General features: G+C 40.7%; 4 protein-coding genes across 10 annotated transcripts in view; 3 read left to right on the forward strand and 1 right to left on the reverse strand.

The window, feature by feature from the left end:
• Window positions 1-4,544, reverse strand: part of wrn (WRN RecQ like helicase) — a 44,717-nt gene extending 40,173 nt beyond the window's left edge. For 2 of the 4 annotated variants that reach the window (XM_065017236.1, XM_029646951.2), the window contains exons 1-8: window positions 4,174-4,426; window positions 3,783-3,859; window positions 2,961-3,082; window positions 2,388-2,533; window positions 2,069-2,217; window positions 1,635-1,784; window positions 1,460-1,502; window positions 138-240 (exon numbers count right to left, since the gene is read on the reverse strand). In XM_065017236.1, coding sequence (XP_064873308.1) covers window positions 138-240; window positions 1,460-1,502; window positions 1,635-1,784; window positions 2,069-2,217; window positions 2,388-2,533; window positions 2,961-3,082; window positions 3,783-3,859; window positions 4,174-4,180 — 797 coding nt within the window. In that variant the 5' untranslated portion in view covers window positions 4,181-4,426. The other 2 variants (XM_065017235.1, XM_065017234.1) reach the window with 2 other exon arrangements.
• A 12,130-nt stretch (window positions 4,545-16,674) lies between these two features.
• Window positions 16,675-25,078, forward strand: purg (purine-rich element binding protein G). The gene has a single exon (XM_065017232.1). The coding sequence runs from the start codon at window positions 17,195-17,197 to the stop codon at window positions 18,215-18,217; it is 1,023 nt and encodes a 340-aa protein (XP_064873304.1). The 5' UTR covers window positions 16,675-17,194; the 3' UTR covers window positions 18,218-25,078.
• A 6,139-nt stretch (window positions 25,079-31,217) lies between these two features.
• On the forward strand, window positions 31,218-49,028 carry LOC115118374 (protein TASOR). Of its 3 annotated transcripts, none has more exons than XM_029646971.2 (9): window positions 31,246-31,342; window positions 33,807-34,152; window positions 34,416-34,581; window positions 35,793-36,030; window positions 36,121-36,264; window positions 41,055-41,205; window positions 41,354-47,322; window positions 47,486-47,532; window positions 47,693-49,028. In XM_029646971.2, the coding sequence occupies exons 2-9, from the start codon at window positions 33,834-33,836 to the stop codon at window positions 48,384-48,386; spliced, it is 7,728 nt and encodes a 2,575-aa protein (XP_029502831.2). In that variant the 5' UTR covers window positions 31,246-31,342; window positions 33,807-33,833; the 3' UTR covers window positions 48,387-49,028. The 3 variants fall into 3 exon arrangements, with proteins under 3 accessions (XP_029502843.1, XP_029502831.2, XP_029502837.2); XM_029646977.2 differs by having other exon boundaries at window positions 47,489-47,532; XM_029646983.2 differs by lacking the exons at window positions 41,055-41,205; window positions 41,354-47,322; window positions 47,486-47,532; window positions 47,693-49,028 and having other exon boundaries at window positions 31,218-31,342; window positions 36,121-40,014.
• A 1,274-nt stretch (window positions 49,029-50,302) lies between these two features.
• ppp2cb (protein phosphatase 2, catalytic subunit, beta isozyme) lies at window positions 50,303-60,709 on the forward strand. Of its 2 annotated transcripts, XM_029647020.2 has the most exons (8): window positions 50,303-50,463; window positions 50,633-50,754; window positions 53,105-53,314; window positions 54,144-54,317; window positions 56,607-56,696; window positions 58,249-58,410; window positions 59,904-60,022; window positions 60,334-60,709. In XM_029647020.2, exons 2-8 carry the CDS (start codon window positions 50,653-50,655, stop codon window positions 60,404-60,406), a joined length of 930 nt encoding a protein of 309 aa, XP_029502880.1. In that variant the 5' UTR covers window positions 50,303-50,463; window positions 50,633-50,652; the 3' UTR covers window positions 60,407-60,709. The 2 variants fall into 2 exon arrangements, with proteins under 2 accessions (XP_029502880.1, XP_064873309.1); XM_065017237.1 differs by having other exon boundaries at window positions 50,303-50,754.
• The last annotated feature ends 239 nt before the right edge of the window (window positions 60,710-60,948 follow it).

Here is a 60,948-nt window from a genome sequence, read left to right on the forward strand (position 1 = left end):
CTACAATGACAAAAGAAAATAAATAAATACATTTGAGACTGGTTACATTTCTGACCTTGTCTGTACTGTACTTATGAATCAGACAAATGAGTGAACAACAATCTTGATGTTGGAATAGTAATGTCTGTATACTGGACCTCTGGATGTCATTGACTTCTTCTGGGATGCTGCCAGCTAATTCCTCAATTTCATTGGCCATTTGAGACAGCTTGTCCTTGAGGCCAGACTGAGAATTCACTCCTTTATTGGAGCACAAAGAGACATATATTTTGTTTAAAAATACTGCTATTAACCAACCAGTCTAAGTCGGGGGGGGGGGGTTCTACTAACTATACGGAATTATTTTCTGAAGGTCATACCAAAGATAATCTATCCATTTAAGACCCCTATTTATAATAAATAATTATGGGGGGGGGGGGGGGGGGGTCCTTACTGCTATTAGCTTATTCACTACATGGAACAGATAGCCCCCCCCCAAAATAAAACAAAAGTAAGTGTGTTCTGAAGTGTCTCTCCTATATCTGAGAGATATAAAAAAAGATCTGACTCATTTCTGGAAACTAGTTGTATGTCGCGCGTCACTAATTCACAGGAGAGCCATTTGAACGTACATTTTTATCAAAATGATTTTTTTTGCAGAAATGCCTTCTGGAACATGAGAACTTTCATGTGCCTTAATAACAAACTTGCATACCATCTGTAATTATGAATACAATTGTTAAATTACGAGCCTAGTTGGTTTAGTGAGAGAAACAGACAGGAACCTTCAAGCTAGCCATGACTGGCTGAGATAATGGATGGGCTGGACATACCAAGAGACAAGTTCGGATTGGTATGCCATGTGCACGCTTCTGTCTATAACATGAGCTGCTTAGTATGTGTATAAAAATAAAGAAAAACCTTGGAATGAATAATGTGTCCAAACTTTTGAATGGTACTGTACATGTTTGTGAGAATCTCACCTTTGCACAGAGGGTTAACCCAAACAGTATGGACAATACAGACAGAAGGCAGATTGGCAAGTCTCCTGACACTTGTGGAGGTTGTAGAGCACAAGACAGAGTTCATGAGATTCTCGTCTTTTCATAGAGGGGTCATAATAGTTTGTAGGCCAAACCGTTCAGACGCTACCAACAATTTTGTGAGAAGACCAATTTTCAGGATGTCTCACGGTCTGATAAACACCGGTCACCTTTCACCGCAAATGCAGAAGAGCGACACAGGCGGAACCGGTGGATTGAGACGCAGATATCTTAAACTGACAGATTTCCATTGGGATATTTTTATTATAAAAATAAAATAAAAATCTTATTTAAAAAAAACATTTTTCTAATTTTATTTCCGCGGGGGCGTGGACATGGACCTTATGGGGTTTTAATGAAGGAAACCAATAAAATAACTGGGATTTGAGAAACATAACACATGTATGACACATCAAAGAAATCTACACAATACTCACCAGGGTCCATATTATTCAGTTTGTTATGAATGATCAGGCCAGCCTAGGCAAGACAAAAACAAATAAAAACATGGCTGATAAACCAATACAGAATCTCTCGCACAACTCTCCCACAAAACCAGTACTCTATTCTTCCAATGACACAATATGATACAGTAGGTTTTCCCCCACTCACATAAGCATCTGTAGCTGCGTATCTTTTCTGTTCCTGGGAGAGTTCAAAGTCATCCCAATTGCTACAGCGCACATCCTGCTGTTTGAACAGCCTCTTCTTGAACAGGTGCTTGACGAGCCCATCCAGACTCCACCTCTCACCGCATCGCAGCTGTAAGTCACAGAGAATTCTAGTCAGTGAGGATATAATACTGCAAGTAGCTTTAGAGCAATCAAACAGTCCTATTGCTATTCCTCATAGCATGTTAGCAGATGCATTTTGGGTGAAATATTCGAGTAGTTGGAACGATACCTTTTTAACTTGACATTTTGTTTAGGACTTGACTATATGGTTACACACCAACAAGTGGAAGTGTTTGATACATTATCCCATGAGTAAACACATTGGTAGTTGTGTAATTGCTGTAAAATGAGGGTACAATTCTGTGATCTTACTCTTCCATTTGCCAAATCTCCAAGCTCCACAAAATTCTTCAGTTTGACATCAAAGTCAGAGAGTAGCTTCCACATGTCTCCTTCGATGCCCACTCCAACTTTTCGGATTGTCTCATCCTCCAAAAATATCTTCAAGCCAGTTGGAAATCCTGCAAGAAGGTAGAGGTATGCAATACAGAAAACCATTGCAGAACAGGTCTAAACGTGTTTCTCATGTGTCGAAATACCCATAAACTATAGGCATAACAGAAGTGATAAGCAGAAAATGATTCATACAATGATAAGTCAATGTTCGAGACATTTCCCCTGTGAACTTTACTTGACATGGGGGAGAGGTGAAAAAGGTAACACTTCTCTACAGAAGCACACAGCTGGACCAAGGCAACTTTCTTCTTCTGGCCTTTGGTGAACGAAGGAGGCCATTCTATGTCAAACCCCACAGCAGAGCCAGGTGAAAGACTAGACCTACGAAGAAAAAAAACAAGAGAGGGACTGATGTGTAAATGAGGTGCAAAATCAAAGTAAAAAAACAATTATTGCCCACTATAATTAACATACAATGCAGTTGTAACACTTTTGAGATGTTGTTTGCCCAAAAATTTGCATTCAGACATTTATTTTATAGCGGTGAACACATTTTTACAATCAAGACGAACCGACAACGAGTTCCAGATTATAGATACGCCTTCAGAGACGTGATGCATTCTGAGGAAACAGGTAAGCAACTACTCAAAGTGGTGAATAAAGCCACAGCACGCTAAACCTATGACTCCACATGCTAGGCCTACCTGCTTACCACTGTACAACTGACTTGATTAACTGCACAATCTCTGTGTTATTACATGTACACTGAATGTACTATGAGACTCAGACTGGTGATAGTCTTGATTACCTTAACTCGTCAGACAGAAAAGAGCAGTCATTTTTCTCCTGGCTGAATATGACTGTGCCAGTGAACTCTAGATAAGGAAGGTCATCCTCTATGACATTTCTTTTATAGATTCCTGTTTGAACCTGTTGAGAAAAACAAGTGTTACTTATTACCCCCACAGAGAGACTATATTACCAGCTATTCTCCACAGAACTGGGCATATTGGGTTTGCTCTGTGTCTAAGGAAATATGCAAATGAAAGGCCATTCACTATTGTCCATCGTGCACATGTGTTCTTACTCCATGTACAGAAATTTACATTTCCAGTACATATATCACCTATGCAAATGTTGAAGAGTGACAGCATGATGCAGGACTCGTCTCATAGACCTATACAACGCATGGTGTATTAATAAACTGGTTGAATTAAACTCAAGTCGGTATTAATTAAAATGTTCTAACTATAACTAATTAACGATGGTGGTCAAAGGAAATATCACATGCACTAACAATACTGAATATTGAAATGGGTTGAGAGAAACAGTGCGATGGTTTTATTTGCATATGACCCTGCACAGCTCAGGTGGATAGGTAAACATAAGCAAATTAGAGAGTCTCACTGAATTGAAAATTAACCACACCTTGATAGCCAACCTCAGACAGCTGTTGGCAGGCATTTGGAGGCCAGTAGGCCTGTACTACTGGGATTGTCTACACACTGTGCTGGTGATATTTCCATCTGTTAACGAACCAGGAACTACTTCTGGCTTACTAACCATATCAGTTTCGTCGTTCACTATCTTGGACCATACATGTGAGTACTGTTTACTCAACTTCAATTACCTGTTTAAGTGCATCTTTTTCAGTAGTTTCTATCTTCGACATCCACTCAGGTAAATTCCTGTCCGTCATGTTTGAATCTGTCAGAGGGAAAGAGTTTTATAAGCGTTAATAATAGTTACAGCATCTACAGTGTAGAATACAACACTGTGGCATGAGTCCTTCCTTGTTTCCAACCTTTTCCTCTTTTGCAAATACAGTTTAAAAATCAGATTGTATTCCTTAGCAAGCCAAATACACAGCAAAATATGTTGCTGGTGTAAAATAAATCGCTTTACAATGACAGCTGTTTTCATGGCTAGTGTCGTGTTTCCATCTTTATTATAGGCTAACGTTTGCATATCAGTCTGAAATTGTTTAGCATTGGCTAAAACACATGTGCATGCGCTGATACCTGTCATAGCAGATATTTCCAACTTTCCATCGTTAATCCAACAGATGCCAATTTGTCGGCTAGGTGGCTGTCTGTCTGGCTGACTAACGTTCTCTGTCACATCAAGGGTTCATGTCAAGAATCCGAGCTAGTTTGCTGAATTCAACGCAAACAAACGTTGTAGTTGACTTGCTTGACTGTTTACTCGTCATGTTATGCTATGCTGGCTGCATTAGCTAGATAGCTATGGTTGTCTACGTTCATGTGTTTCCATACTCACTCACGGTGATTAGCTAACTCCAGAGATGGTTCACGTCTATTCTTTGCTAGCTAGTATCTAACGCGTAGTTAACGTTAGCTGCCAAACGTGCTAACAACTCCCGCCGTATTCTTCTTCTTCTTGATTTGTAGTCATGTTTTATTCAATATACTCGAGAGTTGCTGCCACGTAGTGTTTTGGAAGATGAGTTGCATCTACGTAACATTACAGCACCTATTTGTATTACTATTTTGGTTACAGTCGCAAACGAATAATAATAATAATATTATCCTACATTTAGCTGCACTTGTGAAACAAAATCGCAGTCATATATCAGTCATCGTATCCTAACCCTTTTCTGAGCGTTTTAACAGCGTCATTAAACCGTTCCGGATTTCGGTTAAAAATGTTTTATCTAACCTGATGAATAAATAATTATATAATGGTTTATTTTAAGGATGTATGTTAAGACAACATTAATTTCGTTATTATTACAAATGATAAACTGGGTGGTTTGAACCCTGAATGCTGATTAGCTGACAGCCGTGGTATATCAGACCATATACCATAGTTATGACAAAACATGTATTTTAACTGCTCTAATTACATTAGTAGCCAGTTTATAATAGCAATAAGGCGTGTCAGGGGTTTGTGGTATATTGCCAATGTACCATACCCCCTCGAACCTTATTGCTTAAATATACCACGGCTTTCAGCTATTCAGCATTCAGGGTCCGAACCACCCAGTTATTAATTAAACAATAAGGCACGAGGGGGTGTGGTATATGGCCAATATACCACAGCTAAGGGCTGTTCTTAGGCACAATGTAACGTGGAGGTATATTGGCCATATACCACAAACCCCTGAGGTGTGTTATTGCTATTATAAACTGGCTACCAGCGTAATTAGAGCAGCTCAAATAAATGTTTTGTCTTACCAGTGGTATACGGTATGATATACCACGGCTGTCAGCCAATCAGCATTCAGGGCTCAAACCACCCAGTTTATAACAGACCGTTGGTAACCCGTTTATAATAGCGATAAGGCAACTCGGGGGTTTGTGGTATATGGCCTCTGTGTTGTGTCGTGCATATGGACAGCCCTTAGCCGTGGTATATTGGCCATATAACACACCCACGTCTGGCCTTATTGCTTAATTATAGCATACAATCACTCCTGGAGTTATTTAAGCCATAAGGCCTGGGGGGGTGTGTTATATGGCCAATACCATGGCTAAGGGCTGTTCATATGCACGAAGCAACACAGAGTGCCTGGATACAGCCCTTAGCCGTGAGGCGGCAGGTAGCTTGGCGGGTAGGAGCATTGGGCCAGCAACCAAAAGGTTGCTGGATCGAATCCCTGAGCTGACAAGGTAAAAATCTGTCATTCTTCTCCTGAGCTGTTCCCTGGGTGCCAAATACATGGATGTCGATTAAGGCAGCCGTCTGCACCTCTCTGATTCAGGGGGGTTGGGCTAAATGCAGAAGAGACATTTCAGTTGAATGAATTCAGTTGTACAACTGACTAGGTATCCCCCTTTCCCTATATTGGCAATATACCACAAACACCCAAGGTGCCTTATTGCTATTATAAACAGGTTACTAACATAATTAGAGCAGTACAAATAAATGTTCTGTCATACCCGTGGTATACGGTCTGATATACCATGGCTGTCAGCCAATCAGCATTCAGGGCTCGAACCTAATCAGCTTATAATGCATTCGCGTGGCGTTGTGGCTAAGAACAGCCCTTAGCCATGGTATACAGGCCATATACCACACCTCATCGAGCCTTATTTCTTAATTATACAACGGGTGGGTCTAATTCTGAATTGTGATTGGTTAAAACCACATTCCAGCCAGCGTCTATTCCACAAGTTACCACCGGCTAAATCTATGACGTTAAAATGCCTATTTACTCTGTTCCATCTGACTGCGCAATCCACTGTCTCATCAGCCCAGCCAGGCAATTTCTAAACTTGATCTCCACTATAATAAGCGTCTAGACATTATCTCACATTTCTTTTAGACTAACATTTAGTTTCCAACAGCGGAGATTTGTATAAACATTGCTATCTGTCTCTGACATTTGCAACATTGTTTCAATATTCAAATTAGATCTCCAGCTTTTCCCATAGTAATGAACGGGACGAGACAGACAGGCAGGCAGCTTTTCTCAGCCAGTCGACATCATTAATCAGCTGGCATCCTTTTTATGGATATATACAATGAAATGTACATTTTAAAAAGGTCAAACGAAACTAAGTGCAGCTAGTTTGCAGTCTTTTTTCACTCCTCTGAACAACAATGTCCTGACAAGTGAGCACATTTTCTATCCCAGGCAAAATTGCCCATCTTCAGCTCATTGTTATGGATGTATCCAAATAAATGTCACTAGAAAACAGTTAAACAAATGCAAATGCAGCTACTTTGCTGTTATTCTGGCTGCACTTTTTGACGTGACTGTAAGTTAGCCGCAGTTGGCTAGCTATCAAGCAAGGGATAAGAACATTAGGATAAGAACATTTAGCACGAACAAATGGGTCGCGTCTCTAGCAACCGAACTGATAGAACGAACGACCAGCCGGCTTGGGTAGCATCCCTAGATTTGTGTCGGGACTATATCTTGTGGAAGGAAGAAATATTATGAATAAATTAATCAAAATAACCAATATTTGAATATTTTGGTAACCCATTGTATAAAAGTCATAATGCCATCAAAGCCGATGTTTGGAGGATATAACAACACCTGTGCCAATATGTCCTCCAAACACCGGCTTCTCTGGCATTATCACTTAATAAGAAACTGTGTGGTTCGAGCCCTGAATGCTGATTGGCTGACAGCCGTGGTATATCAAAACGTATACTACGGGTATACCAAAACATTTACTTTTACTGCACTAATTACGTTCGGAACCAGTTTATAATAGCAATAAGGCACCTCTGGGGTTTGTGGTATATGGCCAATATACCACGGCGATGGGATGTATCCAGGCACTCTGCGTTGCATTGTGAGCAACACTAAGGTAACCTGCCTAAATGATTACCGACCCGCATCACTCACGTCTATAGCCATGAAATGCTTTGAAAGGCTGGTCATGGCTCACATCAACACCATTATCTCAGAAACCCTAGACCCACTCCAATTTGCATACCACACCAACAGATCCACAGATGATGCAATCTCTATTGCACCCCACACTGCCCTTTCCCACCTGGACAAAAGGAACACCTATGTGAGAATGCTGTTCATTGACTACAGCTCAGTGTTCAACACCATAGTGCCCTCAAAGCTCATCACTAAGCTAAGGACCCTGGGACTAAACACCTCCCTCTGCAACTGGATCCTGGACTTCCTGATGGGCCGACCCCAGGTGGTAAGGTTAGGTAACAACACATCCGCCATGCTGGTCCTCAACACGGGGGCCCTTCAGGGGTGCGTGCTCAGTCCCCTCCTGCACTCCCTGTTCACTCATGACTACACGGCCAGGCACGACTCCAACACCATCATTAAGTTTGCTGATGACACAACAGTGGTAGGCCTGATCACTAACAACGATGAGACAGCCTATAGGGAGGAGGTCAGAGACCTGACCGTGTGGTGCAAGGACAACAACCTCTCCCTCAACGTGATCAAGACAAAGGAGATGATTGTGGACTACAGGAAAAGGATGACCGAGCACTCTCCCATTCCCATCGACAGGGCTGTAGTGGAGCAGGTTGAGAGCTTCAAGTTCCTTGGCGTCCACATCACCAACAAACTAACATGGTCCAAACACACCAAGACAGTTGTGAAGAGGGCATGACAAAACCCATTCCCCCTCAGAAGACTGAAAAGATTTGGCATGGGTCCTCAGATCCTCAAAAGGTTTTACAGCTGTACCATCGAGAGCATCCTGACGTGTTGCATCACTGCCTGGTATGGCAACTGCTCGGCCAACGACCGCAAGGCATTGCAGAGGGTAGTGCATATGACTCAGTACATCACCGGGGCCAAGCTGCCTGCCATCCAGGACCTCTATACCAGGCGGTGTCCGAAGAAGGCCCTAAAAATTGTCAAAGACTCCAGCCATCCTAGTCATAGACTGTTCTCTCTGCTACCTCACGGGAAGCGGTACCGGAGCGCCAAGTCTAAGTCCAAGAGGCTTCTAAACAGCTTCTACTCCCATAAGACTCCTAAACCGCTAATCAAATAGCTACCCAGGCTATTTGCATTACCCCCCTCCCTTCTATGCTGCTGCTACTCTCTGTTATTATCTATGCATAGTCACTTTAACAACTACATATTACCCCAATTACCTCGACACCGGTGCCCCCGCATATTGACTCTGTACCGGTACCCGCTGTATATAGCCCCACTATTGTTATTTACTGCTGCTCTTTAATTATTTGTTATTCTTATCTCTTACTTTTTTTTCCCTTAACTGCATTGTTGGTTAAGGGCTTGTAAACTAAGCATTTCACTGTAAATTAAATTTGATTTGACTAAGAACAGCCCTTAGCCGTGGTATATTGGCCATATACCACACCCCCGCATTCCTTATTGTTTAATTATACCATGGTATTGATGAATACTTGTTTCTGATTTGCTTGAAGGAAATTTTGTTATGTATCATTTCACTATAATAGACAGTACATTTACATGGTAGAATTCAATGGCTAAAGTTCATTCTTACATGTTCTATGTTTGTGCTGCTATTGAAAGCGGAAGTCGAATTGAAAACATTATTGGCATTGTTGAATTATGTGGCTCAGTTAAGAGCGCATAGCACTTGCAAAACCAGCGGTGTATGTTTGATTCCCACAGGGACCATTACAACAAATATGAAAATATACAGTGCCAGTCAAACGTTTGGACACACCTACTCATTCCAGGGTTTTTCTTTATTTTTACTATTTTCTACATTGTAGATTAGATATGGGAAAAAAAAAAAAAATGTTGTACCATTATCTTTGAAATGCAAGAGAAAGGTCACACATTCAGCTAGGAAGCTGTTTACATGGTGTCCGCAAGAGGGCAACATTGTATGTGCAAATGTTCACACTGATAACTTCAAGAATGAGCAAGCTACATGACATTTTTTATGTTTATTTATTTATTTTATTTAACCTTCATTTAACCAGGTAGGCTAGTTGAGAACAAGTTCTCATTTGCAACTGCGACCTGGCCAAGATAAAGTAAAGCAGTTCAACACATACAACAACACAGAGTTACACATGGAATAAACAAACATACAGTAGAAAGTCTATATACAGCATGTGCAAATGAGGTAGGATAAGGGAGGTAAGGCAATAAATAGGCCATGGTGGCAAAGTATCTACAATATAGCAATTAAACACTGGAATGGTAGCTGTGCAGAAGATGAATGTGCAAGTAGAGATACCGGGGTGCAAAGGAGCAAGATAAAAAATCAATTAATACAGTATGGGGATGAGGTAGTTGGATGGGCTAGTTACAGATGGGCTATGTACATGTGCAGTGATCTGTGAGCTGCTCTAACAGCTGGTGCTTAAAGCTAGTGAGAGAGATATGAGTCTCCAGCATTTAGGATGAAGTCACCCAGGTGTTTTTCACGATTTTCCCAAATGTACCCAAGTGGCCGAATTGGTAAATTGATACATTTTCAAGAACATAATTATAGAAAACATACAAAAATGCTATGCTAATAAAAAATACAAGTTTACACACTCCCAGGAATTTCATACATGATGGATCATTAGCTTCCCTACATAAAATGTACTAACAGGAGACGCGACAAGAATGCTGATCCAATGTCTCCAAACACAGAAGTGAAATATTCAAGGTGTAAAGCATTTACCATCCTCTTCTTGTAGGCTGGCTGGGTATTCACACCTCTAGATGGCCGAGCGGGGGTTTGTTGTGGAGCCAGAGAGAGCAGCAGTCAGACTAAGTGGGGGATGAAGGACTTGAATGTGGTCTCTTTGAAGTCAGTCAGAAGATTTCTTTTTTAATCGGTAAGAACTCAAGTTTATTACTTATTTTATTGAACCTTTATTTTAGCAATAAATCAAATAAACAACATCACATCTATTATATAGAGTGGAGAACACTGTGGTGAAGTGTGTGTACCAATTTCTTTTAAATTAACTTTAGGCAAGTCAGTACAAATTCTTATTTACAATGACGGCCTACCGGGGAACAGTGGGTTAACTGCCTTGTTCGGGAGCAGAACGACAGATTTTTACGTTGTCAGCTCGGGGATTCGATCCAGCAACCTTTCGGTAACTAACCTCTAGGCTACCTGCAGACCCATTAAATGACACCAATAAGAAGACACTTCCTTGGCCCAAGAAACACGAGCAATGGACATTAGACAGGTGTAAATCTGTCATTTTTGTTCCAGACGCAGAGTAGGTGAACGGATGATCTCCGCATGTGTGGTTCCCACTGAGAAGCATGGAGGAGGATTTGTGATGGTGTAGGGGTGCTTTGGGATGAGTTGGGTTGAGTTGGGCCACAGAGTGAAGGAAAAGCAGCCAACAAGTGCTAAGCATATGTGGGAACTCCTTCAACACGGTTGGAAAAGCATTCCAGGTGAAGTTGGTTAAGAGAATGCCAAGAGTGTGCAAAGCTGTCGTCAAAGCAAAGGGTGGCTACTTTGTTTAACACTTTTTTTAGTTACTACATGATTCCATATGTGTTATTTATTGTTTTTTTTATAGTTTTATTCTACAATGTAGAAAACAGTAAAAATAAAGAAAAACCCTTGAATGAGTAGGTGTGTCCAAACTTTTGACTGGTGCTGTATTCACTCACTACTGCCAGTCGCTCTGGATAAGAGCATCTGCTAAATGTAAAATGGATTCGATTTGTCATAATGGCAAATTAGTACTGATTGTTTTGTTAGAGAAACTAGCAAGTCTGTTTGTTTGGTTACCACGGAAACTACTCTAGCTATCTAGTAAACGTGCTAGCTACTTCAGTGGATGCAGAACACATTTCTACCAGTAAATCAATACATTTCATGCGGCAAATATGTTAAATTATAGCCATGGCATAAATAATCAACCCGGGGCTCTATGCGTTCGCTAGAAAATAATGCAACTCTATGGATTGTGTGTTCCATGACGGGCATTTTCCATAGAACACATCGTTGATTATCTCTTACCTATTTTATCATCTGTTCGAAACCAGTTGCGTTGTTGAATTCAGAATGTTCTTTTTTTAAGTCGCGGGAAAAACTGGATGGAACATTTTGCATATAACGCGTTTAAACATCACTTTATTCCGGTAGCCATTACGATATTTTCTCAATCAATGATCATGTTTGTCCCTGATTAAGTTTGTCCCTGATTAACGTTAAAAAAAATGGTAGGCCTTTATATATTGCAGCATCTATATCGATGGTGACCGCTAACGTTATTGCAGCTATTCTATCCTACTTTATAAAGGCAGTTATTTGCAGTAAATTCACTTGCTGTGTCAAAGAAAATTGTTCATCTCAAACTAGGTTGTCTGTCGCTTTATCTGTGGGATTTCGCCGCTGGAGAGGAAGGGAGAGTTGGATGCCCAGTAAGCAAAATAACGTCTAAAATACGTATTTTCCAGACGTTGAAGTTAGGTTCATTTTAGGTTCTGAATGAAAGGAGCACAAGTTCTACAGCTGCACCATTGAGAGCATCTTGACTGGCTGCGTCACTGCTTGGCATGGCAACGGCTTGGAATCTGACAGTAAGGCGCTACAGAGGGAAGTGTGTGTGGCCCAGTACATCACTGGGACCAAACTCCCTGCAATCTAGAACCTCAATACCAGGTGGTGTCAAAGACTCCAGCCACCCAAGTCATATACTGTTCTCTCTGCTACCGCACAGCAAGCAGGACCAATAGGCTCCTGAACAGATTCTACCCCCAAGCCATAAATCTGCTTATATTTAATCAAATGGCTAACGGATTATTTGCATTGACCCCCTTTTTAAAAAACATATATATATATATACAGTACAGTACCAGTCAAAAGTTTGGACACACCTACTCGTTCCAGGGTTTTTCTTTATTTTTACTATTTTCTACATTGTAGAATAATAGTGAATACATCAAAACTATGAAATAGTGTTTTGACAAGGTTGTATACAGAGATAGCCCTATTTGTTAAAAGACCAAGTCCATATTATGGCAAGAACAGCTCAAATAAGCAAAGAGAAACGACAGTCCATCATTACTTTAAGACATTAAGGTCAGTCAATCAGTCAAGAACTTTTAACATTTATTCAAGTGGGTCACAAAAAACATCAAGCGCTATGATGAAACTGGCTCTCATGAGGACTTCCACAGGAAAGGAGGACGCAGAGATACTTCTTCTGCAGGGGATAAGTTTACTAGAGTTACCAGCCTCAGAAATTGCAGATCAAATAAATGCTTCACAGAGTTCAAGTAACAGACACATCTCAACATCAACTGTTCAGAGGAGACTGCGTCACGCAGGCCTTCATGGTCGAATTGCCGCAAAGAAACCACTACTAAAGGACCCCAATAATAAGAAGACTTGCTTGGGCCAAGAAACACAAGCAATGGACATTAGACCTGTGGGAATCTGTCTTTTGATCTGATCAGTCAAAATTTGAGATTTGTGGTTCAACCGCCGTGTCTTTGTGAGACGCAGAGTAGGTGAACTGATGATCTCCGCATGTGTGGTTCCCACCGTGAAGCATGGAGGAGGAGGTGTGTGGGTGCTTTGCTGGTGACACTGTCAGTGTTTTATTTAGAATTCAAGGTGCCCTTGACCAGCATGACTACCACAGCATTCTGCAGCGATACGCCATCCCATCTGGTTTGCGCTTAGTCCCACTATCATTTGTTTTTCAAAACGACAAAGACCCAACACAACTCCAGGCTGTGTAAGGACTATTTGACCAAGAAGGAGAGTGATGGAGTGCTGCATGAGATGATCTGGCCTCCACAATCACCCAATGTCAACCCAATTGAGATGTTTTCGATCAATCAAATACACATGTTTAACAGATGTTATTGCTGGTGTAGCAAAATGCTTGTGTTTCTAGCTCCAACAGTGCAGTAATATCTAACAAGTAATATTTAACAATACACACAATCTAAAGTAAAGGAATGGAATTAAGACTATATGAATATTTGGATGAGCAATGTCAGAGAGGCATAGACTAAGACAAAGTAGAATAGGATAGAATACAATATATGCATATGAGTAATGCAAAATATGGCAACATTATTAAAGTGACTAGTGTTCCATTACTAAAGTGGCCAGTGATTTCAAGTCTATGTATATAGGGCAGCAGCCTCTAATGGCTCTTTAACAGTCTGATGGCCTTGAGATAGAAGCTGTTTTTCAGTTTCTCGGTCCCAGCTTTGATGCACCTGTACTGACCTCGCTTTCTGGATGATAGCGGGGTGAACAGGCAGTGGCTCTGGTGGTTGTTGTCCTTGATGATCTTTGAGGCTTTCCTGTGACATTTGGTGCTGTATGTGTACTGGAGGGCAGTCTGTTTGCTGGTGATGCGTTGGGCAGACTGCACCAGCCTCTGGAGAGCCCTGCGGTTGCGGGAGGTGCAGTTGCCGTACCAGGCAGTGATACAGCCCGACAGGATGTTTTCAATTATACATCTGTAAAGGTTTGTGAGGGTTTTAGGTGCCAATACTAATTTCTTCTGCCTCCTGAGGTTGAAGAGGGGCTTTTGTTCTTTCTTCACCACACTGTCTGTGTGGGTGGACCATTTCAGTTTGTCAGTGATGTGTATGCCGACGAACTTGAAGCTTTCCACCTTTTCCACTGCCGTCCCGTTGATGTGGATGGGGGGGTGCTCCCTCTGCTGTTTCCTGAAGGTTTGGGATGAGTTGGACTGCAGGGTGAAGGAAAAGCAGCCAACAAGTGCTGGGCATATGCTGGGATCTGCTCCAAGACTATTGGAAAAGCTTTCCAGGTGGAGCTGGTTGACAGAATGCAAAGAGCGTGCAAAGCTTTCATCAAGGCAAAGGGTGGCTACTTTGAAGAATCTAAAATATATTTTGACTTGTTTAACACTGTTTTTGTTTACTACATGATTCCATATGTGTTATTTCATAGTTCTGATGTATTCACTATTACTCTACAATGTAGGGAAAAAAATTCAATAAAGAAAAACCCTTGAATGAGTAGATGTGTCCATACTTTTGACTGGTACTTTTTGTTAGATATTACTGCAATGTCTGAACTAGACGCACAAGGATTTCGCTACACTCGCATTAACATCTGTTAACCATGTGTATGTGAACAATAACATTTGATTAGATTTTGATTTTGACTATATATATATATATATATATATATATATAAAGACCAGCATCCCTAGAAGGCCAGCATCCCAGAGTCGCCTCTTCACTGTTGACTATAGAGATTGGTGTTTTGCGGGTACTATTTAATGAAGCTGGACAGTTTTATTGCTTCTTTAATTAGCACAACAGTTTTCAGCTGTGCTAACATAATTGCAAAAGGGTTTTCTAATGACCAATAAGCCTTTTAAAATGATAAAACTTGGATTAGCTAACACAATGTGCCATTGGAACACAAGAGTGATGGTTGCTGATAATGGGCCTCTGTGCGCCTATGTAGATATTTCATTAAAAATCAGCTGTTTCCAGCTACAATAGTAATTTACAACATGAACAATGTCTACACTGTATTTCTGATCAATTTGATGTTATTTTAATGGACAAAAAAATTGCTTTTCTTTCAAAAACAAGGACATTTCTAAGTGACCCAAAACTTTTGAATGGTAGTGTATGTGTGTGTACATATATGTTTACATACCCTACATTACTCATCTCATATGTATATGTATATACTGTACTCTATATCATCTACTGCATCTTTATGTAATACATCTATCACTAGCCACTTTAAACTATGTCACTTTGTTTACATACCCTACATTACTCATCTCATATTGTCCTTGATGACAATATACTGTACTCGATACCATCTACTGCATCTTGACTATGCCATTCTGTACCATCACTCATTCATATATCTTTATGTACATAGTCTTTATCCCTTTACATTTGTGTGTATAAGGTAGTAGTTTTGGAATTGTTAGGTTAGATTACTCGTTGGTTATTACTGCATTGGCGGAACTAGAAGCACAAGCATTTCGCTACACTCGCATAAACATCTGCTAACCATGTGTATGTGACAAATAAATTTGATTTTTTTATTGCACAGACTCTTCCACTGGCTCTATTCACACTCACTGGACTCCACCCACACATTTACACATACTACACTGACACTCCAACACACACACACACACACGCATATTGACGCAACACATACACTCACACATAGACACACTTTCACATATGCTGCTGCTACACTGTTTATGATCTACCCTGATTGTCTAGTCACTTTTACCCCTACCAACATGTACTGCACATATTATGTAGATTACCTCAACTACCTCGTACCCCTGCACATTGACTCGGTACCGGTACTCCTTGTATATAGCCTCGTTATTACCTCAACTACCTCGTACCCCTGCACATTGACTCGGTACCGGTAGTCCTTGTATATAGCCTGGTTATTGTCATTTTATTGTGTTACTATTTCCTTTTTTTAAATTTTGCAAACGTTTCATATTTTTTAATTCTGCATTGTTGGGAAATGGCTGGTAAGTAAGTATTGCACTGTAAAGTCTACACCTGTTGTATTCAGAGCATGTGACAAATAACATTTGATTTGATTGGAAAATATGTATTTTCCAGATGTTGAAATCAGGTTCATTTTCGGCTCTGAATGAAAGTTGAAAAGACGACATCATTTACAGATGTTGAAAATAAGTGTCTACTGAATTACCAAAATGTAAATGTTAAAATAATCACTTGCAAAACATGCTTGGTATTATTCTAATGAGCTCCGCCCCCAAACAAGTTCATATTTGATCAGGACCAGACCAAAGCTGAACTAATCATAGATGTCTAGGATGTTTCACAAGTTTGAACAGCACAGTACAATATGCCACAGTTCAGCACAGTAGAGAATGGTACAGGACAGTAGAGTTTTATTCAGTAGAGTACATTAGAGTAAAGTAGTGTACAATACAGTATATTATACTGTACTGTACCATACTCTACTTTTCTTTAGTGACTCGACCAAATCTGAACCAATCATAGATGTCCATGTTTGGGCCAAATCAAGGCCGGTCACGACTGAACCAAATCTGAACCAATTATAGACGCCTAGGTGTGTGCCAAATGTGGTCCGGACGTTGAAATCAAGGCCGGTCCTGACCTCACCAAAAACCTCACCAAAAAAATACAAAAAAAGGGCTGATCCGGACAGGACCAAAAAAAGACGTCCAACAGACGTTGGCGTTGGTCCGTGCTTGGTGGGTGGGTTCATTGGGCTCATCAAGCCGCTGCTACGGAACCAAGAGACCCTGGATTGGACGATTTCTCCTTTCATTTCAGTAGGCTAGCAGCTTTCATAGCCTCTTAGCAGACGGGGGAGAAGTGTCAGATGCAGGGAAAGGGGTAGCTAGGTAACCCGGCTTGCCATGGTTTACGATGGAAACGGCACCAAACGTTACGCTTGACCTTTAATCAGGACACAGAAACTCGATCTGCTGACGATTCCTGCCTAGTATCTGCCATTTTTACGTCATTCGAGGCATTTTTCAAACGTGTTAGGATACTATAGCCACAAGCTGGCAGGCTAGCTAGCTAAATTAATATGCTAAACGTTACCTGAAAGACAGCATGTTGGCTATTAATGGATAAGCAAATTTTCGTGTGCTAACTGTGGTGGAAACGAAATAATTATGGCTGATACATGTTCAAGAGGGATGGAAAGAGGCAGGGGAAGGATTACATCAGATTCTATGACGAGAGGCGCATATCCTCAACAGTATGTTCACCCTGGCACACAGCAGCAGGGCATAGACATTCAGGAGCTTGCCTCTAAACGTGTCGATATCCAGAAGAAACGGTTTTATTTGGACGTAAAACAAAGTGCAAGGGGCAGATTCCTAAAAATTGCAGAGGTTTGGATTGGAAGAGGCCGCCATGATAACATCAGGAAGAGCAAATTAACGCTGTCCATGTCAATGGCGCCCGATCTACGATATTGCCTGGGGGACTTCATCGATTATTACGCTCACATTGGGTTGCGAGGTGGCCTGGCACCACGGCCAGAAGAGCAGAGCAATGGCCAGGGCCGCCCCCAAGATTCCCGCAGAAGACAGCAAGATCACCACCACGCAGCATCAGTATCTCCCACCGGCTCTGCGGTGTCGGAGGAGCATACTCATCGCGTCCTGAAGAGTGAATTCATTGAGAGAGACAATAGAAAGTACTATCTGGATCTGAAAGAGAACCAGCGAGGCAGGTTCCTCCGCATCAGACAGACTGTCAGCAGAGGACATGGCACCATGGGTTACTACGGCCAGGGCATCGAGCAGACCATAGTGTTGCCGGCTCAAGGGCTAATCGAATTCAGAGATGCACTGTCGCAGCTTATTGAAGACTACGGCGATGGTGATGCCACGGATGAGCGTGGAAGAGGCAATAGGAACCACGAAGAATCCCCCGAGCTTCCCGAGGCAGAATCCTTTCGAGTGGACAATAAGAGGTTTTATTTCGACGTTGGTTCCAACCGCTACGGTGTGTTTTTGAAGATTAGCGAGGTACGACAGCCATACAGGAACACCATAACAGTCCCCATGAAAGCCTGGGCCAGATTTGGAGAGAATTTCATCAGGTATGAGGGAGAAATGCGGCGAATTTTCACCTGTCACGAGAAGAGGACAGAGACTCGCGAGGACTGTGAAGACCAAGAGGATTGACAATGGCATACTGTGGTTGTTAGAGGTTTCTAGTGATGGTGGGTTAAAACGGAAAAGGGAAAAGGTAAACGTGACAATATCCTAGTTTATAAGAAAAAGTATTCTCAATGTACCTCTATAATACTGTACTGTATGACTATTGTCAACTAGCACTTTTACATTTTTTCATGGTTATTGTGTTTCATTCGTATATTTAGATTATGGCATCCGTTTTGAAATCGGTGCAGGAGGACGGTTTGCCTATTCTTGCACAATGAAAACTAATATACAAAATGCTAAATGATAACATAGCTAGGTCATTTATATGAAGCGTAGAAAAATGTTTCGTTGTGGTCGACTGTCCATTTCAAGAATTGCAGTGTGTGTGTGAATGTACGTGCGTGTGCGCATGTGCTTGTTTGAGTGAAGAAGAAAAAAGGTGAGCCCCATATACCTCAGGGTGAGACATGATAGTGTACAACTTCCGGTATCCCACCAGCATTGGCAGTGGGGTGTATTGTAAGATTTACAGCTGAAGGCTAGACATGATATTGTTGTTTAAACATCAACAATCATTTGCTCTGTGTAGTTAGTATTTAAAGATTGAGAATAAACAAGGATGAAGGATTTGGGGTATTGTTATCCGTGTGGTTTGGGCACTAACCAAATAATATAATAATAATAATAGTACTTGATAGAAATGCACACTACCACTAGCCTGAACTCCAGAACCTACTCTGTGTCATGCCAAACATGACATGACATAGCAAAGAGTGCAATGATAACTCAAACAGACTGGTACCCATGCTACACTACTATGAGAATATGTATCTTTAAACAATGTCTCTCTGCAAAATAACCATCTAATGCCTATATGAAAGATATGATTCATGGGCTTAGATATGATATACAAAGTGGGAGATCAAGAAACTGTTGATTAGCAGTGATGCTGTAATTTCTTAGTTATAACGGTAGTGTTACATCATCTCATATACATTCACACACAGCTTTGACAGAAAGATAGGCTATTATTCATGCAATCTACTTTTTATCGCACCACCGAGCACAGTAGATGTTCATTCCATGTTTTTGGGATGCATCCCAAATGGCACCCTATTCCCTGTATAGTGCCCTACTTTTGACCAGGGCCCATAGGGAGCTGGTCAAACGTAGTGCACTATAAAGGGAAAACTGTGTCAGTTGGAACGGAGTCTTGGTGTAGCCTTAAAACTGCTCATGTTCCAGAATTTCAGTAAAAATTCTGATGCCTTCACAAATCTTGCAATGATACTTGAAACATTGAGATCAAGCCCATGCAGCTATCAATACACCCCAGATACCCTTACTACTAACAGGTGCAACTTAGTCTGTGTCCCCAAAATTATCATTATCACATTGTGTATTTTAAAAGTTATTTAATGCATTTGACTGTCATTTATTAACATATTAACAAATTAATTTGAAGTGAAAACCAAATTTCTCACTTGGATTTTTTGATGATCTGCTATACAATATTTTTAGTGTCAAGTCATGCTGAGAAAAGCTCCTAACACAGATAATCTTTATTGATATAGGCTTTGTTGCCTATGTGTTAATTAAGCAATAAGGCACGAGGGGGTGTGGTATATGGCAAATATACCATAGCTAAGGGCTGTTCTTAGGCACGACGGATCGCAGAGTGCCTGGACACAGCCCATAGCCATGGTATATTGGCCATATACAACAAAACCCCGATGTGCCTTATTGCTATTATAAACTGGTTACCAACTTAATTAGAGCAGTAAAAATAAATGTTTTGTCATACCCGTAGTATACGGTCTGATATACCATGGCTGTCAGCCAATCAGCATTCAGGGCTCGAACCACCCAGTTTATAATGAGTTAGGCAGCAGACAGTTTATCCCTTGTCACAGGTACCTCGGAGATCTTTAAATGACAGGTGATATTCTGTCTTCCTCCACATCTAAATTGTTTCCACATTTTAGACCTCTGGAGCTTTTATTATCCATTTTTTTTACTAGGTCTGGGAATTGCCAGGGACCTCACGATATTATCACAATACTTCTATATGTATTGCAATTCGATATTGCGATTTGATGTTCCAAATGTATTGCTCACCATATGTCTGCTGCAGAGAGACAAGAGAGAGTCAAGAGTAAACAAGTTTTGATCAGTCAGGGTAATAAAATGGCTGAAAACAGGTTGGCTCAGTATTTAAGAAGATATAGAACAAGCTATAGGAGGAAAGATAGCAGAGTTTTGGCGCAGGTACAGCCAATTAGCGCTAACTAATGCTATCTACAGTAGCAAAAAATATCTATAATATTGTCAAAAAATAATATTGCTCGATTTTTATTATTATTATTATTATTATTATTATTTTTTTAATCCATTAATAATTTTCACCATTTAGGGTCTGTGTCCACGAAACCGCTCCATAGACTTAATGCCAGATATGGTGATGGGGCTGATATGGTCAGTGATATGAAATATCATATGCTGATCCACATAGGATACACCTCATTGGTCTGAACACCTCTTCACATGTCTGCTAGACAAATGATCTTGCAGTACTCGTAAGGGCTTAACAATTGTTTGTACTAGTTGTAACCAACATTCTGTGCTGAAACTCCTATTTTACATTTCCCTTGCATCTGGGGATAAAGGATGTATGAAATAGGCGTTCATATTTCTTCATGGTTTTCCTTTTGGCTGCAACTCCCTAGCAACTACGCCCCATTGCACAGAGTCTATAAAACAGTGGTTCTTCTGCAGAGCTTAAATGGACAAATGTAATTTTCTTTACATTTTGTCCCGCATGGAAGATCCATTGGAGAGAACAACCTAATAGAAAAGTCAGAATGCATCATGCTACTGTCACATAAGTTTCCACAGTCTGTGTTAAGGCATATTGTGGTTTCAAATGAATGCAGTTGACTGAATCTTGAATATCAAGGAAAGAGGTACTTTGTATATTATGAAAAAGGGATAGGTCAATCACAAAAAAAAGACAAGGTTAAAAATCGTTGTCTCTAAAACCAAACTTTAATATTATGATTTTTGATATCTTAAAGACCGGTATTTATTTTAAATTCTTAGTGGTAGCAATCCAAACCATAGTGCATGAAAAGCGCAAGAATAGTCTGGTTATTCATTGTTTTTCTGTTATCTAATGTGTGGTATGGAAATTCCACTTGAATGATTGCATTCATCTATTCCAACGTTAAAAGTTTTACAACTTATTATAGAAAAATAATTCGAAGCACAACTTTACTACAACATTCGTTTGGATTCTCATACTTAATCAAAATGTGGAATATATTACATTTGTTCCCATATGCTTTAATTTATATCTACATTTTAGAGTGCAGATGCCCCGTGATGTATTTGAGATTATATGGCTGATCACAGTATTTTGGGGGGCAAAGTAAGAGAAAATTTGGCCTAGGCTATAAACAATGGCTTTTTTCCTCTTGGAGATGGAGAGAGAATATGAGTGGGGATGCACAGTTTATTTGCTCTTTAAAACACAAGCCTCCTTAAGAAAGCACTTTAAAAGCAGCACTTCCCTCTGCTGTTTATTACTTAATTTACATGGAGGGATCACATGATCCATGCATTGGTTTAACTTTGATGTGACAATCATGCACTTAAATTACCACACCATAAGGCTAATCTTCTGCTAGATGCTGATATCGCCTATTTTAATCTAAAAAAAAGCTGCACTTAAAGATAAACTGACCCAGATAGTGGCCATGAAGTTATTAGCCCGCCCTTCTGCTCCTAGTCTTGTTTTACCTGAACCCACTGTGACCCCTTTTAAATAAGGTCTTACAGTGTAATAGCATTGTTTTGTCTACTTGGATTGGGTTGTTGTTAAAGTAAGGTGGATTGGGTTGTTGTTAAAGTAAGGTGGATTGGGTTGTTGTTAAAGTAAGGTGGATTGGGTTGTTGTTAAAGTAAGGGCAGCTAGCAATGGCAATGTCCAATGAGGTTGATATCTACCTTCAATTCTCAAAAGTTCTCACAATTTAGTAAATATACTTGAGCTTTCTCTGTTTTCTTGTGAAATTATACAAAATGAAATGTCCATACCTTTCTGACTGCTGTAGGCGTATGGTTAAGACAAACTTTCTTTGAGTGTAACTTGTCTTGTTTGATTGTCAAGTTTAAGGATTAAATCCAAGTTGTAGTGGTGTCGTGATGATAAGAAAATTAAATTAATTTACAGCTCCTTATGGTTGCAGCAAAGGTTATCATTTCCAATGCAAAGTACTCAATTGTTGTACATTTGGAGCTAATCACTTATAGAAAAAATATGTTGTTTTGACATAACCACAAAAGGCTCCAGATCTTGCTGCAAAAATTTCCCTGAACCATTTCACGTGGGTGGAACTATCAACCCAACATGATCAAACAAGCACTTTAGATGACGTGCACACAGGTTTCCTCTTCATTATTATTCTACCAAACAAAAATATATGAAATTAAGTCAATGATAAATTCTATGGAATTAAAGATGAAAGATATATTATACTGTTCTATTCCATTATATTTGTCTGGTATATTATGTAATGCTTTCTGTAGTTATTATTATTATTTTTGCAATCTATTAAGGACGTTGTATTTCACAATTGACTCCACAGAAAATACAGTGACGTACCGGTATTATCCAAGAAAGACACGCTTAGAATGAATTTAATTGACTATTCCGTATTTGTAGCTTGCCTGAAAGCCATACTAGATCATGTGTCGGCCTGATATCCAACTAGACTTGGGCAGGTGTTTGAATGGTTAAAAAGTCTTTGTAAGAGCAAGCAAGGTCATCATTGAAGGTTGAGTTGGTCTCTTATAAATCACTTGAATGAATTCAATTTGGACTGTTATCTTCCAAACAAAAGGTTTTACAACCTTTTAGCCTTAAAACTTCTTTACAATTTGGTGGTATTGTTTTGATTAGGATTATCATTTTTATTAGTTTTTAGAACAAATGGAAAAGATTACCTGTCAATCTTGTGAAAGAAATAAGAGGGATATGTTTATTGCAACAGATTTCTATTGCACAAAACACCAATGATGTTCAAGCATGTTTAGGAGATTATCATTTCAAAAGAATAGGCTACTTAGTACTTGAGTTCCACAAAACACTAATAACCACCTAACTGCAGTAGTGACAATGAAGAGAAAAGGAGTCCCGGCTTCACTTGGGAAAAGTGATGGCGTATTTACATATGTTTCTAATTTATTGTTGTGTAGGTAGCGTGCTGTGAAAAAGTCTGGCTATTGAAGAAGCTTTGTTGGTTTGTTTCTTTTGGCTTTTGTGTTTATCATGGCATTACTGCAGTGGGATTTTTCGAAATATAACTGTCTATGGTAATGATATAAAAAATGAAATAGTGAAGCAAAAATGTTTAGTGTATCTTTGGATAAATGTAATGTATAACATTAGCGTGTCCTATAGAATATTATATGACTCAAAACAAGAAAGCAATTGTTTAGTATTCTAGAACTTTCTTTAACCTGTGTACTGTAATACTTCATGTTCTACATGTATGGTACCGTATGAATATCCATTTATTGCCTTGTAATGTTTGTAAAAGATTGCAACGTTTAGAAAAAACCTATCTGAGAAAAAACACGTTTAAAAAAAAGTTTATGCATGCCAACAGTTGGGTCCTAAACTGAAAGGGGGGGGGGGATTTACTATAAAAAATGGTGCTATATGATAAGATATAAAGGTGCTCATATGAAACCAAACTGCATGCATGCAAAGAGGACATTTCAAAAGTAGGATAAAAAAAACTTGAAGTTCGACATGTTGTGCACTCACAAGATGTCTTCCCAGAACACACATGGTAAAGTGCAACTGTAAATAGCCTACTGTCAGTGAAAGCCTCGTCATCAATTAGGACATGTACTACCAACACTTTGCCACCAGAGTGTCATTTGTACTGGCCCCAGGGAGAGTCTGTCATTACTACAGAATTTAGCAAATTGTGTTTGCTATAAGCAAAAGACATCCCTACAGCTAGACAGATGGGAGACAGAGACCTGTATCTCCTACCGCTTTCAAAGCAGTTAGTACCAAGGTGACAAGATACTTTAGCCAAAGGAAATAGTGATCGGATCAGTGATGCCTATTTACAGTTACCCTGCCTCTGTGAGTATGCTCCAAAAGATCTATAGACAATCTAATGATATTTTTAATTTTTTATGCTAATGATTCAAATGTTTGTCTTTGAATAGCTTTTACATGTAGCAGGGTCCGGGAGAGGGTAAAGCTGAAGAGAATGCAGTCTTCAAAGGGTTATGATCAGTGATTTATATAAACACTACATGACTGATAGGGGCGTTATGTTGAAGCCACCGTGCCTCCATCTTGGCACTCCCCCACCATTGGATGCTATTCATTTATAAATATCTACATTAGCTTTTGCAACAAATATTCTATTACAGACACCTTAATGCATATTTTAAAATTATATAATGTGAGCTAAACATAAAGTACAAAATATATAGCATTTTCCTTAGTCTAGTTTTTTGAGATTACTAATGTTACTGTCCCCACTACAACAACAAAATACTTAAATACATGCAATTTTGTCCTTGAAACATTGAAATATTGTAGAATTCCATTCATTCCTATGGAGGACAGCGCCTACTGGGGAGTGTCAATATGGCTGATACATAGCGTCAACAATCCAGGGTTTATATACATCATTGGTTATGATGCGGTCCTGGAAAATGAAGCGGATTCTCATGGCAACAGATGTATTGCTTTGAAGGGTATTGAAGGGTATAGATGAACATGTGGATGTTTTACAGTTGTATTAACCATCAATCCTTTTATTTTAGTGTTCAATAAAAATTTCACCAGTTTAATCCAGTTGTGAAGTATGTTTCCTGTACTCGATTTTTAAGTTTGGTACCACTTTGGAATACATGTCCCTAAAACATACCCTGCTGGAAAATCCAGCTCAACCTGGAGACCAGTTAAACCAGTTTGGCTAGCTCTAGGTAGGTTCTGAGACATGGTAACTGGTAGCTGATTGACCTGCCCCTTCCAGAAAAAACACATGAATGTCACCTGGCCATGTGTGAACTGTTCCAAAAATACATGCTTTCATGTGAAGTTAATGTAATAACACGAGGCAACATGTAAAGCAACATGTGATAACATAAAACTACACACATGTGATCATGTGATTGTCCACATGAAATCATGCGTTTTTTTCTGTAAGGGGCTAAAACCAGCCAGACTATCTACTAGCTAAAACCAGCCAGACTACTAGCTAAAACCATCCAGACTATCTACTAGCTAAAACCAGCCAGACTACTAGCTAAAACCATCCAGACTATCTACTAGCTAAAACCAGCCAGACTATCTACTAGCTAAAACCAGCCAGACTATCTACTAGCTAAAACCAGCCAGACTACTAGCTAAAACCATCCAGACTATCTACTAGCTAAAACCATCCAGACTACTAGCTAAAACCATCCAGACTACTAGCTAAAACCAGCCAGACTACTAGCTAAAACCAGCCAGACTACTAGCTAAAACCAGCCAGACTACTAGCTAAAACCATCCAGACTATCTACTAGCTAAAACCAGCCAGACTACTAGCTAAAACCAGCCAGACTACTAGCTAAAACCATCCAGACTATCTACTAGCTAAAACCAGCCAGACTACTAGCTAAAACCATCCAGACTATCTACTAGCTAAAACCAGCCAGACTACTAGCTAAAACCATCCAGACTACTAGCTAAAACCAGCCAGACTATCTACTAGCTAAAACCAGCCAGACTATCTACTAGCTAAAACCATCCAGACTATCTACTAGCTAAAACCATCCAGACTATCTACTAGCTAAAACCATCCAGACTATCTACTAGCTAAAACCATCCAGACTATCTACTAGCTAAAACCAGCCAGACTACTAGCTAAAACCAGCCAGACTATCTACTAGCTAAAACCAGCCAGACTATCTACTAGCTAAAACCAGCCAGACTATCTACTAGCTAAAACCATCCAGACTATCTACTAGCTAAAACCATCCAGACTATCTACTAGCTAAAACCAGCCAGACTACTAGCTAAAACCAGCTCGACTATCTACTAGCTAAAACCATCCAGACTATCTACTAGCTAAAACCAGCCAGACTATCTACTAGCTAAAACCAGCCAGACTACTAGCTAAAACCAGCCAGACTATCTACTAGCTAAAACCAGCCAGACTATCTACTAGCTAAAACCATCCAGACTATCTACTAGCTAAAACCAGCCAGACTATCTACTAGCTAAAACCAGCCAGACTATCTACTAGCTAAAACCAGCCAGACTATCTACTAGCTAAAACCAGCCAGACTATCTACTAGCTAAAACCAGCCAGACTATCTACTAGCTAAAACCATCCAGACTATCTACTAGCTAAAACCATCCAGACTATCTACTAGCTAAAACCATCCAGACTATCTACTAGCTAAAACCAGCCAGACTACTAGCTAAAACCAGCCAGACTATCTACTAGCTAAAACCAGCCAGACTATCTACTAGCTAAAACCAGCCAGACTACTAGCTAAAACCAGCCAGACTATCTACTAGCTAAAACCAGCCAGACTATCTACTAGCTAAAACCAGCCAGACTACTAGCTAAAACCAGCCAGACTACTAGCTAAAACCAGCCAGACTACTAGCTAAAACCAGCCAGACTATCTACTAGCTAAAACCAGCCAGACTATCTACCAGACCAGACCAGCCAGAACATCTTTGCTGTTGGGAGCTGTTCAATCACCTTGTACCAGCTTCAGTGCACGGCTAAGGTGGTATTCTGAGCCGGAAGCAGTCAGTCGTTGCGTAGCAACCAATGGTCTGGTCTTTGTCTGCTCTTTGGATGACGCTGCAATCGTTGGCATCATTAATAACTTTACCATGCCGAGTGGCACTGCGGTCTAACTGCATCGCAGTGCTAGAGGCGTCACTACAGACCCGGGATCGATCCTGGGCTGTATTACAACCGGCCTTGATCGGCAGTCACATAGAGCGTCGCACAATTGGCCCAGCGTCGTCCGGGTTAGGGGGGTTTGGTAGGCCGCCATTGTAAATAAGTATCTGCTCTTAACTGACTTGCCTAGTTAAATAAAGGTTAAATAAATACAAATAAATAAATAGATGCCCTTCTTTGCGAGGCATTAGGAAAACCCCCCTGTACTTTATGGTTGCATCTGTTTGAAATTCACTGCTCGACTGAGGGACCTTACAGATAAAGTATGGGGTACAGAGCAGTGGAGGCTGCTGAGGGGAGGAGGCTCATATTAATAGCTGGAACTGAGCGAATGGAATTAAACACATTAAACACAACAAAATGTGGAAAAGGTCAAGGGTTGTGAATACTTTCTGAAGCCACTGTGTGTATATGTATTTAAGTAGTTGCCATATGGCCAAAACAAAAGTGAAAAAATATGTATTCTAAAATGAATGTAAACTAAACATATAGTTGCAATAGACTGTCTAAACAATTAAAAATGTTACGTGGCCACCTTCTATTTATTGAAAAAAATCATATTTAATTAAACATGTCATGCATTATAGCCTTGAATTTGTCCTCTGGTGTGGCATTATAATTCATTCTAATATATAGGTTTAGTAATTCCCCAATAGACAAAAATATTAATTTGACTAATTATTAGTTTCTTCTGTTGTTACGTCAGTAATTATATTCTAGAATTTCCTCATCTAATGACCATAACCAAGTGTTTCCCCATTACATTTTGAATTAGATTCACAGATAAAAATCTAGATAGAAAACAATTTGTTTAATTGTGTATTATGATGATGTTACCTGCCTCATGTTACCTGCCTTAACATTTTGTTCAAGACAACACCTTTTTAAATGTTTATTTTTTGGCCTCACCTCGTGGACAATACACAACATACAACAAAGCTGCCAATCTGTTCCAATTATGTGCTCCAGCAATGTCTTCTGTACTTCCTCGTTGCAAGAGAACCCTTCCCTGTCCAATGGTGCTCAAATGCTTGCTCGTTGTTTGATCACAGAATTGTGTCACACCGTTTGGACATTGGTTTTGAGGACAAAGTTGAATTTTTGAAATATCACAAATGGACTTGGGAACTATTGTTTCTTGAAAGAGACTTCTGTATCATAAGTACAAGAGTAGGTGAAGGGAATTGTATTCATGTTTTTATTAATTTATGTTAATTTAATTTCAAAGTTCCACAATCGTCCATGGGACAGACACAACATTGGACAATTAGCACATTTGGCTCAGAATTGTGAGAGAAAAAAAACACAAACACTGGATGAATTAACTCATGAGCTCTTCCAAGATTTTTAAAAAACAAAGCTTTTAGTAATGTCACAATTGTAACCATTTTAAATTAAGTTATATTGTGTTTGCCATTATGTCAACCACCCATTTACATGGTAATCCATAGGTCTACCTAGTACCCACACTAATGTGTACCTATCCACACTAATTACATGTACCTGCCTTCAGAAAGTATTCAAAAACCTTGACTTATTTTGTTGTGTTACAGGCTAAATTCCAAATGGATTAAATCTGTTTTCTCTCACCCATCTACACACAATATATCCCTTAATAACAAACTCAAAATATGATTTGAGAAATTTTAGCTAATTTATTGAAAAATAAATATCTTATTTACATAAGAATGCACAACCTTGAGTCAATACATGTTAGAATCACATTTGTCAGCGATTACAGCTGTGAGTTTTTCTGAGTAAGTCTCTAAAAGCTTTGCATTGTATAATATTTGCACATTATTCTTTAAAAATTCTTCAAGCTCTATCAAGTTGGTTGTCGATTTGCTGGACAGCCATTTTCAAGTCATGCCAAAGATTATCAAGCCGATTTACATCAAAACTGTAACTAGGTCATACAGGAACATTCAATGTCATCTTGGTAAGCAACTCCAGTGTATATTTGGCCTTGTGTTTTAGGTTATTGTCCTGCTGAAAGGTGAATTTGTCTTCCAGTATTTGTTGGAAAGCAGACTGAACCAAGTTTTCTTCTAGGATTTTGCCTGTGCTTAGCTCTATTCGGTTTGTTTTCATTCCCCCCAAAACTCCTTAGTCCTTGCAGATGACAAGCATACCCATATCATGATGCAGCCACCACCACGCTAGAAAATATCAAGAGTGGTACTCAATGATGTGTTGGATTTGTCCCTAACATAACGCTTTGTATTCAGGACATAAAGTTAATTTCTTTGTCACATTTTTTGCAGTTTTACTTACTAGTGCCTTATTGAAAACAGGATGCATGTTTTGTAATATTTTTTTTATTCTTTTCACTCTGTCATTTAGGTTAGTATTGTAAACTCTGTAACTGTTTTATAGTCACCACTGGTCTCATGGTGAAATCCCTGAGAGGTTTCCTTCCTCTCCGGCAACTGAGTTATAAAGGACACCTGTATCTTTGTAGTGACTGGGTGTATTGATACACTATCATAAGTGTAATTAATAACTTCACCATGCTCAAAGGGATATTCAATATCTGCTTAAAAAATACATATTTATAACAATAGGTGCCCTTCAACGTGAGGCATTTGAAAACCTCCAAGGTCTTTGTGGTTGATTCTGTGTTTGAAATGTACTCGACTGAGGGACCTTACAGATCAAGTGTAGGGTGCAAAGGGGTAGAGAGATGAAGTAGCCATTAAAAAATCATGTTAAACACTATTAATGCACACAGAGTGAGTCCATGAAACTTATGTGACTTGTAAAGCACATTTTTACACTTATTTATTTAGGATTGCCGTAACAAAGGGGTTGAATACTTATTGACTCAAGACATTTCAGCTTGACATTTTTTACCAATTTCTAAAAATATGATTCCAATTTGACATTATGGGGATATTGTGTGTAGTAGGCCAGTGACACAAAATCTCAATTGAATCCATTTTAAAATTCAGTCTGTAACACAACAAAATGTGGACAAAGTCAAGCAGTGTGAATCCTTTCTGTAGGCCCTGTAACCACCATGTAAATACACAAAAGGTCACACTATAAAGAGAGGCCTCAGTTTTGGTGCTTTTTATCACTGTGCGCCCATAATTATATCACATACGCCCGCCCATCTCTAGTCAGTGTTGAGGAAGCTACTCTGAAAAAAGACTTAACCAAGCAACCGATAACTTCACACTGGAAGACGTTAAGCTACACTAAAGCTAGAGTTTATTTAACTAAACTTACTTTGAAAAGGTAGTTCACTACCTCCAAACTACTTTGTGAAAAATTATCATATCTAAACCTGATATGTTATCGACTACAAATTTCAAGAACAGATCACTCTGGAATCAGATGTTAGCAGAATGTGCAATTTAGCTTAATTAAACGCAAAACCTATTTTTCAAGGGAGAATTAGGCCTGATGCCGAAAAATAAAGAAAATTCTTGCCTATTTCATCCATTATTTTATTTTAGCTATAAAAGTAGAGTGTAGTTCCAGTAGTCAGCTACACCGCTACATGGCTACAAAATAATGAACTACTGAAAAAAATACCAACATTTGAATTGAGTTCAACTAACACCAAGCTACTGTAAAATGTAGTTAAATTAATAGCTGAATTACATGCAGTTTGCCAACACTGTCTGGAGTTGACTATTATAGCTGTTGTAATTAGCATACCACCCATGATGTTAGTGTATGTGTGTAGGTCAGTGTGCTGCAGTGCTTATTCTTCAGATCAGTACATTTTCCATGATTCAACATGTTGTTCAATATAGGGGAACTATTATAAAACGATGAAAAGCTATTTAACAATAATTAAAGGGCAATTGATTGTGTATTCAGTCAAAACCAAAACTGTCTATGAACAGAATTGGAAAATTATGTCTTCATTTTGTTGTCTTTCAGTAGAATATATTAGTCTTTGTGGTAAGAACCTATATATGCAGCTATAGGAGGTGTGAGCTGTAGCAGTGGCGGGGACTTCCTGAGCCTTTGCAACTGAGCATGTGACTTTGAGGTCAAGCCATTTCCTCCTGCAGTAACCCTTTGCAGAGTGTCCCCTTAAATTGCAAGTACAAATTGTATGACACTCACATTTGAGTGACAAATGCATCTGAGACAAGCTTGAAGATTTTTATCCACAATTCTGAGTATGGTAAGAGAACAGCACTGTCTTCACTGCTTCAGTCATTTCCTGCTTATTTTGTTTATCTTTTTTTCATCTTTCGTGTATCTTCATTAAAAGATTAAACATGATGTATGATGGTCTAACAAAAACATCAAGGTTTTACTGATGCACACTCTGCAGTCAGTATAAGTACAGGTCTACAGTTTGTCTTGAGATGGGGTGATTTATGATTTATGGAGAGGTGCTTAACCAACATGTGACAAGGTGCAACCAAAAATTAGAGCATTTGGAAGGAAAAGGCACAACGCTCACTCAAAACGTGATGTTTTATTTTCTAACTCAAGTTTAAAACATAAAACAAATGTTTAAAACACAAATGAGAAAATAAAACATCAGGTTTTTCATTGTGAAGCGAGAGTCGTGCCTTTTCCTTCCAAGTAATTTCAAATCAAGTTGTTTACGTAGCATGTTACAAGTACAATCGATGTCGACTAACAGTGAAATGCTTACGGCCCTTCCCAAAAATGAAGAGAAAAATGAAGAGAAAAATAATAATAAATACACAATGAGTAACGATAACTTGGCTATATACACGGGGTACCAGTACCGAGTTGATGTGCAGGTGTATGAGGTAATTGAGGTAGATATAAACATAATAGGTGACTAGGCAACGGCATAGATAATAGTAGCAGCAGTAGGTGATAGTAACAGCAGATACACTGCTTTTACTGTTTATGTGATGAATCAAAAGAGTTGGTGCAAAAAGGGCTCAATAAAGATAGTGCAGGTAGTCTGGGTGAAACAGTTTCATGCCCGTTTCAACTAGCCTCATAGATGAAGCTATTGGAATGCATGCCTCAAAGTTCATGGTCGACAAGTATTCAGGGAGAACAAGTGTAAAAAAAAACCTGCTAAACTTGTTTGCCATCAAACTTGTTTGCCGTCTGATTGTCAAAGAACAGTCTGTGCAGTACTTGTTTCATACACATGGAACCAGTCCTGTGAGGCTGAGCTCACTTTCGACATTTCCAGTTAAAAAAAAGACTGCTTACTTCTTCATTTTAGCGTTGGATGGCTGTTTTGACTGGATTACCTACTTCTTCATATTTTTTGAAGAATTGTTTACTTTGTTTATAATATCTAATTAAAAGGTAACACTTTTTTTGTGTGATTTCTGTTTTTGAGTGGTTCCTTGCATCAGAGGCTCACACGCAGGTCGATATCACTGTTCCATTTCCAGAGATATTTTGGTTTTGGAGCAGATTTTGATGATAGCGGATTTGTTGCTCAATACATAGAAGCAAACCTTTGATTTGACTTTACGGAAAAACCACCTGAATTTCACATGTGAACACGTGAAGTGTTCCAAAAACATGTTTTCGTGGGATCTTATGTGAAGGTAATGTGATAACATGTAAAGCAACATGTGAAATCATATGAAGTTTTCCAAAAACACATGTTTCCACATGACTTCAAGTGTGACATTTCATGTGAAAACATGTGATTTTCCACTTGTGAAAGCATGTGATTTTCCACTTGTGAAAGCATGTGATTTTCCACTTGTGAAAGCATGTGATTTTCCACTTGTGAAAGCATGTGATTTTCCACATGTGAAAGCATGTGATTTTCCACATGTGAAAGCATGTGATTTTCCACTTGTGAAAGCATGTGGTTTTTCTGTAAGTGTAGTTTACGATCTGTCTGTATTAACCAATTTGGCTTATTTCCACAGTTATAGACAGTGTTGTACAACCTTTGGCCTCAAGTTGAATCTGTCAAGTTGAATCTGTTTTGCTTCAAATACTTGTCTGTATATGGTCACGTGGGTCACATGATGTTAAAACAAGCAAATGGGGGCTGAGAGACTTATCAGAAGGGAAGGTTAAAGGTCAACTGAGACAACACAGTGACTTTGGATACACCATACATGTTCCAGGAATGGGTAGACATTATTGAGACCGGGTGAGATATTATAACTACACATATTTACATTCAGATTCTGATCCGCTCAAGCATGTGCCAGTAACTTTGCCCTCGACAAGGAAGAAAAACGAATTATTTCCGTGAGCTAAGCGAGATCATCGAACAATCTGAGAGATAAGGTTGCCGTTTTGGGCACCTTGTTATTCTGCTGTGAATCCAGTACTTTGTAAATCAATACAGTATACTATATCTCGATGAATGAGGGTAAATACTACCACTGAACACGATTGGATATGCAAACCGTAAGTATACCTGAGCATTGGCACCCATTTTTGTTTGGAAATGGGGAAGAAGGTTGACTTAACAACATACTAATTGGCAGTTTTTTGAATGCTTGCACAACCAAGTTCTCATGTTACTCAGAAATGGGGAAGTGTGCCTCATACAAAAACATGCCATGACAGCATTCCAGATTGAGAAAATACAAAATGGTGTTTTAACAGTTTTTGTAGTAAGAAGAAGTTGTCCGGTCCTCTTGGCTGTGATCTGATGTGTGGACTTTTAACAGGGTGATGTTCTGGATTAGGCCAGCACCATGGAGACACTCGGTAGCAAGAGAGAGATGGCACTTCCATCCCGAAGCTCTTCCCAGGCAATAGGAGCTCTGACCCTGAGCTCTTCCCAGGTAATAGGAGCTCCGACCGTGAGCTCTTCCCAGGCAATAGGAGCTCTGACCCTGAGCTCTTCCCAGGCAATGGGAACTCAGACCCTGACGTCTTCCCAGGCAATAGGAGCTCAAACCGTGAGCTCTTCCCAGGCAATAGGAGCTCAAACCGTGAGCTCTTCCCAGGCAATAGGAGCTCCGCCCCTGAGGAATTTCACCATTCCCAGGAGGAAGAGGGGAGATGGAAAAGGTATGAGAAACATATAATCACATTCAGAACCCATGTCAATATAATCTGAATAATATAATCTGATAGCTCATAAAGTCAGTGCCACGCTCTACAATGCTTTTAGCACTTGAAAAAGTGTGATATAAATTCAATTTATTATCAACAATAACAATAATGCTAAAACTATTGATTTGTGAATTAAAGTTCAGAGTGTTTTGCCATGTATTTTTGTTGGATGGTTGAATTACATTGTATCCTGTCCGTGTGCATCTCATTTTGACCAGCTCTTTTGGATGTCTGCCTCAAAGAGAGCAGGGACTATAGTCTGATACAGACAACTCTGAATGAGTCCCGATTGGACATGGGCAAGGAGATATCCTTCAGCTGGCAGTGGGATGATGTCACGCTAATACACAACGAGGAGCTACTGCGAGAGTTCTTTGAAAAAAGGTGACAATCAACATGTTGTTCAATGGCATTAGTGCATATCTTCACAAGAACTGCATGCATGTGCTATATGCATATACAACTCTGTACTGAAACATGATATGAATATGTACATCAGTGGAAGCTGCTGAGGAGAGGAAGGCTCATAATAATGGCTGGAATGGAATCAATGGAATGGCATCAAACATATGGTTTCCAGCGACATCTGACTATCTAATATCCTTTTATATTGCTTTGTTATCATCCTCTAAAGAGGGTGTTGTTATCCCCTATAAAGTAAAGAGGGTGTTGTTATCCCCTATCAAGTAAAGAGGGTGTTGTTATCCCCTATCAAGTAAAGAGGGTGTTGTTATCCCCTATCAAGTAAAGAGGGTGTTGTTATCCCCTATCAAGTAGAGGGTGTTGTTATCCCCTATCAAGTAAAGAGGGTGTTGTCATCCCCTATCAAGTAGAGGGTGTTGCTATCCCCTATCAAGTAGAGGGTGTTGTTATCCCCTATCAAGTAGAGGGTGTTGTTATCCCCTATCAAGTAAAGAGGGTGTTGTTATCCCCTATCAAGTAAAGAGGGTGTTGTTATCCCCTATCAAGTAAAGAGGGTGTTGTTATCCCCTATCAAGTAAAGAGGGTGTTGTTATCCCCTATCAAGTAGAGGGTGTTGTTATCCCCTATCAAGTAGAGGGTGTTGTTATCCCCTATCAGGTAAAGAGGGTGTTGTTATCCCCTATCAAGTAAAGAGGGTGTTGTTATCCCCTATCAGGTAAAGAGGGTGTTGTTATCCCCTATCAGGTAAAGAGGGTGTTGTTATCCCCTATTAAGTAAAGAGGGTGTTGTTATCCCCTATCGAGTAAAGAGGGTGTTGTTATCCCCTATCAGGTAAAGAGGGTGTTGTTATCCCCTATCAGGTAAAGAGGGTGTTGTTATCCCCTATCAGGTAAAGAGGGTGTTGTTATCCCCTATCAGGTAAAGAGGGTGTTGTTATCCCCTATCGAGTGTTCTCTTTGAAGTTGAAGTATGCCTGTGTGTGGAAATTGCACATTCATAATTTCCTAGTTTTACCAAATATCTTTTTATGCCTACTTTGCGGGATCTCTAAATTGCCTAATGAGGGAATCATTAATATATGTAGAGTTGGTGTTATATTTAATTTCACAACACTGTGTGATACATCTAACCCTGTCGACCAGTCATTTGCTTTCATGTTCCTATTATCTCAGATCTGAAATGCGTTTAAAGGATAGACACGTCAGAGAAATGGAGGAGAGGTTCTGTTTTTTAGTCACCTCTGACCAAAAAGCTAAGCAAATGTATCAACACGGACTGAAGGTTGAGAACACAGATCAACACTCTCTGGGAAACCCGTCATATGGAGTCTATTTGCACAGGCACGCTGATGTCGCCCTGAAAAATATCAGCAGCAACACCCCTGCTGGAAAAATCCTCATCATTTTCAAGGTTAGATGGTAATAGTCGTCAATATGATAATTGTTATTATTTCTATTCATTAAGCAAGTAAAACATATGTTTTTGCTTTTCTTCCCATAGGTTCTCTTTGGCAAGGTGAAAAAAGTACCTCCATGTTATGGAAGGAACAGCACACATGATCCAACGGTGAATTACGATTGTCACGTGTCCAAAGACCCCGCTGTCCCGAGGGACAGCTTGTCTCAGCAAGTTTTGAGCTCGTCAGTAAGTTTAGTGGCCTGGCTGGTCTAGTGGTAATGCCGCAGCTTCCAGCACACATATCTACGGTGTCTGCATTAGTTCAAATCCCACTTGCTGCTCTTTGACACAACCTCTGTCTATCTTTCCCCACTGTCATTCTCTATCTTTTATATAATATACACTATACATTCAGAAGTATGTGGACACACCTTCAAATTAGTGGATTTGGCTATTTCAGCGACACTCGTTGCTGACAGTTGTATAAAATCGCATACACAGCCAAGCAATCTCCATGGACAAACATTGGCAGTAGAACAGCCTCAGCCGCGAAGTGGTACACCACACAAGCTCACAGAACGGGACCGCTAAGTGCTGATGTGTGAAGCGCATAAAAATAGTCTGTTCTCGATTGCAACCCTGAATACCGAGTTCCAAACTGACCTCTGGAAGCAACGTCAGCACAAGAACTGTTCGTCAGGCGCTTCCTGAAATGGGTTTCCATGGCCGAGCAGCCGCACATAAGCCTAAGATCACCATGCGCAATGCCAAGCATCGGCCAGAGTGGGGTAAAGCTTCCCGCCATTGGACTCTGGAGCAGTGGAAACGCATTCTTTGGAGTGATGTATCACGCTTCACCATCTGGCAGTCCGACGGACGAATATGGGTTTGGCGGATGCCAGGAGAACACTACCTGCCCGAATGCATAGTGCCAACTGTAAAGTTTGGTGGATGAGGAATAATGGTCTGGGGCCGTTTTTCATGGTTCAGGCTCGGCCCCTTAGTTCCAGTGAAGGGAAATCTTAACGCTACAGCATACAATGACATTCTAGATGATTATGTGCTTTTGGAGAAGGCCCTTTCCTGTTTCAGCATGACAATGCCCCCGTGCAGAAAGCGAGGTACATACAGAAATGGTTTGTCGAGATGGATGTGGAAGAACTTGACTGGCCTGCACAGACCCCTGACCTCAACCCCATCGAACACCTTTGGGAGGAATTGGAACGCTGACTGTGAGCCAGGCCTAATCAACCAACACCAGTGCCTGACCTCACTAATGCTCTTGTGGCTGAATGGAAGCAAGTCCCTGCAGCAATGTTCCAACATCTAGTGGAAAGCCTTCCCAGAAGAGTGGAGGCTTTTATAGAGCAAAGGGAGGACCAACTCCATATTAATGCCCATGATTTTGGAATGAGATGTTCGATGGAGCAGGTGTCTACATACTTTTGGTCATGTAGTGTAAATACACACATACAGTGGGGCAAAAAAGTATTTAGTCAGCCACCAATTGTGCAAGTTCTCCCACTTAAAAAGATGAGAGACGTCTGTAATTTTCATCATAGGTACACTTCAACTATGACAGACAATTGTAGGATTTTTAATGAATTTATTTGCAAATTATGGTGGAAATCAATAACAAAAGTTTATCTCAATACTTTGTTATATACCCTTTGTTGGCAATGACAGAGGTCAAACATTTTCTATAAGTCTTCACAAGGTTTTCACACACTGTTGCTGGTATTTTGGCCCATTCCTCCATGCAGATATCCTTTAGAGCAGTGATGTTTTGGGGCTGTTGCTGGGCAACACAGACTTTCAACTCCCTCCAAAGATTTTCTATGGGGTTGAGATCTGGAGACTGGCTAGGCCACTCCAGGACCTTGAAATGCTTCTTACGAAGCCACTCCTTCGTTGCCCGGGCAGTGTGTTTGGGATCATTGTCATGCTGAAAGACCCAGCCACGTTTCATCTTCAATGCCCTTGCTGATGGTAGGCTTTGTTACTTTGGTCCCAGCTCTCTGCAGGTCATTCACTAGGTCCCCCCGTGTGGTTCTGGGATTTTTGCTCACCGTTCTTGTGATCATTTTGACCCCACGAGGTGAGATCTTGCGTGGAGCCCCAGATCGAGGGAGATTATCAGTGGTCTTGTATGTCTTCCATTTCCTAATAATTGCTCCCACAGTTGATTTCTTCAAAACAAGCTGCTTACCTATTGCAGATTCAGTCTTCCCAGCCTGGTGCAGGTCTACAATTTTGTTTCTGGTGTCCTTTGACAGCTCTTTGGTCTTGGCCATAGTGGAGTTTGGAGTGTGACTGTTTGAGATTGTGGACAGGTGTCTTTTATACTGATAACAAGTTCAAACAGGTGCCATTAATACAGGTAACGAGTGGAGGACAGAAGAGCCTCTTAAAGAAGAAGTTACAGGTCTGTGAGAGCCAGAAATCTTGCTTGTTTGTAGGTGACCAAATACTTATTTTCCACCATAATTTGCAAATAAATAAATAAAAAATCCTACAATGTGATTTTCTGGATTTTTTTCCTTCTCATTTTGTCTGTCATAGTTGAAGTGTATCTATGATGGAAATTACAGGCCTCTCTCATCTTTTTAAGTGGGAGAACATGCACAATTTGTGGCTGACTAAATTTTTTTTTGCCCCACTGTATATACAGTGCCAGTCAAAAGTTTGGAAAGGTTTTTTTTCTTTCTTCTTACTATTTTCTACATTGTAGAATCATAGTGAAGACATCAAAACTATGAAATAACACATATGGGATCATGTAGTAACCAAAAAAAGTGTTAAACAAATCTAAATATATTTTAGATTCTTCAAAGTAGCCACTTTGCCTTGATGACAGCTTTGGACACGCTTGGCATTCTCTCAACCAGCTTCACCTGGAATGCTTTTCAAACAGTCTTGAAGGAGTTCCTATATATGCTGAGCACTTGTTGGCTGCTTTTCCTTCAATCTGCGGTCCAACTCATCCCAAACCAGCTACACTAGCAATAACATCTGCTAAACACGTGTATTTGATTGATTGAAACCATCTCAATTGGGTTGAGGTCGGGTGATTGTGGAGGCCAGGTCATCTGATGCAGCACTCCATCACTCTCCTTCTTGGTCAAACAGCCCTTACACAGCCTGGAGGTGTGTTGGGTCATAGTCCTGTTGAAAAACAAATGATTGTCCCACTAGGTGCAAACCAGATGGGATGGCAATCACTGCAGAATGCTGTGGTAGCCATGCTGGTTAAGTGTGCCTTGAATTCTAAATAAATCACAGACAATGTCACCAGCAAAGCCCCCTCACGCCATCACACCTCCTCCTCCATGCTTCACGGTGGGAACCACACATGCGAAGATCACCCGCTCACATACTTTGCGTCTCACAAAGACACTGCTGTTGAAACCAAAAATCTCAAATTTGGACTGATCAGACCAAAGGACAGATTTCCACTGGGCTAATGTCCATTGCTCGTGTTTCTTGGCCCAAGTAAGTCTCTTCTTCTTATTGGTGTCCTTTCCCTCTCACCCCCCCCCCCCCCCCCCTTAAAAGATTTAGATGCACTACTGTTCCACTGGATGTCATAAGGTGAATGCACCAATTTGTAAGTCGCTCTGGATAAGAGCGTCTGCTAAATGACTTAAATGTAAATGTAAATGTAAATGTCCTTTAGTAGTGTTTTTTTGCAGCAATTCGACCATGAAGGTCTGATTCACACAGTCTCCTCTGAAAAGTTGATGTTGCGACGTGTCTGTTATTTGAAATCTGTGAAGCATTTATTTGGGCTGCAATTTCTGAAGCTGGTAACTCTAATGAACGTATCCTCTGCAGTAGAGGTAACTATGGGTTTTCCTTTCCTGTGGTGGTCCTCATGAGAGCCAGTTCCATCATAGCGCTTGATGGTTTTTGCGACAGTACTTGAAGAAACGTTCAGAGTTTTTGAAATGTTCCGTATTGACTGACCTTGATGTCTTAAAGTAATGATGGACTGTTGTTTCTCTTTGCTTATTTGAGCTGTTCTTGCCATAATATGGAATTGGTCTTTTGCCAAATACGGCTATCTTCTGTATACCATCCGTACCTTGTCACAACACAACTGATTGTCTCAAACACATTAAGTAGGAAAGAAATTCCACAAATTAACTTTTAACAAGGCACACCTGTTAATTGAAATACATTCCAGGTGACTACCTCATGAAGCTGGTTGAGAGAATGCCAAGAGTTTGCAAAACTGTCATCAAAGCAAAGGGTGGCTTCTTTGAAGAATCTCAAATATAAAATATATTTTGATTTGTTTAACACTTTTTTGGTTACTACATGATTCTATGTGTGTTATTCCATAGTTCTGTTGTCTTCACTATTATTCTACAATGTAGATAATAGTAAAAATAAAGAAAAACCATTGAAGGAGTAGGAGTGGCCAATATATATATATATATGAGTTAGTGTACAAATCATTAGGAATATCTTCCTAATATTGAGTTTCACCCCCTGTCGAAAAAGCATTCAGCAGGGATGCTGGCACATGTTGACTCCAATGCTTCCCACAGTTGTGTGAAGTTGGCTGGATGTCCTTTAGGTGGTGGATCATTCTTGATACACAAGAAACTGTTGAGCATTAAAAACCCAGCAGCGTTGCAGTTCTTGACACACTCAAACCAGTGCGCATGGCACCTACTACCATACCCTGTTCAAAGGAACTTAAATCTTTTGTCTTGGCCATTCACCCTCTGAAAGGCACACAATACATGCCTCAACTATCTCCTTCTTTAACCTGTCTCCTCCCCTTCATCTACACTAATTTACGTGGATTTAACAGGTGAAATCAATAAGGGATCATAACTTTCACCTGGATTCACCTGGTTGGTCTATGTCATGGAAAGAGCAGGTGTTCCTAATGTTTTGTACACTCTGTGTGTGTATATACAATATATAAATATATTTGAAAGTTCACTCCTTTAGAGAGAGCTGCTCTGAGGCATGACTTGATATGTGACCATATGACCATGACTTGACACATTCTCTGTTTACAGGTGTTCCTGTTTGACTACAACGAAAACCAGGAGCTAAAACAGAGACCAAGGCAATGTTTGCCATATGCTATGGTTTCATTGGTTCCTTCTGTAAATTCTTCTCCGACTAGCACTCTAGTTCCATCTGTAAAACTGGGGCCAAAAACAAAGGGTATGGAATTACAATAACCAGATTGTGTTTAAATGACTAGATTTATTCCAGCATATTCATCATCAGCTGATGATCCATGTTTTATATTTAATATACGCAAACTATAGCCTATGTAGTATTAATAATTGCTTTGTTTCATCTTTCCCAGATTCAGCGGCATGTTTGGAGACCTGCACCGTGGCTCAAAGAGTGGGTAGAGGTCAGAATGCGACCGTGACATTCAAACATTTTGGGACAACTGAAAGTCCATTGCCTGGATACAGATCTCAGGGATTTGGAACAAACCCCCCATTCCAAAGAGGTGATCAACAGAACTTCCAAAACATTACATCAATCGCAAACCAATTGTATCACAACGGAAGTGACCAACCCCCACCGCCTCCACTACACATTAGTCCCTGCGACCAGCCCCCACCACCTCCACCGCCCTTGAGTCCCTGCGACCAGCCCCCACCGCCCTTTAGTCCCTGCGACCAGTCCCCAGCGCCCATTAGTCCCTGCGACCAACTTCCAACACCTTTTCATTCCTGTGTCCAGCCCCCATCACCCTTTAGTTCCTGTGTCCAGCCCCCATCACCATTTAGTTCCTGTGTCCAGCCCCCATCACCCTTTAGTTCCTGTGTCCAGCCCCCATCACCCTTTAGTTCCTGTGTCCAGCCCACATCACCCTTTAGTTCCTGTGTCCAGCCCCCATCACCCTTTAGTTCCTGTGTCCAGCCCACATCACCCTTTAGTTCCTGTGTCCAGCCCCCATCACCCTTTAGTTCCTGTGCCCAACTTCTACCACCTTTTAGTTCCTGTGCCCAACTTCTACCACCTTTTAGTTCCTGTGCCCAACTTCTACCACCTTTTAGTTCCTGTGTGCAACCCACACCGTCTCCATCACCCTTTAGTCCCTGCGACCAGCCCCCACCACCCTTTAGTTCCTGGGCTCCTCCTTTACCACCACCATTCACTGGTTCAATTACCTTCTTGGAAGACAATGGACTGGTTATCGATCCTATACATTTACAGATCCCAAGCCATGCTGGAACAGCTCCATTTGACCATAATAAACCCCACTTAGGTAACCAAGTTCAGTCTTGTCAACAAGTTTCGAACACCCTGTCCACGAACCAGGATAACTTATGGCGACAGTCTACATCTGCAACAGGTGCATTGGAACCAGTCTCTACTATAGTTTATTCTTCACGTGTGATTAAGGATCCCAGATTGTCTGCACGAGAAACTAACAACATGCAGAGATCGATTTCAATGGAGTCAGAGAGCGGTCAACAAACAAGTACCTCTGTCTGCATATTGACCGTGAAGTCAGAGCATAAGAATCTCCAAAATGTACCAAAACAGGAGAAGAATCTCAGGGAAACTGGAAAAAATAAGGATCCAAAACCATGCCAGCCTGATACACCAATAGATTGTTCTACTGCTACTTTGGTGAATATTTCAGCTCCATCCTCTGTGATACCTACAACTGAGAATCAGCCATCGTCTAGAATGCTTAAAATGAAGTTCCAGAAGTATTCTCCATATTTTCATCTGACCAAAGAGGAAAGGAAGGCAAAAATTGGTTCTCTACAACATCTGTCATTTGATGAGAAAAATACATTATTAGAGAGAACCAATTTTTATGCGACCTATTTTCAGAAGTCCAGGTGTCTACTCAATCAAAATGACAAGGTCACCGCAGTCGACCCTGGGCGGCTATGTAAACCAGGAAGTATAAAAAGATGCTTGTCCAGCACAGACTCAGTTGAGATGTGCAACAGTCCTCAAAAGACTCATGAGGACAGTGGTGCATACTTGCAGCAGCAGGTGAGACAACATAATCTGCCCCAGTACACCACAAATGGTGATCAGAGTTCAAAACCTATCCCAGAAATTTCAGCCCATAATCCATCAATTGTCTGTGGGGCTGTGGAGGAAATTGTGGCCCTCCAATTTGAGAGGAACACAGGCAATATGGAACCAGAGGACATGATCCTTTGCAGCCCAGAATCCACTACTACATGTCTCACAGAAACAGAAGAGGATGTGCACAAAGTTACTGTGGAACCACAAGATGAAATGGCAATGAAAAATGACTCACCGATTCCATTCCTTCCCCAGACTGTCAACCAAACTGCAACCTCTGGAAGCTGGCAGGAAACAGAGGTGAGGTCCAATCTTAACTCAGCAACAGAGGAAAAACCTCAGGATGCTCTAAATGAAAACTCTAATGCAAGCAAGCAGAACACAGAGGCAAGCTCCAAACCAAATTCCATAAGATATGAAAAAAATCTAAACATTGTACCTGAAATCGCTGAGGGAAACAGACAGAGCAGAGAACTGAAGTGTGAACCAGTCTTAGCAGAGAAAAACAAAACAAATGCTGTAAGTTCAGTGGATGACACAATGGCGAACGAAAATCCCTCAGAAACAAGGTGTCCAGTCATTTATGAGAGCCATACTGATATCATGGATGCTTGTGAAGAGGTTTGTGGTACGGAAACATCAGAGGAAGTTATGAGTGTCAAGGTCTTCTGTCCTGGAGTCATGTCAAGGCAAAATCATCAAAGGCTTTTGCAGAAAGACAGAGAATGTTATGGAATTGGCCAACATCAACAAAATGAATCCAATACATTTTCTACCTGTGGTGACTTTGTTGATAATACTGAAGAATGTCAGGCTGATGATTCAAAAGCCAAAGATACAGTCTACAGTTTCCTGTATAACAGGCTGCAACTCAGTGAGCTCTTTCTTTCACCTAATCAGCATGGATCATGCTCAATTTCTGGTAAACATTACCTTAAACCAAAATGCAAAGACAGTCCTATGGACACCAATAAATCACTCCTTCCGTCCTGCAACCCAAACCAAGTAGACATCAGAGAGGGATGTAACCTTCGCATCACAATAAACGCTGATAGAGAATTGTCCCCTGTCACGGAATCACCCTCTCTGTCCAAGAGATTTTCAGTGTCAGAATGTCCTCAAGGAACTCAAGCCTCACCAACTGTACAGGAAAATGAAAAGTTTAGCAACAACAGCATTATCAGTGAAAACACACCCATTGACGGTGTTCTGAAAACATCCACCTACTACACCACCTTCAACAGAACACATGCCCACAATGCCAAATTAATCAAAATGATGGCAGAGAAATACAAAGGGAAAGAAAATGCTTCAGTGAGGATAATGAGAAATCATCAACATTCAAGAGTGAAGAAGAAATTGATTGTTGAAAAATCCACCACTGACATTCCATACTCAGAAATATCAAGATCATCCCATAAAGCCATTACAGGCCATATGCAGATGCCATTTATGCAGAGGGAAAAAGACTGTTTGAATGTTTCCCACAAAAACTTGAAACGCAAAACCTTTTTCCCCAATAAGGTCACAAGAAATGCCAGAGAGAACAAACACAAATCATGTTTTACATTTAAATCAAAGGTTGCAGCTCACAAAATTTCTGTGTCAGATGACTTAAAGACCTCAACGCGAGTTCCCATAACATCAAAAAAAAGCACTATCCTGAAGATGATAATAGATTTTAGGAGAAAAAAACGTTGGGGGACATTCAATCACAACAGAATGTACAGTCAAAGGAATGTGTGCAATGCTCCTGCAAAGTATATTACTTCCAGCCCAACGTCAGATGATAATAAACATCTGAGAGGTAATCGTTTCGAGAAGAAACATCTGAAGACACCAACGAGGGAGTTAAAAACAAATATGTCTATGAGAGATGGAAATGAAAAGATCAACGAGGAAAAGCAGATAGCTGATGCTGTTGACACAACCTTAACTTCGTCGACCATAGATATAGTCAATGAAGAGGCTGCAAAATCTAATTATGGGAGCACTGCGAGCAACTTTGTGGAAGACATTCAACACATTGAGGAAGCAAAGGATCTATCTAAAAGCAGAACTTGCAATGACGGCAAGCCACATGACACAGAAACATCTCAGGAAACCCAGAGCAATTGCACTTCCCCTCAGAACAAATTACCTCCACCGAAATGCACCAATACCGTGGCTATAAGTCAAGACAATGAGGGAATGACTGAGTTCAAAAAACATGAGATGGATCTGCTGAAAGAAAAGGCATTACAAGCTCATACACACTCTATAAAAGAGGTGGAAGAGGCCAACAGTGATATGGCGCCTGCTGAAGAGATCATTTCAGCTTCTGAGAACATGGAGTTTCCCTTAGATGCTGCCATCAAGATTCTTTGTGGCAGTGAGTTAAATTCAAACACACCCAAACCACAGGAAGAGATAGCTCGGGTGTTGCAGCACAAGTATGGTCAAATGGAGACAGAGAAAGCAGACACATCAGATAGAACACATTACTGCAACCCACTGGAACAAGAAGACACACCCTCCAAGGAAGTGAAACTCATCAATAGATTAAGAGATTACTTGACAAATTTTGAGTACATAGTTAGGAAACCCGAGCCAAAAACATCAGATACACTCTGTGAAACTGAGACGAATTTTCCACAGATTTGTGAAACTATCCAGAATAATGTCAATGACCATAAGGAGAAACCAGTTCATCTGGTTGTCCTTGACAGGGTGGAGTTGCTCAATCTGAGACCTAATGCAATTCCTTTCCCATTAAAGATATGTACTCCGATTATCAACACAAACAATGACCTGATTCATAGTAAAGAACAGGAACACAAGGAGAAAACAAGAGGGAATAAAACGAATTATTACAGAATTCCATGCATTAGCCCTGATAGTACTTCCATGTTGGAAGTCCCTGAAAAGTCCACTCAAACTCCTATGGACAAGAAAACAACTGAAGCAGAAATCTCTACAAGTGTGCCTGACATTAACCATGGGATTACAATTGCAGAAAATTATGCCTCAAGAGAACAGCAAAGACAGCCAAATTGCACTATTGATGCAAACAACATGATCATGCTCAAAGCACTAGCAGAAATAGAACCAGAGAATTCCGAATTTTGTAAAACAAAAGAAAACACCAACCAGAAGCCAACAAGCCACATTGTAAGGGTGAACACTAAGACTTTTCATAGACACTTCAGTGTGGCTGATATCTCAAATGCACTAAAGCATGGAGACAAAGTTACTTCCTTGGCCGAACTTTGCCCGTTGCGAACTGAATGCAAAGTCATGATGCAGTACTTCATCTTAAACTTTGAGGAAAAACAGAATGTTGAGGTCAATAGTACTATCGTCTCAAGAGATCAGATTTTAGAGCGATATCTGGACCGTCCTCCTGTACCAATGGAACTGAAGTACGAAGCGTTGAATTCTTTCCTGGAACTGCAGATAATGATGGAGGCCTGGCAATTTGTAGATAACAAGATGCGATTTTTGAGTGGACAATCTACATTTAGGAGTCTGCTGTGGTACGATCCCACTCTGTATGGGGAACTCTTTAAAGGGAAGGTGGGATTACAGCAGCAGTCCTCTTTATATTCATCTTTCCAACAAAGCCTCATCAACGAAGGACCAATTGCATTGCAGAGGTACCATTTAGCTGTCTCTACATTGAATGAACAGCTGAAAAGGGCCCCAGAAATGTCTTATTACATGTATCTCAAAAGCAAAAGAGAGAGGCTGGAGATTGAGGCTGCATTACGAAATCCCTCAGACATAGAGAGATTCTTCCTCTCTGTACCACTGTCTTGCATGGTCAATTTTGGCGACAGTGTGGAAAGTTTACAGAGGGTCCAGAGGCTTGTGACGACTTTCACAGAGACTCCTGCAGACAAATTAGAAGACGGATTCGATGTTGGAAAGGCTGAGCATCTTGCCATGGTGTTCCGATTTCTTCAGGAGAAAATCTACTATTTGAAAGCTTGCAGCAACACGATGGTCAGCAAGACGTCGTGGTTTGGCATGGAACACATCCTGTATGACGCTTCGAAGATGCTGGTGTGGAGGGACACAAAACAGACTGGGTCAGATGAGCTGCAGGCGAAATACAAGAAAGCAAATCCACAAATTGTCTTTGGGGTGACAGAATCTGGTGTCTCACTGTTGCATACAAGCGTGTCAAAGAGGACCCAGCTCATGGTTAAGACTGGGACCACAGCACAGAGATTCAGAGGTCGGAGTCGGGGGAGGCCGCCTATGGAGAACACTCGCTGTGCTGAGGTTTGTTGATATATTCCCATTTTTGGGGGGTAGAAATTACACATGTATGATATCAAATAATTGAAATTGCCTTTAGTAACATGTTTCCCATGGTGAGATTTTTAAACTAGTAAAAAGAGATCAATTAGACTGTGCTTTTATTGCTGTATGGTTTATTTTCCAGAAGAAATATCCTCAACATCCTTTGCCGATAATAGACCTCACAAAATCGTAAGTAATTTACCATTTAGGTTTGTGTCAATAAGCCAAGGAAGGGGATCACAGTAGCAATTGATATGTAATTCCTACCATATTAAAGTAGGAATAATGGTTTGGAGGAGGGAAAATATAAACATCTATCATCTAACTTGTTTTTCCTCTCCAACTCAAGCCCTAACAGGGATAACCCAGATGTATACCACTGGGCCACACCCCCAAGCAACCCTGCAGCCCATTTCCAGGCTTGGACACACCAAGAAAGCCTTGTCAAGAGCCAGGTAGTAAACTGGGGTGAAAGGTCACATGATACGCAAGCCATGGAGAGGAATATCCCTGCATCTTCCTTATCCCGACCTGTGCCAACATACCCTGAAATCAGGGCCTGTCTAAGGACTAGTAAAAGTGGGACAGCGCCAAACTCACAGATCCAGTTACCTGCCTCAATGGGAGGGGTGGGAAGTAAATCAGATGGGAGGCAGCAGTGGGCCGTGAGCTGGGCTCCCCATAACCCCCAGAACATCACAGGAAGTGATCTGAGGCCAATGCATCCTCTGTGGATTGGTGTTGGGGACAATGGTCATCCCCCCATTGGGGAGCCTGTCCTCTTAGAGAAAACTAATCCGTCTTCCTGGTCTAGTCTGCCTTCTTCTCCTCCATCTGTACCAGCAGGAAATACAGCACAACAATCTCTGCACTCCCTCCCAGCTCTCGCTACCACGACAAATAATTTCCCTCCCATATGTGAGCCCCTTCCTATAAATTACCCATTTTTCCTCCTGAATGGTCAGACCTATTCCACTGCTAATCCTGAATTGTCCACAGCAACTCTTGATAACAGAGGGAGATTTCCTCCCTATGTAGAGTAGTGCTGCTTCTTTATCAACTTTTATGGAACAGGTTTATAAAGCAAATAAGGACCTTTTGAATATAAGGAAGTGCTGGTGTTTCCGTGTTTTAAATACTGAACTGGATCAGGAAACAAATATCAGTCAAAAAAGAAGGAACTCAAAGGGGAGTTGGAAACAAAAGGATTTTAGTTAATTTATTTCATGTTGAATTCACTATTTTAAGTTAATTGAATTAGTTTCATGTTTGTTGTACTTTTTTGTTGTTGTTGTAACTATTGTTTTTGTATATAATCTCAAACACGTTGTCAATTGCTGATATCAATATCTGATTCAAAGTGTCCTATTTTCTGACCAAAATGAATTGTATAAAGTGTTGTTAACTTATTCCTCAAAGTGGATTATGTTGCTATTAATGTAATATTGAATTGTAAATAATATTATTTAAGTGTTTGGTTGAATTTTAAAGACCGCTTTTGGTTATTAGCTTGTTTGCTTTACTCAGGATTTTTGTGCTTGTCATGTTTTGGCTACTGCTTGAGGCTTTGTTTTGTAATTAAGTGTCACATTGGCAAACTTAACCCTTAATAACTATTTCCCCAGCAGATTTTTTTTTGTGTGGGTTTACTGACAAATAAAATATATTTGTACAAATCCATTAAATGTGGCTGCCATTTGTGCATCACAGCAACACCAACCTCAAAATAAGTAATATTTTTTAAATATAATGTTGTTAAACAAAACCTTTTAATATACTTCATTTGAAAGGTGCAATTATCTGTAATCTGTAATTGTTTTAACCAACTTTCCATTTTGTCATTTTTTTCAGAGGGGGGTTACAAAAACAATTAAAGAAATCCATACAAAGATAACCCCAACCCATTCCCTCCCTCAGTCCCCATCATATTCTGTTCCAGTTAAAGGGTTGCTCAGATTCAATAGTTCTGTGGACCATACTTTTTAAATAATGGCAAACTCAGAATATATTATAGAGATCAGTCCTTTCGGGAGCCCAGATAATTTATTTTAAAAATCCTATCATTGGAAGGTTCGGTAGTTGTTTCCCAAGGGACAGTAGCTGACCGAAGTTGTAAATATAGTTGTAAATATAGAAAAAAGGACTTGCCTGGTAATGTGCATGTATCATTCTGAACTAAATGTTTTTTAATCTAATGGTCTCTCTCTTGCCTTATACAGAGGTGTGAAAACTGACGGAACCAGCAGCATCCCAAAAAGAAAAAACTCTTCCTGTGTGGTTGACAGATGGGACTTTATGAAACACTGGTTAAAAAATGTAGAACCAAATACAGCCCACATCTAGCTCTGCTGACTACTTTACCTGCACCATTGACAGCGGCAAATTTTGAGTCACATCGGTGCCTTGACCTGGATCTCTGCAAGGAGGTCAGAGGGGGCGAAGTGTAATGGAGGTTGGGTAACCACGCTTGTGTAATAACCTTGCCTAAGACCTGAAAAGTTGCATTAATGCGGTGGCTCCCTGAGCCATTGGCTATAGACTTCTGCTTGGCTAATGCACTCTTCTGCCACGCAAAATAACCACTTGGCCCAGGACAGGTTTTAACCCTGGTAATAAGAATTTGGTTGGTGCTTGTATTTGTCCTGTTGTGTGTAATGGGAATGTGTTTTTGCATAACCCAACTCCCCTGAGACAACAATGGACCTTGTCAGCTCCGGGAGTTGAACCAGAGACTTTACAATTACTGGCCCAATGCTCTAAACATCAACGGTACAAGCTTAATCTATTCTCCATACTCCATATCATGCATCTCTCTTCTATTTCTCATATTATATTCTTCCTATTGCAATATTTTTGGCGGTATCTGTCTGGCGAATCCTCTTGTCCTCAAGGCGGCGCACACGCTTTAACCGCCTCCCATCTTTCTAGAAATACCAATGTGATGACGTTGATCCGAGCGGCCATTACACAGCGAGTTTCCTTTGGAAGGTCGGGGGCGACAGGGAACTAGCGACCGAAAGACACCGCTCGCAGTGCCGAGAAAACAGGGACGTCCCTGCCGCACCATATGGTTTATACGTGGGCCATACAAATAACGGAAACATTGGCGTTTTATTGACGGTACCCATAATAATCACAGATTGGCTCGTTGATTATAGTTATATAGGTAACGTTAAGAGTGCTGCGCAGCGTCCTACAAACCCGTCTGTCGTCTTGAGTTGCGTCGAATTTGAGCGAAATAACGGTTGTTTTATTACTTCACCATAACCTGTTTGTTTTTTGTTTGTAGCTATCTAAACCGTTTTCAAAATGGACGATAAAGTATTTACAAAGGAATTGGATCAGTGGGTCGAGCAACTGAATGAATGCAAGCAATTGTCGGAGAATCAAGTGCGAACGCTATGCGAAAAGGTAAGAACGAACACCCGACTGAAGACATGTCTGCTAGCGATGTTCTCTCTAAGTTACTTTTAGTTAACTTCTCACCGGTAACATGTTTACGTGAAGGCCGCTGAAATCTAGCCAGCAAGTTAGCGTCGACAACTAATCAATGTTTCCTCTACATTCCGTGGTGATTATTTAGTAACTAACTAGGCAAATACACAATTTTGATCCGAAGTCTTTAAGATCCATTTCCACATCTCGTTAATCGCTAAGGTGACTTAGGTAACTTAGACATTTATATATATATATATAACTAATAACTGGTACCATAAAAAGCTAACGTTATTTGGATGGCTGACTAACGTTAATAACTTTAACGACTTACACAACATAAGTAGTTAACCTGTTAACTAAACGTTACTGTTGACTTCTCAACTATCTAGGTTTATAATTTATTTGCCTATGTTATAGAAAACATGTAACGTTAACTAGTTATTGTTGCCAATAATGTTGCCCGTGCTAACGTAGCTAGCTAACTAGCAGCGCTTTAGTGGGAATGTTCGCTACGTGCCACCATTAGCGTTAGCTACGTGCCACCATTAACGTTAGCTACGTGCCACCATTAACGTTAGCTACGTGCCACCATTAGCGTTAGCTACGTGCCACCATTAGCGTTAGCTACGTGCCACCATTAGCGTTAGCTACGTGCCACCATTAGCGTAAGCTACGTGCCACCATTAGCGTAAGCTACGTGCCACCATTAGCGTTAGCTACGTGCCACCATTAGCGTTAGCTACGTGCCACCATTAGCGTTAGCTAACGTGCCACCATTAGCGTTAGCTAACGTGCCACCATTAGCGTTAGCTAACCAGTGTGTAACTCTGCGTATTGACGTTACTGCTAACTAGTTAGTTGGTTAGCTAAAACATTTTCTGCAAATAGTGTCTGGAAATGCATAGCTATTTAATTCGATCTAATTGAAGCAAATATTACTGCCTTGTACTTAAGTTAGGACTAAAAACAGTATGTTGGCTACAAACTTTAGCCCTGTCATAGGGGTGATAGTTAAGGCGACCACCGAGTAGCTAACCGTACCCAAATGCTTCAAATATTTAACTCCGGGATGAAGGCCCTTGGCTCAATGATCCTCCCCGCACTTATGGTTGCAAGTTAGTGCAGTTTTTTTATTTTCTTGTTATGCCAGTCACTCAATTAGCTCATGCCAGCTAGCATTTTTTGGGTTGGTAAATTAGTCCAGCGGCCAGCTATCAACATTTTAGTGGTCATGGTCAAATTACCAACATGATTTTGTAAGTCAGTCTCACTCAGATACCACCCTATGGAAAAATGTGTAGAATTGCAGGTGGATATGTAGACCCTCAAGCAACTGTGGCCCCTCACGAGTTCAGATTGTTTTGTTTCCCATCCCTGATCGAACTGGCTTGCAATCTGACTATCCCCACATGATGTCGTTGATGTTGCTAGATATGCATGCCCTGGGGAAATAGAAGGTTCCATTTAGGATGGAACCATTTGAGATCACAATCGCAACAATTATATTTTTTCTCACACAGTGCAGAACATGAGTCTGGCTGATTTTCAAATGCAACAAACATCTCACTGTTTCATTGGAGAACCCTTTGCACCAAACACATGTGAATTGCAGACTGTAAAATAATTTCCCTGCTTGACGATCCATACTTTGCATTGTATAGTTGAAATACAGTATGTGCAACAAGCTCAATTTAATTTAATGCACCACCTACCCAGTCCATTTTCATTGATCATTCATATTCTTGTTGAGATGATGTTATGACACAATTGCATGTGGATGTTTTCTTTAGCCAGAGGGAAAGTTTTGCTGATGATTTTACATCGTCATCTTCATATTAAAGAGGGGATAGGGCTGCAGAGAAGAGGGATAGGGATAGGGCTGCAGAGAACTCTCCATGGAGACACACTCGTATTGTTTCCATGGTGACAATGGGGCGGCTTTCACAGCAAATTTGGGCAGGGGAAGCTACGACACCCTTGAAGTTAAAGAAATGAGGCAGCTTTCCTATCTAGTGTTTTGATGTATCGTACATTATTTAAAGAACACATACAATACTTGTCTTTCACTCACCCTCATGAATAATTGTTAACATTTTTATTTAACCTTTATTTAACCAGGCCAGTTGAGAACAAGTTCTCATTTACAACTGCGACCTGGCCAAGACAAAGCAAAGCAGTGCGACAAAAATGACAGAGTTACACATGGGATAAACAAACGTACAGTCAATAACACAATAGAAAAGTCTGTATACAGTGTGTGTAAATGTGGATACACCCGTCACTGATGTTTTCTGTAATGCACTTGTTTTGTTCCCCTCTTCAGGCTAAAGAGATCCTTACCAAGGAGTCCAATGTGCAGGAGGTGCGCTGTCCCGTCACGGTGTGCGGAGATGTGCATGGCCAGTTCCACGACCTCATGGAGCTGTTCAGAATCGGGGGCAAGTCACCCGACACCAACTACCTGTTCATGGGGGACTATGTAGACAGAGGCTACTACTCGGTGGAAACGGTCTCACTGCTGGTCGCACTTAAGGCAAGTGAATTCTGAACTTGATGAGTGGGCTGAAACCACAGTATTTCAGTTGCTGGTATAAGGTTTGCCTTGCCATAATAAATGACTGAAAAAGAGATGGGACCCAGATAAATACATCTAGAGTATATTTTACCTACAGTATATTTTTTGCCCAGCACCAGTTTTTCTTAAAACCAGGGACATGTCATTCTCGTATGCTCAATATACTTTGAACTCCCAGCTGTGTCCTGAAGAAAGTCAAGGACCAATCAAGTTTTACTACCTCTGAGGATGTAGGCTAGCTCTTGAAGTGTGTGGGAGCTGGTGTTATTCAGGAGTCAATGTATGCAAGCCGAAGATAATATGCAAACTGAAGTAGGTTGCCGAAGTGTTTTTATTTTTTTGTAGACTCAATGTATTCCAGGGCTCAGCTGGTAATGCTTACAAGCTAGAAGTGGGACAGTTTACAGTCATAACCGATGTGTCACTCCCCTCATGGCTGTTAACATAGTGGGTCGAATTGGATTCATTGAGCTCATCGTCAGCTGTGACTTTCGAGGTCTCTGTGGGACATCTTATCTACGGACAACAGATATATTGGAATAACTTATTTATATATTATAGGCTATAACAGGAACACTTATTAGTCAAGTGTGGGGTAAAATGCATGATTTTTAAATTGTGTTAAGTAGAAGAGTAGTAGTTTTGAATACAATGCAGTTTAGTTTTCAAATGGTGGCACTGTGCCGCTGTCATGTACTTTACAAAGGAACTCGGGCGTTTTTTCATCAAGTTATTTAGGCCTGGCGCTTTTGGAGCCAGACTCAATTACGACTGTCTCGCTCCCCAGGTCCGGTACCCAAAACGCATCACGATACTGCGGGGGAACCACGAGAGCAGACAGATCACACAGGTGTACGGCTTCTACGACGAATGCTTGAGGAAGTACGGCAATGCCAACGTGTGGAAATACTTCACAGACCTGTTCGATTATCTTCCACTGACGGCCCTGGTCGACGAACAGGTAACACAAGTGCTTTAAAAGTGCAGGACGTGGCCTTACTTTATGTAATGGGGTGCACTCTATTCCCTTAACGTGAACTACTTTTGCCCAAGCCTCTGGCGTTTGGGGGACACAGATTGAAGGTTGTGAATAAGTTCAAATGAAGCCTAGCTACCTAATTACACTACAGTTTAAAAGTTTGGGGTCACTTAGAAATGTCCTTGATTTTTGAAAGAAAAGCAAAAAGAAATTGTCCATTTAAAATAACATCAAATTGATCAGAAATAGTGTAGACTGTTAATATCGTAAATGATTATTGTAGCTGGAAATGGCAGATTTTTAAAAATGGAATATCTACGTAGGTGTACAGAGGCCCATTATCAGCAACCATTACTCCTGTGTTCCAATGGCACGTTGTGTTAGCTAATCCAAGTTTTATAATTTTAAAAGGCTTATTGGTCATTAGAAAACCCTTTTGCAATTATTTTCACAGCTGAAAACTGTTGTTCAAATTTAATAAGCAATAGAACTGGACTTCTTTCGACTAGTTGAATATCTGGAACATCAGCATTTGTGGGTTTGATTACAGGTTCAAAATGGCCAGAAACAAAGCACATCATTCTAACAAAACTCGTCATTCTAGTCTTCTGAGAAATTAGGGTTATTCCATGCGAGAAATTACCAAGAAACTGAAGAGCTCATACAACGCTGTGTACGGCTCCCTTCACAGAACAGCGCAAACTGGCTCTAACCAGAACAGAAAGAGGAGTGGGAGGCCCCGGTGCACAACTGAGCAAGAGGACAAGTACATTAGTGTCTAGTTTGACAAACAGACGCCTCACAAGTTCTCAACTGGCAGCTTCATTAAATATTACCCGCAAAACACCAGTCTCAACGTCAAGTGACGAGGCAACTCCGGGATGTTGGCCTTCTAGGCAGCGTTCCTATGTCCAGTGTCTGTTTTTTTCCCCCCATCTTAATCTTTTATTTTTATTGGCCAGTCTGAGATGTGGCTTTTTATTTGCAACTCTGCCAACCAAAAAACAACAACGACTTAAGTAAGAATACTTTCAAGTTCTACTTAAGCACTTTACACCACTGCTCAATTGAGAGAATTTCCACACTGCCACGTAGGGCTCCACGATATGGGCAAATAATCTAGGACTTATTTTTAACTAAATGTTGCAATTGCGATTTCACTTGCGAATTAGAACAAAACTGTTGGAATCATGGAAATAGAATGACTATTCTAATTCTATAGTTAGAATTTATAGTGGGAACTTTGAATACAGTATTTTGAGATGACAATTAATTAAAATGCCAAGGAGTTATTGTGACAGGGTAGGAACTAAATTGTTAAGTGTTTCCTAGGGGACCCTATAAGCTTTGGCTACATTGCATGTTTTCTCTTGGCTACTTCATGCAGCTAAAATATTCTTGCTTTGCATATTCCTCTTTGATTTAGAAGATACTGGTGCACAAACAACATGCTGGTTTATGTCTACACCATCACTGGTATTATCAGTACATTTATTAGCTAGCTAGCTATTAGCATTAGCGGCTAACAATGAGCATCGCAGCTGATTTTTTTTAAAGCAACTTGCTAAGAAAAGACAAACTTGCTGTTTGCTGATGTAAGAAACACAAACTAATAGTGTAATTATAGAACGCTTGTGGATTTATATTAAGAAGCAATGTGAAATCAGCATTGTTGTCATCAACATTGTTGCATGTGCTGCATTGACCATGCAGACTGAACGCAAGTGTCTCGTGGTTGAGGAACATCAAATGCTCTCCTTGAATGACAGGGTGCGTGGCTAGGTCTGTGTGGAAAGTGACATTACACATGGCTTATCACATTTAACAAACCAAATATTCAAATACTGGTATAGAAGGTAAAAACCTAAACTGGGCCCTGCATCAATACTGGTATATCATAAAATATGGTATACCGCCCAGCCCTACGCCTATGTAGATATTCCATTAAATAAGCCGTTTCCAGCTACAATAGTAATTTACATGATAACACTGTTTCTGATCAATTTGATATGTTAATGTGAAGGAATTTTTATTTATTTAAAAAACAAAGACATTTATAACTTTTGAACGGTAGTGTAATTCGGTAGCTAGGCTTCCTTTTGAACTTATTCACAACCTTCAATCTGTGTGTTCCAAATGTGTATTTGTAACTCTTGTCATTTATATTCAGACTACATTAACATTTTAGTAATTTAGCAAACGCTCTTATGCGGAGCAACTTGTCACAAGGGTAAATCAACATCTATACTCTTGTTTCCTCCTCTGCCTCAGATCTTCTGTCTGCACGGTGGCCTCTCCCCCTCCATAGACACACTGGATCACATCCGGGCCCTGGATCGCCTGCAGGAGGTTCCACACGAGGTCAGTGCTGCCTGCCAGAGGACGTTAGTAGTCAGTCTTGTCAACGACACATACAGTAGGGGCTGGATACTAGCTATCGGATGGTATGAGGTATTGGTATTGTCATGAGTTTGTGTTGACCTGCCAGTGGGTTGTGTTGTCATGAGGTTGTGTTGACCCAGAGCCAAGCCCTGGGTCATGAGGTTGTGTTGAGCCACGCCCTGGATCATGTTGACCTACCAGTGTTGGAGCCAAGCCGGGTCATGTTCAGTAGGCACCAAGCTGAGTAAAACGGGGAAGATATAACTGGACTTGTCCAATTTAGAAATGCTTTTCGTTTTCTAATCTGTTTTGCTACGGTGGGCCCTAATGAACATAGCCCTGGTCTCTGCTCAAGAGGTAGGCTATTCATGTTGTCACCTTTACATTTACATTTAAGTCATTTAGCAGACGCTCTTATCCAGAGCGACTTACAAATTGGTGCGTTCACCTTAAGACATCCAGTGGAACAGCACTTTACAATAGTGCATCTAAATCTTTTAAGGGGGGGGTGAGAAGGATTACTTTATCCTATCCTAGGTATTCCTGAAAGAGGTGGGGTTTCAGGTGTCTCCGGAAGGTGGTGATTGACTCCGCTGTCCTGGCGTCGTGAGGGAGTTTGTTCCACCATTGGGGGGCCAGAGCAGCGAACAGTTTTGACTGGGCTGCGCGGGAACTGTACTTCCTCAGTGGTAGGGAGGCGAGCAGGCCAGAGGTGGATGAACGCAGTGCCCTTGTTTGGGTGTAGGGCCTGATCAGAGCCTGGAGGTACTGAGGTGCCGTTCCCCTCACAGCTCCGTAGGCAAGCACCATGGTCTTGTAGCGGATGCGAGCTTCAACTGGAAGCCAGTGGAGAGAGCGGAGGAGCGGGGTGACGTGAGAGAACTTGGGAAGGTTGAACACCAGACGGGCTGCGGCGTTCTGGATGAGTTGTAGGGGTTTAATGGCACAGGCAGGGAGCCCAGCCAACAGCGAGTTGCAGTAATCCAGACGAGAGATGACAAGTGCCTGGATTAGGACCTGCGTCGCTTCCTGTGTGAGGCAGGGTCGTACTCTGCGGATGTTGTAGAGCATGAACCTACAAGAACGGGCCACCGCCTTGATGTTAGTTGAGAACGACAGGGTGTTGTCCAGGATCACGCCAAGGTTCTTAGCGCTCTGGGAGGAGGACACAATGGAGTTGTCAACCGTGATGGCGAGATCATGGAACGGGCAGTCCTTCCCCAGGAGGAAGAGCAGCTCCGTCTTGCCGAGGTTCAGCTTGAGGTGGTGATCCGTCATCCACACTGATATGTCTGCCAGACATGCAGAGATGCGATTCGCCACCTGGTCATCAGAAGGGGGAAACCATTCCAATGCATAATTGTCATTGAGGGCTGTGGTCTTATGATGAATATTCCCCTCCTTTGCAATCCTACTGCCCATAGAATTACATCATGTATTAGGCTCTCTGTGTTCAAGCCATGCTAAATGAGGTCATAATCCCTGTGTGTCATTGTAGGCTGCTTTTGTTAATGATGTGTGTTTGTTTCAGGGGCCCATGTGTGACCTGCTGTGGTCAGACCCAGATGACCGTGGGGGCTGGGGCATCTCCCCCCGAGGTGCCGGCTACACCTTTGGGCAGGACATCTCGGAAACCTTCAATCATGCCAACGGTCTTACCCTTGTGTCCCGTGCCCACCAACTTGTCATGGAGGTAACCACACTTTTAGTTTAGGCTAAGTGTGTTTATATACTTGGTTGGTGTAGTTAGTATTAAAGCATGTGGCACAACTACAGTGATTCTAGTAGTAACATGCTTTATCTGTTAGATATTTACGTGAATTAATGGAATTCCATGTAAATGGAAAATAAAGTTATAGTATATTTTTGGCGGGGAGCATAGAATTTCAATTCTACCATGGAAAAGGCCAATTTCTGAATATTTCAAATGTTGCGGTACTTCCATTTTGTTCATGGAACCTAAAGGTCTGGATAGAGCTGAGGTAGTCTCCATGTTTCCGTAGATGATTCAGCTGGAAGCTGCTGTGCTAGAGTTTAAACGGAATCAATAATTCAAGAGCCTTGTGTACAGTGTTTTATATTTACAGTTTTACCCACTTCCATCTTAAAATATATATATTTTTTATAACCAAACCTCTATTTTTGATGTAAATTGCATGTTATAAAAGGGTTCAGGCACTTTTTTGTGATTACTTAAACAATTATTCTTTTTTTAGAAACTTACAGCAAATCACTTCATCATCCTTTTGTGTAGTATTGGGGCCCCGAAAAAACATGAACAAAGGTGCCAAAAACACCCAAATACGTCCTTTTAGAAACGGCAAAGCTCTCAGTATAGTGATGAAAGGGATGTTGTACACATGAAACTGTCAGACTTAACTTTAGCCCAACCCTGTATTCCCTTTTGTGCGACCCAAGTCGTTTCCCCAATCCAGCTGTTTCATTCTCCATGTAGCCAGCTGCGACAGGTAACCGCCAACACGTCCTAATGGGGCGTTGGGCCACCACGAACCACCAGCGCCTTGGCATGGATTCTACAAATGTCTGGAACGTCCTGTGTGGAAGCATCCTATGTTTTCTATATACTTATCCCTCATTTACTCAAGTGTTTCCTTTATTTTGGCAATTACCTATAGAATGGACGGATAGCTATCGCTCGAGTTGCAACAAAATAGAATATAATGTTGCGGCAAGTTCAGAATGAAAAGATTTCATGTAAAACATTTAAAGAGCTGCATCACTATACTGAGAGCTTCCAAAAGGACCTACACTATTTAGGTGTGTTTGGAGCCTTGCCCCCCCCCGCGCAAAACTGAATTCACAAACTAGGTGCCTGAACCCTCCTATAACATTAACCTCAAAAATAGAGATTTGGTAGTGTAAGAAAAAAAATTGTTAGAGGGGGGCAGCCTGTGCTTCGAGACTAGGTCTGCGTCCAAAATGGCGCCCTCTTCCCCATAAAGTGCACTAGTAAAATGTTATTGGACTATGTAGGCAATTTGGCTCAGTCACTCTATAAGAATCCCAGGATAAGAATTTAAAGTTGGAAATGAACCTTTAACTGTCTGAATTTAATTTCTTAAGAGTTTTGACTAACGAGTAGAAGTGACTTGAGGTTGTTTACTTTTAAATGGATCATTTCAACTAAATGGTTTATGTACTAACGTACGGGTTGCCATTTTCCAGGGCTACAACTGGTGTCATGACCGAAATGTTGTCACCATCTTCAGTGCGCCAAACTACTGCTATCGCTGTGGCAACCAAGCTGCCATCATGGAACTGGACGATACTCTTAAATACTCTTTGTAAGTGACATTTTGAGGTTATCTGGATTAGATGTTTTAACCTTGAGTCTAAGACCAGGGGAACTCTATTTGAGTGTTACTGAGAAGAAATAGAATGCAGTAGCTGCATGTGCTTTTTCAGTTCTTCAAAGTAACGCTCATTGTCCCTAATTGGAACTTGTATATTCAGCACCAAAAACGTATCTTCACAACTGGCATAAATTGAGTTATAGTTTCCATTGACCACATGATGTTTTTAGTCTAAAAATGACATTTCTGTAAATGGTCCCCATTGGAATCATCCTAATGTTGCATTTCCTGTCCACCTCCAGCCTTCAGTTCGACCCTGCGCCTCGACGCGGAGAGCCCCACGTCACCCGCCGTACCCCCGACTACTTCTTATAAACTCCTCTACAGCAAACGACAAACCCTCCCAAAACCTGTGTGCATATGACCTGTTACCAACATTAAAGCACTAACATGGACCAAAATGTGCCATATAAGCATTTAGTACACATTACAATAATACACATTGCCCTGTGTCTCAGTACTGCAACACAGTGTCCTGTTTTAGCCTTTACTGCAATTGCCTGCTCTATACTATTGATCGTAATGTTCCTTTGTTTTTCTTCCGTGGACTGTACATTACGCAAACAAATGTGACAACTCTTCCTATCACTGGACAAATATACAATTTCTGTTGGCGAAGCCGGGCATGTGAATTACTTACAATATTTTATACAAATGCACACACTTACATCCCTAGCCTTCACCACACTATTTGGGAATGGATGCTCAAAATTGAGGGAGACGCCTCTTCCTCCTTGGGATTGTATGCTTTCATGTCAATAGACCTACCTGCTTTCTCCTACTCGTTTACTGCCCTCTGTATATTTGTCAGTGATTGCCTCTTGATGTATTTGAACTAAAGTACTTTTAATCCTAAA

The sequence above is a fragment of the Oncorhynchus nerka genome, linkage group LG4 (genome assembly GCF_034236695.1).
Source record: "Oncorhynchus nerka isolate Pitt River linkage group LG4, Oner_Uvic_2.0, whole genome shotgun sequence".
NCBI lineage: Eukaryota > Metazoa > Chordata > Actinopteri > Salmoniformes > Salmonidae > Oncorhynchus > Oncorhynchus nerka.

Coding starts and splice junctions, on each gene's coding strand:
- purg (XM_065017232.1), top strand. CDS start 17,195: ATGGCTGATACATGTTCAAGAGGGATGGAAAGAGGCAGGGGAAGGATT.
- LOC115118374 (XM_029646971.2), top strand. CDS start 33,834: ATGGAGACACTCGGTAGCAAGAGAGAGATGGCACTTCCATCCCGAAGC. Junction 34,582..35,792: donor CGAGAGTTCTTTGAAAAAAG/GTGACAATCAAC, acceptor CTATTATCTCAG/ATCTGAAATGCGTTTAAAGG. Junction 41,206..41,353: donor ACTGGGGCCAAAAACAAAGG/GTATGGAATTAC, acceptor CATCTTTCCCAG/ATTCAGCGGCATGTTTGGAG.
- ppp2cb (XM_065017237.1), top strand. CDS start 50,653: ATGGACGATAAAGTATTTACAAAGGAATTGGATCAGTGGGTCGAGCAA. Junction 50,755..53,104: donor TGCGAACGCTATGCGAAAAG/GTAAGAACGAAC, acceptor TCCCCTCTTCAG/GCTAAAGAGATCCTTACCAA. Junction 60,023..60,333: donor GATACTCTTAAATACTCTTT/GTAAGTGACATT, acceptor GTCCACCTCCAG/CCTTCAGTTCGACCCTGCGC.